Here is a 56,968-nt window from a genome sequence, read left to right as displayed (position 1 = left end):
ATTCAACAATCAAACTTTTGAAAAGTAACCTTAACCACTTTGGATTACAGTTTCGGTATGGTCATCAGAACCAGAATACCTTTATTACATGGTTTCACCTCACTGGGTTATTCATCTGAGACTCAGCATTCCTGTTATTAAAGTATGTATTCAAAGTGACAGTCTGTCTTTGGTTAAGCTCCCAGCAGCCAGATAGTAAAATAGGCTAGAACCATTCTCTCAATATATCCATATATATATATATATATATATATATATATATATATATATATATATATAGCATTATGTATAATTATATTTCTGAGGTAAATATATATCATAAACATCTGCTGCATAATGTTAAAAGACTGCTAGAATGTAGTGCAAGGTCAAAAAGAACTTTCAGCCTAATTTTATTTTTAGCTCAGGGTCTAACATTTACTCGAACTGTCCATTTGGTTGAAGCGACCTCTAGTGCTGTTAAGGTTTCTTTCACCCATTATGACTAGAACTACACTACCCAGAATGCCTTGCAAAACGAATCAGCCGACGTTTTCGCCTGGAATATATAAATCCCTCTATGTAAATACTTTGTTCACATTCAACATCAGCAGGCTATTGTATATTAGTAAAGAAAGCCCGAAGTGCATTGTTAAATTATAAAATAAAATCTAGCTCTTAAAAAAATCACATTTGAAGGGGATAATTCTAGTCAGCTAAGAATCGTGTGTGGGGTCCTCATCCTCCGGTGTCATTGGTGAATGACCGAAGATGTCTCACAGCAGGTTGTTTGCGAGGCTGCTTAGTAAGTATATTACTAAATTATAGAGTTATACTTGAAATGTTTGCCAGTTTTGTATCTGTCACGAAAGTAAAGTGGTTGACTGCGTGCTATCCATTAACTGAGCTTTGCATAGTCTTGCACTGGCTAGCAAAGCTCCCTTGGTTGGCTGTAAGTTAGCTCCCATGCTAGTTAGCCACACTAGCTTTCCAACAGTCTGTGTGGTTTTAACCACAGGTTTTAAGGTTTTAACTCAATGACAGTTAGCCAGCTAGCTAGCTTTTGGCGTCCAGCTGAAATCTAATAATAACCCACTAGACCAGAGCAGCATTGATCTTTGACCTTGCATGTCCTTTCAACTCAATTAAGCGTTTATGCTCAAGTTGTTTTGGTAGACCATGTGTAGCTAATGTTAGTTGTAACCTTGCTGTGATTGAAAGCAGCTACTGGAAAATAGCTGTTTAGTGAGCCTGTTTGCAGCAAGCTTAACGTTACATCCCAGAGACTTTTTCTTTTATAGATCTTACACCTTAGTTTGACTAGGACGATACATTGGCAATACTATAGTCTGCTGGATTATGATGATGATGATAACTGAAGTTTAGGAGGTGTAACATTCCTGGCACATTAGGGTAAACTGAACTTTGTACAGTCATTGATAAGTTGTCTCTGAAAGAAGACCAAAGTTCAGATAGTGAGGGATAATGTTCCAACCTTAAGCTTCTGTTTAGAGTGCTCATATGTAACCAACATATGTTACTTTGTCCATTCTTTGAATACCAGTGGGTTGACAAGCTTCAAACTTTAACACAGGATCATTACAGTAGTCATAATCAGAGTTTTTGTCTCCTTTTTACCCCATGTTACGTTTTATTTGTTATGGTCAGGCAGCCAATGCTTGAGGCCTTTCTTGTACCTTCTGACATTTGACAGAGGGAAGCCTATTAACCTTTGAAATTGCATCAATGAGCTTAAGGTTTTATTAAACCTGTGTTAAACTAGTGCACTAGATGTTTTAAGGCACAATGAGTAGGATTTGTCTGATTTCTTTGGAATCTCAACAACTCTAGTGGAAAATGTTGCAACCATACTTCTAGTACTTCCATACTCTGGGTCAAGAGGTCAAGGGGTGACAGCTAAAGGCAGAGGTCGAGTAAAGAGCCGGGAAGCACCCATAGAAGTCCTGCGCCTCCTTATTTACACTTTGACCCATATTACTGGGATATGAAACTTACTGTCTGCAGCTGCTGGAAACAGAGTTGATAAGAGCTGTGGGACTGAACTGAACCATAATAAAAAATGTTTGGGCTAGAAAGTCAAAAGATTAAGATAAAATGGTCTAAATACTCTATTGCAGAGCTGGGTAGTAATTATTTGTGAGTAACATGTAGTCATTTTAATAAATGTGTTGAAGCACCATTGTTTCCCTTCCACCCTTACCCTACAGTAGACCAAAAGAAATGTGTACTATCCTTGACATTGATAACATTATCATACATTTGAAAGAAAAATAAATAAAAGCAGCTTGCTTTGGAGGACACAATCCCTGATCTCTACGAAGTATCCTGAAGCAAACCATTATGTGACACAAAAAGGCAATTGCTTATTTTGGCTATTAGTAAATATGTTTTTCCGCTTGCTGGAATTTTTTAATAGGATGATCTAACTTTCTAAATGTTTGAATTTCTTACTTCTTCAGTGCAGCAGAGTGGAGTCAGCAAGACCCAATGGGTGTACAAAATGTTCCACTTTTATGTTTGATCCTTAAAGGTGGGGTAGGTAAGTTTGAGAAACCGGCTCGAGATGCACTTTTTGTTATATTCCATGGAATGCTCTTAACATCCTGATAGCAATGAATATTTTAAGTGCTTTGACAAAAAATCCATAAAAAAATGTCATCTGTGGAAGCTCTAGTACTATAAAAAGCACGACCAATCATTTTAGCCGGCCCGGCTAAAATAACTGGAAGGCCTACCTGCCTGTCAGCCTTCCATCTGTGCAAACTTATCTCGTGCCCTCATTGGTCATGTGTGTGTTGGAGGAGGGGCTCTGTAAGGAATTGGCAGTCTTTTTCCGGCTGTATTTTCAAATTCTAGCATGCTCGAGCTGGTTTCTGCAAAATTAGCTACCTCACCTTTAAGCACTTTCAATTATTTCAAAAGTATACTGTTAAAACTTTTAGGAATTTTGTTCAGTCTTGAATGTATTCATTACATAATTAAATAACACAATAAAAGAGGGTTGCTTCATATATTTTTTCTCGTCCCATATTTTAATTGTTATTTAACATAATCCCTTATCTCTACAAAATATCACTCAAAAAGGCCATTACTTATTTTAGCTATTAGGAAATATGTGTTGCCGTTTGCTGATATTTCTTAATATGGAGATCTAATTTTCTAAATGTTTTTATTTCTCACTTCTTCAGTGCAGCAGAGTGGAGTCAGGCACTGTTACACAGCCTCAAGACCCAACCTCTACATCAATAAGGACACAAAGGTCATCTGCCAAGGATTCACAGGGAAGCAGGTTTGTCCTCACGTCTTGTTACCATAAACAGATGGGTTACTGTGATAATTTTGTGAAATCTCAGTTTTTCCTACACACACGCACGCACACACACTTACAAAGGGCTGCTCGATATAATTTGAACAGTATTTTTTTAACTGTTGATTAGCCTGAACGTCTAATTCAACTGAAAAAAAAACAATGCTAAAATAAATGATACATTTATATTTACATTTAAATAAATAATATCAAAATAATAAATACCAATAAACAAGATCAACAAATATTTTGGAGCGCACTTCCACAAGCTACTAATCATATATAAATATGATAAATACAAATAAATTAGAACAAAATAAATTGGATGAAATATGTTGCAGTGCACCGTCACAATTTAGCAAAGCAAAATAATCGTTTTTTTCGATTATGTTGTTTTCGTAATTGTGGCAGGCCGAAATCGTAGTGGCGATTCAAATATGATTGATTGCACAGCCATAACACACACACATGAACACACACATGAACATACATACATACACACAAAATATTCTCCCTCCTCTCAAAAGTCATGAGGGATTATAAAAGTTTATTATTGCCATAATATGCTATTATTTTCACCTTGATTTCCCTGTAGTGTTTACTAAATAGTCTAGATTTTTGAATTTTATTTATATGGCAAAAATCAATGGGTTTAATTATAATATTTTAAATCATAATTAAGACACTCAATTACAATTCGGAAAAATATTTATGTGGCCTCAAACACACAAAACAGAAAAAAGAATTACGGTACAAGATCCTATTAAGTGAAATATGTTAATTATTAAATAAATATCAAGTATATATTACTGTGTCAACAATTAGTCAATTTAATTTTTATTTTATGTGCAGTATTATTTATGATAATATTCATGATATGTGTGAATGCTGACATTCGACCTTGGATCAGTTCATTCTGTAGTGTAATTGTTGTAAGATTGCTTTGCCCCCTATTGTCCCATAGAAAGTCATTTTCAGTGGTTTATTTCAGCTTGGAAAAATCGATTTTATTTTGACTTTTGTTTTTCCCCCCATGACTACCCCGAGTCATCGGTTTAGTCAATAATTATACATACCAGTTAGTTTTCAAGATCATGAAAAAAAGCTGAAGTGAATCACTTGAACTGTATCCAGTCAAGCAGAATAAAAGTGTTGGCAAGTTTGTTCAACAAGCCAGAAACGTTGACTTTACAGATTTATTCTCCCCCTTCGTTCCTCACGCACATTACATTTTTCATCTTCCATTTTCTCGTCAACATCATAAAAAGTTGTTAAATATAGCTCAAGTGAACACTCCGGGTAATTAGAAAGGGATGAGAAATGAAGCAAGTTCTATTGAGTGCACATTATGGTGTCTCTGGCTTAATAAGCAAGCCATTTTTCTAATTTATTGTCTTAACATTTGCGATAATAATGGTGCAAAGTTAGTAGAAGGTAACTTCTTGTATATTACAATGTTTGGGAGAAAATGCTGATTCATGGCTTGTAATTCCTCTTAATAGCCCAGTTATACATTAAATATGAAGGTCCTTCATTTGCTCTTGTGATTTTGACCCTTGCTACTTTGTCTACATTGGTTCAGCATCTTCAGTAATAATTAACAGACTTGCATGATTTGTTCACCAGAAAATCTATTGACACTGACCTCATTTTCTAAGGAAGGTACAACTGAGATTCATTCACAAAATGTTACCTCCTAAAAAGCACTATACCCTCTTGAGGGCTATTACTGCTTTATCTGGGTTTTTTTCATTTACAAGGGTTCCTCATGTTATAATTAGTACCAAACACTACGAAGGGCAAGTCATAGGCTGAGCTTACTAGTGTCTCTCTCTGTAGCTACCCACATTAAGGTTCTCACATACGGTTTCCACTGTTATCCCTTAATGTGTTCTGTATGAGCTTGTTGGGTCTCCTCATAGAAGCTGTACAATGTTTACTTTGAGAGACATTTTCCAACCATAATATGCTTTAGTTGAATGACTAAAGGTCAATAATGAAAACCAAAAGTCAACCTAAAGTCAATCTATTTTGTAGCTTCACTTTTTCATCAAATGAAAATATTCAGAATATCTTGAGTGTCCTTTTTGTAATAAATTCTTCCCCTTTGGTTAATGTCTGGCAAAGTAATTTTTCTGTGAGTTTTCTGTTTAGCCTCCAGTGAATATGTGAGATACAAAAGTTGAAACTAGAAGTTTCTTTGAAAAACTAAAAACGGGACATTCAAAAATATTTGTTTATCTTATTTGTTAATGAAAAAATGACTGTATTTTAAAAATGGTAAGGTTTACTCCAGTACAAGTCAGGCTATAGTGTTCTAAATTAAAGGTACTTCAGTTTGAAACAAAGTGAAAATGCAGTGCTATCCTGCACCTTAACGAGCATGACCACATTCACAGGGTTATTTCTGCCAATAATGACAACTAAATTAAATTGTGGCAATATAATGTAGACTTTTTATCCTACAAGGAACTTGTTAGGTTTACACACTTTAAGGAAAGCTCCCATGTGAAGTTAGTAATTAGATGTGTGTCTGGACATTCATTTGCCTCATGAATGTAGTGATCAAATTTTTCAAATCAATTTACATGCAGGTGACTGTATGTCAAATATTTTTGGAAGATATTTTAAAGTCTGTGTCAAAGAAAATCCAAAGCCGCTTTAAATCTGTTTTTCCAATATTTTGCTAGGAGATTAAACTAAGCCTACATCATTATTTATCTGACAAGAACCTTTCGATTTCTCCTCATTGAATATATATTTACCACTAGCTGAATCCAGCCTTGCTTATGCATCCATCCCTTTACCCAGCAGCTCAGGTGATTAATCCTGGATGGCAGCCTATTTCCTCCTTCCTCTCTGTCTGTAATGATATCTCAAGGTTGGCGCTGCAGAAAGCGGCTGCACCTCACTCCATTACACTCATTCACACGCTGCCTCCTCTCTCCCTGCAGGGAACGTTTCACAGTCAGCAGGCTCTCGACTATGGCTCGCAGGTGGTTGGAGGTGTTTCCCCGGGAAAGGGGGGGAAGACACACCTGGGGATGCCCGTCTTCAATTCAGTCAAGGAGGTATGTGTGACTCATTATCCATCTATGGGTGTCCCTTTTTTATTTCCCTGTATCCTGTGAAGGACTGCAAAGCTTTTACATTTTAAAGAAACATTAGGTGGCACTATTTCATAACTTTTAGAATTCTCATTATTAATGCAACACCGATATCTTTATTGCTCGCCTCAGGCAAAGGAGGGCACAGGGGCAGACGCCACCGTGATTTATGTCCCCCCCCCGTTCGCGGGAGCAGCCATTATCGAGGCCATCGATGCCGAGATCCCCTTGGTGGTGTGCATCACCGAGGGCATCCCCCAGCAGGACATGGTGAGAGTTAAACATAGGCTCCTGCGCCAGGGCATCACCCGCCTCATAGGCCCCAACTGCCCAGGAGTCATCAATGTAAGCACACGCACACACACACACACACACACACACACACACACACACACACACACACACACACACACACACACACACACATACCTTGTACCATGTACACCATGTAAATACCATGTATTTTCTTATGTATTTGTTTGTAGCTTAGAGACCTGAAAGGACAATCTTCCTCTCGAGGATGCAGTAGAACTATTGATTTTAATGCATTTGTTTTGCTTTTATTTTAAACTCTTTTGATTAATGTTCAATGTTGGCAGACAAATACAATGTACAACTTAAAATAAATATATAATGTTAACTTTGTTTTAAGCAGTGAATGCATGGCAATTCAAATTAAAGGAACATACATTTATAATTCTGTTTGTTATTTTTGTTTCTCTGTATTTTTAATTGTTCTGTTTCTTTGAAGTTAGCTTATAGTTTAGAGAAATATATTGTCCTGAAGCACTCATATCAACAATTATTCATCATAGTAATTGTTCTTTGGTTTCATTAAACATTTAAATGTGTATCTTTTCTGCAGCCTGGTGAGTGCAAGATCGGGATCATGCCAGGCCACATTCACAAGAAGGGAAGAATTGGTGAGTTTTGCTAAATTGTCGATGAAATTAATAAAATGACAAACTTTAAATTCTTTGTTTGGATCTTTAAGTATTTCATTTATACATTCAAGCTACGGGAGATTTGTATTTAGGAATATTAGTTGAATAACTGCCCACATGTTTAAGTCTATAGATAGAAACGACTGAGGGAATCTTGAAGTCTAATGTTTCAGAAAAGACTAAATTATATTCATATACATTTGAGTTTTTCCAAATTAAACACCGTCCTTAATTTATTCTTAAATTGAGCTTCTGTTGTTGACAGCTTGATGAGTGTGTGCTGCTGTTGACCAGTGAACCTTTACATTACGTCTGTTTTTATATTAAATCGACTGCCGTTACTCCCAAAGCATAGACACAACAGCTGTTACTGAGCTGCGATCTCTTTGTCTTTGCTGTCATGATGAAACGATTCAGTCAATGTTAGACAGAAAGTGACATCTACATTATATCATTTTATCACCCCTGACTGGAGCAGTGATTTACTTTTATTTTACAAGAAATATCATAAAATGTGTGCTTGTAAACTTTTCCTTTCAGGTATTGTGTCTAGATCGGGTACTCTTACGTACGAAGCTGTGCATCAAACGACACAAGTGGGCCTGGGCCAGTCACTCTGCATTGGTAAGTAACCAATAACCTGGGGCATATTGAATTTAAATTTAGCACACAGTAACACAGCTCTTAGTTTTATATCCAGGCGATATTAAAACAAGCACTTAGCTGGGACTGAAAGAACAAATTGATCCTGATACAGTGGATCGCTTTATGGGTGCTGGAAGACGACACGGAGGAAATTGAACAGAGAATAATGGAGGAAATTTCATTTAAGTATGTGTAGCATTTGGCTTGGAGACAGGACGGTCACTTTATCCCAGGCACTCAACATCACATGCCCACATTTAATTTGAGCCTCTTTGTGAATGTTGGCAAGACCCAAGGCCTGAATTATAAGACATGAAAAGACGGCTGTAGTGATGTTTCCTTACATCCGTCTTCAACAGTTACTCTTAGGGGGATACAAACTTTCATTACAATTCCACTGAGGAAGAAAAAAGAAGGTGAATCCACTTAAGTCACCTTGCACCAAAACTCGACGCATTTCCCTTTGTATTGAAAAGCAATTAATAACTTTACGATCGTTGCTCAAAATATTCCTGTCCAATGGAAACATTGAAGTAGCTGCCATCTTTGAAGGGCACCATTGAGATTAAACAAACTGATCAAGCCCTCAAATTTCTTTGTTCTGAACATCTTAAAGCAATTGCGTCTCATCTACTGTGGTTCCATCTCACATTATAACATGAAGTTCAAAACTGACAGACCTTTGCTATAAAGTATTCAATGAATATTGTCAAGAAGCTAAGAAGAAACTATTCATGGAGCATGGATTTCATAAATGCTTTTGAGCTGCCTCTTTTCTTCCTTTTCATTATCCATTTTGATGAGTGAACCTTAATTTCCTGAAGCAGCTAAATGTTTTAAAACCTAATCATAATAGAACAGGTTCTGTATGACTTGCAGGTAATACATTCATTTCTACAATTCCCCACTAAAGATGTTGAATTCATATTACCCTACCTTTCTGCCCCACAATCTCCCCCAGCCTTGTTCCTGTAACTTACTGATGTGTTCTGTGGATCGGCAACATGCCGTTTTATAGCTCAACCTGAAGCTGGGACATTATTTAGAACAATGTTTCTTCCTGTCTTGCTGTCAGAGGTGAATCTCAATAACTGTATTCCTTCACTCATCTATCCTCCTTATTGTCATGCTCAGTGAAAACGATGGGCTGAGCCTCTACCATGGCTGTTGTTGATGTTGCAGTGCATACTGGGGCTGAAGTCGAATAGTCCATTTAGCTTAGGAACCTTCCTAACCGAGTGAAATGACCCGGAAGTCCCTCAGTGGCAGCCATGATAAGTGCCGTTCGAATTCTCTAGAGGAGAGTTGCCCAGTACGTCGTCGACTGCGGGGGCAATACTGGTAGATCGCGAGTCATTCATAAAAAAAAAAATCCAGCTCCGTTAAAATAGACAAAACAGGTTTTGATCCCTCCTCCCTTGGCCTCCCTGCCACTTAATTCAGGAGTTTACTTGATTGACAGAAAAAGCGACCTATCGCTTTCCAGTCTGTTAACCCAGAATGCAAAGCGAAACAAAATCAGTCAAGTGCCGGGAAAACTCAAATTAAGTTAAAGAGACAAACAACAAAATGAGTGCGGGACCGAGCAAAAAGCTAAAGACATACCACTTCCACTCAGAATGGGAGGAAGAATATTTTGTTGTGATGTCACATTCAAAGGTTATTTGCCTTATTTGTAAAGCAAGCGTCGCTCTGCCAAAGAAAGGTAACGTGGAGAGGCATTATCGGAGTGTTCAGAAGGCTTATGACAGCGACTTCCCTCCGAGTAGCGAGTTGAGAAAGAGAAAGGTCATGTATTATTGCTACACAAACATTATCTCGCAATCTTAGTGTCGCCAACTCGTTTCTAACATGCAAAAAGACAAAATAATGCGTCTATGGTCGGTGTATTTTCGATCTTTCCAATTCAGACGAGATCTCTCCCCCGTCTGTGTGCGAGGGGGCGGGGCAGTTTACACACACTCGGCTGCTATGCAGCAACACACGGCGGAGAGAAGCGCTCCAAGGTGTGGTTACCCATCTTGAGGTGGACAATGCGAGTGAGAGAGTTTAGCATGTAACGGTGGTAACACAAGCAATTTGTCTAAACATTTAGCAAAAGTGCACCACATTCAGACGGAGCGGAGGAATGCACCGCGTTCGACTGTCTTGCTAGTAGCGCTGTAGCCCCTTCCACGAGTAATGTTTCCACGTCAGGTGTTTTGTATGCTAGCAGCAACACACAGAGTTAACTCAATTATACAAACATGGGTTAATGATTAGAGGTAACAGAGTTACTCTTTATTTTGTTAAAGTTTCATCTATTCTGTTTACCGTTCTTTCATCAGATTATTTAATACGATTTGTTAAAACATTGTTGTTTCTTTTGATGTGAAATATTATTTATTTAATTTAAATAAAAAGCAATGTTAATTTTGTTCACAATCTGTTTTGCTAATTTAATAATATATGTATTTTTGAATCAAGTATTCATCTTTATTGTCTTCATTGTTAGTTTCCACATGCCTAAAACAACCTCAAGCTAAATCTAAAAGTTGATGGCTAAATAAGAGCGTTTGAGAAATTGTGCAAGGCAGAATAGCCCATTAATCGTTTCATTAGTCGATAGATTAATCGATTATCAAATTAGTCGTTTTTAGCAGCCCTATTGTAGTTATCCCATGTATAAATAAAACGTGTTATTCAGCAACCCTTTGGGATTTTATTAGTAGTTTCCATAGTTTCACCACAGCAGCAGACGCACACAATGACGTCCGCTGGCGCATCATAAACACGTCGGATAGTGAAAGTGCATTCAGATTCTCTAAAGTACAGCAGTCTCTTCTCCTAAGTCCTTTTGAATTCTCCTATCCACTATCCCTTAACCCCATGACGTTTCACTCAGAGGTCAAGGAATAGGAGATGGGGTTAGAATTTAGGAGCTGATTTTTGGATTATCCGACCGCAACCCGGGAATAATCTGTTTTAACTCCATCATATCATGCAGATTTACTGTAATGAAACCCAGCTCTATTACTTATTGGCAATGCAACAAGTATAAAGTTGAACCATATCACAAATCTCTTCCAACAAATCTCCATGTGAGGGCTCGTTGGACACCAAAATTAACTGAAAAACAACTTTGTTTCATTATTATTTAGACATTTGAATTACTGGGTGTCCTCCAGCCAGACTTCATAAAGCCAGCGCTGCAGCGGTATTAAATATTGTAGAGTTCATTAAGAAGGTTTATTGGTAGTTCTGTTCGTGACTTGTTAAGTCTGAGACTGACCTAGGGGCTGCTGCAAATTACAGCTAATACAATATTTAATATCACTGTCATCTTTGTTGCTGCTAATGTGCTTCTCTGTGATAATTATTCATGTCGTTTCTCTTCTTGGTCCTGCCAGGTTTTTTGTATTGGAGAGAATATAAATCCAGTGGAAATGTTGTCTTATAATATGTATCTGTGGAAGGTTTGCCCATGCTATTATAGATCCTGGTGTAATATTCTGTGGAAATGATATTTGAAAATGACAACAGGGCCCTTGAAATTTGGGAATAAAGTCACAAGTCATGTATTCTTGAACCGAGAGGGGTCATTAAATTCCAATACAGAGAGAAGGGTTGATTGGGTAGCAATGCAATCAAACAAACTTTTATAGCGACTTTGAAGTCAAATAAAAAAAAAATGCAGCACCTATAACCCCAGTCAATGTTTACATTATTTAAAAAGCACTACACACTGTTCTGTTTAAGCCTTAAAACAACTTCAACCGATATTTGTACATTTAAAAAAAGGGTTTTCTTGACGTTTCAAACCTACAGAGAATAATGAATGATGTTCTACTCATATCTATGAAGCAATTTAGTATCTCTCAGCTTATTGATTAGATTTTCTGACTTTACTGTTTTGATTCTCACCGAGCTGTTTCCAGACGCAGCTGTTGCATAATAAAAGAACTCTTAACAACCCACTTTGCACTACACCTAAGCTGCTCTGCACTAAAGGGAGCATTTAGCAGCTAAAGAGACTGGTCTTTTTTCTTTTGAGTTGTTTTAGCAAATACATTACATCTCTCTGTGGCACAATGTGTAAAAAGAAAACACATTTATGAAGTAATTCCATAAGCCTCTTTAGTTGTGTGTTAGATGACGAGTAATGCTGAACCTAATAAGACATTCTGCTCACATTAAACATTTCAGGCAGTGCCAGAGATATGAGTTCCACCTGCCTCTTGTTTTGCTGAACAGCCATGTGATCCTCAAATGTTCACAGGAATTTTAGCAGTCTACAACTAGTGTGTGTTTTGTCTCCTGCTAGGTATTGGCGGGGATCCATTCAACGGTACGGACTTCATTGATTGTTTGGAGGTGTTCCTGAATGACCCCAAGACAGAGGGCATCATCCTTATTGGGGAGATTGGAGGCAATGCTGAGGAGAATGCAGCGGAGTACCTCAAACAGCACAATACTGTAAGGGAAAAACACCCATGATTTAACCTCACTCTCCTTCTTCTGTCCTCTGCTGCAGCACATGTTTCTGTGTTCATAACAAATGTATCCTTAGCTCTTAGTCATGCCTTTTCAAGCCTACCAGCTGTAGCGAACACTGAAAAGCATCGTGTGTCTAGAACAATGTGTCCTTTGTTTTTGATCACTGCCTCAGGCTGTCTCTCACTTCTCTATGTCCGTGTGATAAATAGAAAGAGTGACAGCTGGGGTAAAGGTATGAATCACGGTACATGTTCCAGAAATCTAAAGTGTTGATGAGCAACGCACCTTCAGTGATGCCCACATGTGATGAAGAGCAGCAAGGTTATTATCGGTTATTATGTCGCTGCTCTAGAAATTTACATTTTTAACTCCACCAGCCCTGTTTCGCAATTTCCTCCATGCACATGACTTTTAATCCGTCCATTTTGTCAGTGTGTATGTGTCTGTGTTTGTTTCTCTACATGCGCGTGTTATAATGGTGCTCTTGAGCTGCGAAATGGATTTGAGTTGCCCTCGGCTGCTCTAATGCATGCAAATCTCCCACTGGCGTCTCGGGAGAATAACTTCTTTCGCTCAACAAATAAAGTACAAACACCCCCCCCACGCCCTCAGAGTGTTGACAGCAAGGGGCAGTTCAAATGAAACGCGTGCATGAAAAAGCCCAGCAGAGTGTAGGAGTAAGCTGCAGATCCTCCGCTGAAAGTCAATTGAGTAGAACATCCTCAAAAACATAGTGTACATTTCTTAATGGCTGAGGAGAGCACAAAGAGGTCTGAAGACTTTGGTTCAAACTTGACTTCATTTGAATACATTTGGATTCACATCACAAATACCCTTACCAAGGGGAACTCCCACGTGTGCATTTTTTATGAATGTGGAGCAGAGTGTTGCTAGAAAGAAGCAGCAGGTGAGCTCAGACAGAATAAATAAATAAATACAACCAAATAGTGACTTGATGATCAAGTTTAGCTAATTTAGGAGTTTTTTTATTTACAAGAGCTTTAGCGCATTGATCTGTTGTATGAAGTGACCTGAGAGTTTAATTTGCAGTCTTGAACTGGCAAGAGTAATCTGCCAATATGTTGCAGACTCTTGCATAATGGAACACTTTCCTCTGCTTTAGAGCAGTGCTTCTCAAAGTGTGGTCCGTGGACCACTGGTGGTCCGTGAGCCAATCTGGTTATCGGGCACCGTGATCAGATTTTGGGTCAACTAATCGTGAATGGCCCCCAGCAGAACGTTACATTGTGTCTTTTCTAGCTGCGCTACCCGCAGCCACTTCAAACCAGAAGAATGGTTTCAACACCACAGCAGACTTAACTTTGGCAGAACATTGTGTTCATGTACAGCGGGACGCCATCACTCACACTAAGTGGTTAACAGAGAAAATAGTTCCTTTAACACTCACATTTTTTTATTTTTACTGCATTTTTGTATTGATTTCAGTCGTACAATTGAATTACCGCAGACTTTTTATCTGCCGACACCTTAATTCTGTAGAATTCAAGAAAACAACCTTATATTTCCAACTAAGCTCTGCTGTCATATTTTAATATTGCAGGGCATATTTCAAGGTTCAATCTTCATCAGTGTCTGAGTTGCTTGCCAACAAAATATGGTCTTAAAAGTCAACTGTATCAAAGGTCTGCCAGAGTTTATGGGCTCTCTGAAGTCAGAAGAAGGTTTTCCTCAGAAGAACCATATTAGAATTTGCTTCATGCCTATCAAGTAGGTTGGACTATTTGGCACCTAAGCTACCATAGAGGTTTACTGAATTTCTCTCTATTTCAGCCCCTTGATTTGTAGCCCGGCCTGTCCCCACTGAGCTTAGCTAAAGCCCTCCTAATTCTGTGGAAACAACACAGAACTAACGCAGAATGTATTCTGGAGAAAAGTGTTGGTGAGTGCCGTGTGTGCGAACACACGCCAGTTTTATTCATGCCTACCGTCATGTTTATAGGGCCGTGTAATTGTCTCCGTTTGCCTTTCTAAGCTGGAGTACAATTTCTCACCTTGGAGCAGTGCTGTTTTTGTGTTCATATAATAAAGCCCTCCTACAGGCCTGTTGGTGGGGGAACTACCCTATTGGTCTCATAATTAAGGTAATATATCCAAACTGCTAACAGTGGAAAACAATAGACGGGTAGAGTGAATGATAGCATAACTCCCCTCGCTGTATGCATTGTTAGTACTTAGTATCAAGGGAGGCGGGGATTAATAGAGTAATTAAACCCCTTTCGTTTGAGGTAGATTTAAGACCTGATTCACATGAGGGTGGTTTGTTTATCAAGAACGTGATTTGACTTTTGAATACTGAGTGAGGTTCGGTGCTAATTTGTTTTGTGCTTACATTTTTCACCGCTGCAGAACAGATGCTTGCAACGTATTCAGAGCACTTTAAAGCGATATTCCTTCTTTTAATTTCCCCATAACAGTGCAAGTGTTAATGTCTCATTAGCGGCACAGTTCTATCCAAGGTCCCTGGCTGATACACGTCCTGCTAGTTTTAATTATTAAAAGTCATCTCCAGTTTATATTAGCTGCTGCCATCTTGTTCCTGCCAGTGTCAGGTCTGAATATGGAGCTGAGATTGTGGGCGTCTTTGAAGGACCTTGCTGTGTGTGTGTGTGTGTGTGTGTGTGTGTGTGTGTGTGTGTGTGTGTGTGTGTGTGTGTGTGTGTGTGTGTGTGTGTGTGTGTGTGTGTGTGTGTGTGTGTGTGTGTGTGTGTGTGTGTGTGTGTGTGTGTGTGTGTGTGTGTGTGTGTGTGTGTGTGTGTGTGTGTGTGTGTGTGTGTGTGTGTGTGTGTGTGTGTGTGTGTGTGGTTGTTATTCCTAAGTATGAAATATTAGCTGCCCTACACACACACTCCGTCCCCCTTGCTTATGGTGTTATTGCTGAGGATGAGTTATTAGCTCTCTTCACCTTGGAAATGATCTTAACTGTTGAACGTAACATCCATCAGCGAGCAGGCAGCACAGACAGCCACCGAGCTAATCAGTGCCTGCATGACTAATTACCATCTCAGGAATGAGATGATATGAAGTGGCAGGGGGCTGAGCCCCTCTCTGGTCATACACCAACCCATGCAATTAAATGGCTTGATTGACCCTTTGTTTTAATAATGTAGACCGAGGCAGAGCTGGCTGGTTAGACAAGCCTGTTATCATCTGTAATGGGAGGACATGGGGTGTTTAATTTCTTATGAATGAATAGAATGCAGGTGCAGAAAGCTAATGTTCGCTGTTTTCATCCATTTCTAGTTTTTCTCCCTTCCTTCCTCCTCATACACTTTGTCGCTGTGCTAACTGCACTCACATCCTCACTCTTTCCCTTGATCTTATTCAGTTTTTGTCCATTTTCACAGAACTTTATGCTCATGTTTTTTTTCTATCCCTCTATTTTCTCCAGGGTGCTAATGCAAAGCCTGTGGTGTCCTTCATCGCCGGGCTAACGGCCCCCCCCGGCCGCAGGATGGGCCACGCTGGCGCCATCATCGCTGGTGGGAAGGGGGGAGCCAAAGAGAAGATTGAAGCCCTCCAGTCAGCTGGAGTGGTGGTCAGCATGTCCCCTGCTCAGCTGGGCAGCACCATTTTCAAGGTGAGTCCTTCAGTCCAGCTAGATATTATTATTTATAAAACGAACAAGTCAAATCAAGCAATCTGATTGGTTCTTAGCCGTGATATACTGAGCGTATACCACGGGTAGAATTGTAAGTTACTTTTCACAACAAGTCAGTATCCCTCCACGTCTGAGAAAAACAGTATACCATCGGGTTGAAAAGCAATACTGGAACAAGAAAGCAGCGGAGAAGTAACGGGGCAGAAGCCCTCCTTTTTGACGCAGCGGTCCAGACATAGACATCAAACGGAAAAACATATTCAGTGTGCAGTTCCTTTGGCATTAGGGCAGGGATATCTAGATACTTTTGAATGTTTAACAGAATGAATTGTGCTACTTTTAAAGCAAGCAACGATGTTTTCAAATCTGTAATCAAAGAGGTCCGCAAAAACGCTATCGACCAATCAGATTGCTTGATTTGACTTGTCAGTTTTATAAATATATTTAAATTTCTTCCGTTACGAAACAAACTTACAAAGCTTAAAATGGAAACATTTAAGATTAACTTCGACCTCCGGGGGGGTCTTACTATAGTATGTAGGAGTGGATTGAGCAGTGCCTATCTCCAGAAAAAAAAAAGCACCTAAACTACGACATGCAGAGCTACGTGAAGAGCAGGTAGACCAACTGGAAAAGTAGCACCATTCAAAAGCTTTCTGATGCGGGTCTTGAAACAAAGCAAAGAAATGATGACCGTTAGTGGCCACAGGTGCGAGAGCTCTCTCCAGAGCTACTGGAAGCCCAATCTCGGGGACCGGAGAAAGTGGAGCAATATTCTCGCCACGCCAAGCAACAGCTTTGAACAACCTCAACCTATACAAGTCACCACGTAAGCCATGCTACTGATGCTGGACAGGTTTTCAGTGGCTGCACAATAAACAGCAACATACACATTAATGTAAATAAACAGCCAAATAATGGATCAACGCTCTCTGTCTAATATGTTTGCTTGCTGTTAGTGTTGTTGCATAGCAACGACCTTGCACTATGTTTTGTGCAGAAGGCAACGGAGGGACTATTTTATTTTGAACATCATTATTTACTAATAAAAACTATTTAAATTAGAGTGTGTATTTTTCTTTCATATTGCCACACTTGGTAACCGTTTTATAAAAGCAATAGCTCACTTCAGGCCGTGATATATGCTCATTATATCACAGCTAAGGGGATTGTCGACCCTCCGCTTCGCGTCGGGCCAAACCACGCCCCTTAGCTGTGATATAATGAGCATATACCACGGCCTGTCGTGAGCTATTGCTTAAATATACACCGGCTGAAAGAGAAGGCATCATCAATACTTTATGTACTATGAGTATGAGCGGCATGTTTTTGACTTAAATATTTCTAATTCTTGCTTCTTCACAACATTTTGGAGTAATATTTTAATTCTTTACTCCACACAATTATCTGACCTTCTACCTTTAATTACAGGTTACAATTGAGTATTAATAATAATATGATATAGATTACATCTAAATATACATGAGTACATTTACTTTTGATACTCAAAGTATGTTTTGCTGATAATATTTACATAATGTTTAACTCCCATTGACATAAGATCTTTCCAAAAAACCGTTATGCTTGTACCCTAAAATTGACAATCTGACTACGTCGGACTGAATAATAGTTTCATCATAATTCGTCTCTCCTCCTCTAACATTCCTGTTACATCTGAATGACATCTAAATAAACAATAAGGCAACAGAAGGTCATGTCTGAATAATCATTCAAAAATAATACCAGAGGTATTGGGCTCAGATGGTCTGATTAATTTTTAGTTTTTTGTTGGCCTCCTCCATAAATCTAATCTCTTTCTGACTTGTATCTCTTTTCCTCTCCCTTACTTCAGCTTCCATCTTCAATTTCTGTCTGGAGTGTTGATATTACATTTTCGATGTTACATGATTTTGGCATGACATTTAAACATTTATACTAATAATGGTAACATTTTACACAAATAAACTAAACCAATCATATGATGCTTTCATTACACGGAGAAATATGTTAGCTCATTATAGCTGACGTTATGTAATCATCGTAATTATACCGTAAAAATTAAATATCTTGTGATTCTGGTCACTTGTGGCACCATCTTTCACCACCAAGCAGTTACACATTGAAGATGACCGATTTAGGACGAAAAAATATATTCTGGTCGTAGCAATATTTGAGATTGAACTTTTAATACGCCGTAAAGAATGTCAGAAATTAATAATCGCATGTTGAAAGTGGCTGACTTGGCGCCCCTGCTTCTTTATTCCCATTTATCTTTGGGGAAGCACTGTTAACAAGATGTATAAAAAGTGAAAGCATGTATTACACCCATTCATCATCTTATACTTTCATTAGCACTGCTGGCGCTCCTGCTCGCCGATATAGATTTGCACACGTTTTTGTTCTCAAAGTTTAATTCATAATCATTGTGTGTAATGATGAAAAATGCGCAATGTGGTTGTTCATTTTGCTGCACATTGTGTTCATACATCTCTGTTAATCTCATTGGCTGCCGTTATCGAAGTAATAGAAGCAAGTAGGCATTACGGCAGAAACAACGCGGCCCCCTACTCAGGGGGGAGGGGGGGAGCATCTCTGCTGTCTCACCTGCAGGAGAAGTGAAGACTCATTAGATATATGCGTCATCTTATCCATTAGAGGTATAAGCATCATACTTACAGCTACAGTTGATGGATTTAGGTACAAAAAAAAAAGTAAGATGAAAGAAATAACCTCCTTGTCTAGTTCATACATTCATTCATTGTGTCTTTTTTCAAATGGCGGATGTTTCCTCGTTCATAATAACAACAGAAAGATTCATCATCATGTGAGTTAGGGTTGCCAATTACTGAGGAGACTATGGCTGCGAGGGGGTGCTCTCGTCTTTCAACCAGAAGGTTGTGGGTCGATGTATCCGGGCAAGATACTTAACCCTGAGCTGCTCCCGATGGCATGGCGATGGTGTGAGTGTGTATGAATGTTAATTCCTAGAGTAAGGTACACGGCTCTGTGTGAATGGGTGAATTACATATATAAAGTGCTTTGAGGGGTCCTAAAGACTGGATAAAGTGCTATATAAGTACAGTCCATTTACTAATGCAAGATCATACAATGGCTGCTCCATCTCGGTGGAACTTCATCAAATTGAACAAACTCTGCTGCGGAGGCTTTTTGTCCACAGAAAATGCACAAAAGTTCCTTGAGATAATAATTACAGATAAACACTTGAAAATATGGGTTCTTGTAAACAGGAAATGGTTAGCTAGTATTGCTCTGTCTTACTCAAAATGTTTAATCTTTCCAGCCATTTAACCAAAAGTAATATTGTATGGCATCAGGTCTTGTTTTCTCTTAACATTTCTAAGAGGGATACATGGAATAACTGTTGAATTTACACTGTCACTACTGAGATCATTAAAAATACAATAAATCCCTCCTGCACTTGCAGTGTTTATATTGCACAGGAAATGCAAAAAACGTTTCGTATCCAAACCAAGGAAATCTTAAATATATATATAAATCTATCTTATGTGTCTTAACATATACTAAATTGTTTCTGATTTGAAATGTTTGTATTACTAAATGAAGCTGTCAGTCACTCGGGTGTTTGTGATTTAGCAGATTTGATGTTTGTCTATGCAGCTCCCTAACTAAAGCATTGTATTTTTAATAAGCTCAGGGCAGACATTGTGCAAATGGTAATCTTCTTATTTGGCACAAGTGTATCATTGTCCTGAAATCAACACGTTTTTTTGTTTATATTTCAGCTTTACAAATGTTCTCCAAATAACCCTATATGTCATATATATATATATATATATATATATATATATATATATATATATATATATATATATATATATTCAAAAAGATGCAACGCAACTGGAAAATAGTACATTATAAGTGAATGAATTATGCAGTGCAGTGATATCTAAAGGAGTTTTCAGTGCAGAGAAAAGAGAGCAGAAAACATTGTGGTTTCACTTGTTTATCTGAGAAGAGCCTGATTCATATGCAAGGTAGAATAATGATGACCTTTTTAGTTGTTTACAAAATATCTGGAGCTTCTAATCGCAGCAGCAGATAATAATATTATTCCATCCTGCTCAATATTCACATGTGTTGGGATGGGAGCAGACAAACAGAAGCGGTACGCATTTAATCTCCAGATTCTGTTTGTGTAATATATTCAAAAGTTCAAGGCGGCGCTCGCGGGGCTTATTTATACCTCAAACATCTGGCTCCAGGTTTATTTTCACCTGCCCTTACGAGTGGCAACCTCCATTTTACTCCCACCTCCACTCTTCCTCTTGACTTGTCAGGTATCCCAGTATGTCTCCCACAAAGAGTCTGGGTCTTTCCTCCCCCTCCCTGTCACAAACAACTCTGCCACCTTACCTCCACACGATGATTCCTGTCTTCTACCCTTGAGTTACTGTCTGCCTCTGTGGACTAACAAAGCATCTGTCTGCGTATGTCACTACACCATCCTCCTCCTTCTGTCTCGCCATCCCATTGCTCTTCTTTTGCTCATTTCCTCTACAGCTTTATCCCTAATTACTGATCCCTGCGCCTCTCTCTGTCCTTCACCCCACTGCATCTATAAAGCAAAAAATCTCCCTTGCACCCAAAATGTCTTCTCTCTTTATTCCGTCCTTCCCAGAAAGTGGAGGTTAGTGGGGGCCGATATTGCCTCTCAAGCACTTCTTAATATATTTCCTCCTGAAGGGGGCAGTAGTCCTCCAGGTTTCCACAGGCCGTCGAGGAGCGGGCCAAAATGTGCCTGAGAGCTTGTGTGTTCTGCAGACCTGATAAATGACATTTGCATTAAAGTTACTTTCCCCCTGTGGAATGGGAAATTCTTGGGGAACGACATATTCTATCATCCTACGGTTTGCGTGATATTTCCTAAATTGAATATGTAAATAGCTACATCCTTTTTAATGGCTAACATAATGCTTTCTCATTTGTAGTCACATGGTTGGACTGTGCTGATAAACACAGTGACTGTAACCTCTCATAAATCAGATCTGTGCAGATGTGCAGCCTCTATCAATCACAGGAAGTGAACTGTTTTACTGTTGACAACTGGAACTAACTGACACGTACAGCGCAACATGTTATGCACTCCAGGAAGGAAAGAAAAACTCAACAAGCTCTCCAGAGCTCCAGCCGCCTCGCTTTCCCCGGCTCAACAGCAAATCTGATACATGGGATCAAAACAGAGACTGTGAAGTTTGCATGAATAAATCATTCACTTCTGTCTCACTTCATTTTCACATTGTCTCATTCTTCCTTTCTTTTTCTTGCCCATCTCCTGTAGGAGTTTGAGAAGAGGAAGATGTTGTAAATTGTGCGAGAAGGCACCTGACCTCTTAGCCCCCCCCCCAACCCTGACATCGAGACGAACAGCCTGATTCTGGAGGTGGATATGCCCGACAGCATCTGTTAACCGCCATTCTTTCAACCAAGATGCGCACTTGCAGTGTTTATATTGTAATTTCTGCCATGAACTTGTACCTTGCACATACACAATAAAATAAAAACAGTGTCCTAATGCTATCCTAGAGAAGTCGTTGTATACAAAGCTTTATAGATGTGTTTGTTCCTCCTCCACATTATACCTTAGTGATCTGTTTTGTCCTGTACACACATGCTATGACATGCTCATCACTCATTTAACTGGCTGTCCACCTGAATAAGAAATATGTCTATCATTTCCCTGCTGTGTCGTTTCGATCCTTTCATATGGCACGTTTGAGAAACAGATGTGATCAAACTTTTACATAAAGTTGTCGGCCTCCAGTTTTTTACCATCTAAGAGAACAGATGGGGAGACAAAAGGTGTCAGATGTTGAGTGGGTATAATGATGATGAGCTTTTCCATTACATATAACCAGGTTGAGTGTTAAGATGAAGGTTCTTTCATACCATAAGTCTGCAAACGTTTTACTCTCTAATGTTAAATCAAGGCATTTGGTCATAGTCATGGCTCTATACTATTCTTATAATGCAGCTGTCAGTAGTTTGTATTTCCCTCCCTAGATCTGTATAAACATCCCATTCTGTTAAATGACATATTTCATGAATAGCTGAAGGGAATTCCTTTACATTTGGCACAAAAGCCCACTTGGACTCTAGGATTTGAGTCTGATTTCCATGCTCAAAAGTCACCGTGACCTCTCAAAAAGCGTCTTTAAACATACCTGAAGAATTAGAATGCCAATGTTGAAAACGACCACAGCTGACTAACAGGATAGCATTATAAATTGATGAGATTTTTTGAAAGGCATTGGTGTAAACTGCAACTCCACTGGTTGATGGAGGCATACAACTGGGAGGCGGAAAATCTAGTTTAACCTCCTCTGGTGGAGAATAAACTGCTCCACAATGTTATGAGACAGGAGTTGAAGGCGTGAGAGTTTATTGTCCCTTTAGCATTCTTACTGTCATTTAGCAACATTTTTATTCCCCTTAATCCAGATCAAACAAACAGTGAGAACAAAATGCTAATGACGAGTAAACAGCCCAGTACATCAATAATGGAAAGAAGCTATTGAGACTGACTAGCATCTTGGCTAGCATTCATCACTGAATCTAAATAACACAATATTTTACTTAGAGAGGTTTGCTTTTCCACCGTCTGTGTGGACAGGCTTTTAGTAATTAGTTTTGATTAGTTTTAGTGTTTCAAACGTAAAGAAGATTTACTGGTTTTATTTGGGATAGTGATGGGCCTTAATCAACGTTCTGTAATGTTATGGTCAAATCTGTTAATTTAACAAATACCGCAGACAATACAATTAGTTTTAACACTACTATTGAATTTGAATTTATTAAGCCTCACAGCTTTTAAACTTAAACTGTAGGTAGTATTTTTAACATGTTATGAGTTTTACAGATGGAAAAAGAAAGAAGATGGTCAAAGTGTGCAAATGACCACTGACATCTCAACATGCAGCCTGTGAGTAATGTCTAGATTAGTCTCTCATTAAGACAAACCTCCAAAGTGCTACAAACAAGCCATAGGTTAAATGAACACCTCATTACTGCAGATGAAATTTGACTGAGTGGAGGGAAAATAAAGGGGCAGATAAGGTTACAACGGGTTCTGCTCCTGCTGAATCTTTTTGAGCACAGTAGGAACAAAAGAGTGTACTGAAGCATACAGTATAATGCCCTACACTGGACATCTCTGCCGCCTATTCTTATCTGTTCCACAGCAGTCAGCCAAGGCAGATTATTCTGTGTACACATTGTTAACAATTACTTTTTAATCTGCATTAACGAATTAACATAATGACTGACAGTGGAACGCTTATTTGTTTAGAGGCTCGGAAGTTCCTACTCGTTCTGAAGTTGCAAAGCGGTTTTGCTTCACTTTGACTTGTACAAAAGATGTAGGCTAAAGGGAGCGTTCAGGTTGTGTTTATTGTCTTTTGTTTAACTTACAATTTTAGTGCACTTATCTACAGGTGTATATGTAAATTGAAGGTTCAAAATGAAACTGTCACCAAACCTTTTAAAGAAAGTTGTTTGTATTGGTTGTGATTACTTGGAGCACAGAAATGAAGTGGGTTTGAAGCTGCGGCATGACATGTACCAGCCACAAAGTGAACAATACAGTGTTTTTATCTAACCACAGGCCACACAAAACAGGAAACCTTTTTTTCCACTTTATATCTTGCTCGGGTTTGGCCTTCGGCTGAATAAAGCAAAAAATATACATAATATAATCCCACGATGTCAGATCAGACCTTTAGCACACTAAGGTGGTCGTTCATCTTTTCATTGCATGCCTCAAGTTGTTATAAGAGGATAATACATTTGAGTTCATTTATATTGACGTTATCATGTGTGGGTTGCCAAGTATTAGTCTTGGTTCTGTGGGAATTAACAAAATCATTCCAAAAATCGGCATGTGTAGGCTACACTGTAAAACACTATTGTCCCATAATGCAATGCCACACAATAATGGAGAAGCTGCTCACTACGACAGAACATTAAAACTTGTGGATAGTGCTGAAAAATCTTTAGAAGTACCTCAAAAATAAAGGTGATATTGAAATAAAATTGACAAAAACAATACTTACTGTTACAATAGGCCTAGCCTGCAAATATGACACTGGATGGATGCTTGAAAACTGGTATTTCAATTTTGATATGAAAATGGCAACTGTACAAAAAACAGGATTAGGTTGACAAAAACTACAATATTGCAGGAAATACACAGCAGTGATTGATTTTTTCCAGAATGGAAAAAACCATGAAAGTTGTTTCAACAGAATGTATTCATTTTGTAAGAACCTTGCACTGAATGAGATATCTCCTCAAAAATAATTTAGTTTGTGCTATGAATACCTTTCAAGGTTTTTATTTGAAATGTAATTGGTATTGAGTTGGTTAAAGGTAATCTGTTTGTTCCCATTGATTTATCAATGGAAATAGCTTTTTGCAACAAAATTAGAATTACCATTTTCAACCTTGGACTTTGATAAAAAAGCAGCACTTATTTAGTTTTGATATATTCCTTTTGGCCAGAAGAAGATAGCAGGCTGCTAAGATTAGCATTTAAAATGGCAAAATTCAGCAGAAGTTCAATTGAAAGGAAGACATCTTTTGTGACCTTTGGGATGTGAATTCCTGACATGACCATTAGCAGTCCGTCTAGTCGATGCTGATCTGCGGGGGCTGCAGTTGGAAAAAGCAGGAAGCTATTTTAGATGTGTTGAAACGATCTATCATTCTATTTATTCTGCCTACATGCCTGTCTCGGTTTTAAAATATCTATTTGTTATCAATAAAAAAGTTTTGGGCAGCAAAATTAGCATTCCCACTCACTATAACAAAGCCATACTCAGTTTTCATTTCCTCCTCTGAGCTGTCAATTTACTCTCTCAGACCAAAGAGCTCACTTTATTCTGAAATGCACGGATGGCCGACTGAGACCCACCCACAGACCTACAGCACAGGCCTCATTACTAGAAGAGTGCTGGCCTCAGCTGAGTCAATCCGAGTTGAAGAAACAGGAATATTCCTCGCAGCAGACAACAGTCCTAATGAACTCAGCAGGGTACTCTGCGAGTGCCCCTGCATACACTGCAACACTTTATGACTAATGTATGTGAGGAGAAGTTGAGCAGTGCCAAAGTGCCCAGCATGTAAATCAGTCGTTTAATTAAATGGTTGCTAATGAAACCGACAAGGTAAATCTTACGTTAAGAGGTAAGAGCTTTTTTTCCCGTCACTGTGTTCAGGGATGAGTGGGAGCTAACATGCTGTGTACGGAAAGTCATTAACATTGCCATTGAAACATATCAATAGCACAGCCTGCCACCTGCCAATTAGGATAATTATGTTGCTGTACCAAAAAGTTGTGCGATCTGGACGCTGTATAGGCTACAGCTGCGGGTTAGATTTGTGGCCCCTGTTTGTAATTACCTGGTCGGTTGGCACTGGTGCTAAATGAAGTGTTCATGCATTCAAAGTCCTGTATTGCTCTTTTCAGCCTCAAAGTGCCAGCGATCATTGTCAGATTGCTCTATAGATACTATTGATCCTATTTTATGCTGCAAAACCTGGTTGGCACAATCTCCATTAAAGCACTAGAGAACAGCAGTAAGGACGAGAAGTAAAACCAGGGGGCTTGACAGTAGCAATTTGCATGAGGCAGTATTGTTTTAATAGAACCACTGACTTGAGATTGCTTTGGGAATTGAGGGCAGGAATGAGGACAGAGGAGCGGATGTATAGGGAGCTTGGAACGGAGCCCCATTCTCCTTTCAAGTTTTCAAGCCAGCTGCGGATTGGTTTCTTCTTCAGACAGGAAATGTTGTATTTGTCTGGCTTATGATGATAGAAAAGACACAGTACAATGCTTCATACAGACAGGGAGCTGCTCCTTTTACATAATTGATGTTTTGAAAAATTCATACATATTATTGGAGACGTTTCAAGGACGAAAAAGTTATTTTTCGTACCACTTTCTAACAAAATGTGGGTTTCCCTCACTTATTCTCACTTATTGTAGTATCATAATTGTTAGAAAGTGAACTATTAATTTGATAACACTTTATAACTTGGGTTTTGTTTTCATAGCCTCATGGCAATGATCATGATAATGTTGTATTACAGAACTTCTGAGAACGCTGAAATGTGACTGGAGCTACACTGGTGCGAACATAGGGTAAACAAGCAGACATTGCTGCATTTCATGTAATGTAGAAACTGATCCCTCTTTGTTCCGGAAAAACGTGAATACTTCAGATACGGTATGTGAAAGTCTGTAAGCTGTAGTTAGTACCTGTGCGCTGACTTTCGAGCTTCACTCTATATAAAGTGGTAGCTAATCCGGCAAAGCTGTCAGCTTGTTTAGAGCCTGCATTATCATCTGATTATTTCTGTCAGATGCTGGGTTTGTTCTTGCGCTGCTTGGGAGTACAGTGTGACGATATCAATCATAAAAAACAAAATAAAAAAACTAAGCTGTTGAAAAATGTATCTTCCCCATAAAGCCCCTGAAAACTTGGCTTCAATTTGTAAGTACTTCTCCAAAACATTACATATTCATGACTAAATAAGCAATGCTTCGAACAAGTGAGCTCAAAGCAGGAATACAGAAATTATTTCTATGAAATAACCCAAACTCTTATCACATTGACAGCAAAAATGGTGTTTTCATAAAGGACACTATTGCTCACAGTAAGGTGCTGATGAAATACGTTTCCAGGGCCTTTAACGTCCAGGCAAAGGCTGCCAGGCATAAATACAAATAAAAAGTCAATTTATTACCACTCTATAGCATCCTTAACAGCATACTTCTTTTATAACCATTTAACAACAATTAATGACTTTTTAAAAATACATAATAGCACATCACTTCTGCTGATGTGAAACCTGCAACCTTTTATTGATTAGAAAGTGAGAAACTTAAGGAGGATTTAACCAGATAAAAGCATTCTTTAACACTATTTTATACATCTCTTTATATTACTTTTTATGTCTGGTCCTAATGCCTTTTATTGTTTTATGTAAAGTATTTGATTATCCTTGTTGAAAGTGCAAGTCAAATGAATTCACTAATGGCTTTATATTGGCCTTTAACTCGTCTATAAAGCATTTGTATATTTAAAGGCCTTAGATACAAGTTATTTACCCTTTGTAAATAGTGTTTTTTTATAAAGTAGCATTCTAGTTTTACATCACGGTAGAGTAAAGGTGAGCGGGAGGCATCGGTTCACATGCTTCTCTGCTGGTGTCCATATAATGACTGTAATGGTGGAATCACACGCTGGGTTATCATGTCCGAGCAGTTGCTGCTGCCGCTCCTAATCAGGATTCCTCCCAGTGGGAATGGCAGCCTGTGTGGGTTAATCCCGAGGAGAGATGGGTTTTGATGTGCAGGGGTATATTTTGTGATATGAACATGGGTGGCCTTTAGTTCCCTTGTCAGCCACAAATGGTGTTTGCTAAAATAGGAACAGGGCTGACAAGAATGTGAAATCTAAAAAGCAGAACTATTCCTTGACAGAACCATTACACCATCTGTGCTTGGATATGATTTCATGCACAATCTGCACCCGACATTACATCGTCTCATCATCTTTATTCATGCCAGCGTTCATTCCTTTTTTGTGCAAAATCACAAAGCAGGAGCCTGGACTCACACACACACACACACACACACACACACACACACACACACACACACACACACACACACACACACACACACACACACACACACACACACACACACACACACACACACACACACACACACACACACACACACACACACACACACACACACACACACACACACACACACACACACACACACACACTGTTCATGTTGTAGAGATATCCTGCTAGAGCTTACATTAAGCTCAGTTCATAAAGGAATATGTAATGCATATAAGTTCCTCTAAAACTTGAATGTTTATTTCAATTTCAGTTATGCATTGGTTTATTTGTCTGCAGCCGCAGGATGGATTTATCTCTTTACGTGTCATGATTAGCAGCTCCAGGTGATGCCTTAGGATTTAGGATGCTGTAGAACATGAGGCACATATTATAAAATGCATTCATTTTTCAACTTTAACGAGATAAACGAAATAGCCCGGCCCTTAAAAGGATCTGTGGAACCTCTTAAGGAGTGCTGTTTAACTGTGTCATGGTTTTATTGATCCACTTGTTGCCGTTTTGCAGACATTTATAGCCAAGCTTAGCCCTTTCACCTGCGGCCCTCTTCAGAGCCCCTCTGGGCCTCAATAAACACAGCCCCTTTGATGAAAAAGATATTGTAACTCCCAAAAAGGATGAGTGAAGAGGATGATTACTGGTAAGAGCTGCCTCGAGCCGGGTATCGTGTCTTGATTGATGTATTGATGGGGCCCACGGAGCTCCTCGCAGCGCAGAGGTAGGTTTACCTGTGCTTTTGATAAGAGGCAGATTGAAGTGAGTTGCATTTTGCAGTTTAATGGCTTCATAAGAGCCCAGAGTCTCATCATAAAAGCAGTGATCTCCTCCTTCAGCTCACTCAGTCCCCGCAGTGGAGTACCTCCACACTGCCGCATATCCATCATTCCCAGCAGTGAACACAGCAGATCCAGCAATGTTAGACTTAACACGATTTTAGGTTTTCTCTGTGTTGTGCCTTTATTAAATATAGTGCCAGTGTAGGTAGGTTAGAGAGTCTCTATGGGCAAGTTGATAGCCAGACTAAAATCAAAGAAAGAAAAGGCTCCTGTACTGTATCACAACACTTTGGAAAAAAGGCTGGGTGAGAATCTCCTGAGATTTAAAGGTCACAGGTTTGATGCCAACAAAAGGAAGAAAATGTGAGCACTTTCCCTACAGGGACTCTTATAACCCCAGAATTACCTGGTAAAAATATATCTGAGTTATAACTGAAGCTGCAGTCTGGGTGAATGTGGTTTGAGTGTATGTGTCTCAGGGTGATATGGAAATATTGTATGACTTTTTATTGCCGCAAAAACTCAGATAATTTAATAGTCTTTTCTCATTCTAGTCTTTCACTCTACGTATTCTTTCTATTTTTTAAAGCTGGCCCTAGACCCCCAGTCTCCCGCAAAACACTCACATTCACTGTATGGAGATTGGTTTGCGGTAATTTAATTAACTGTAACTTTGTTTGGGATTTGGAAATACCCTCTTGCACAGTAACAGCTAGCCCTTAAGGCTTGGCCTCTCTTTTACCTGGTTTTAAGGACAGATAGCAGGCCTTTTTTCTTGCAGAGAGTTGGATGTGATGATTGATTACCACTCTCAAATATGTATGCTAAATATAAAATGAATATGGCAACTAGCTTATTAGCATTAAGACTCAAGCCAAGTATATTAATTAATGCAATGTGGGATTTAACAACCAGGGAAAGCTATTTCAAGTAAAGCAGGGGAAACAGCATGGCCCTGCTCTAAAGTCAGCTAACTAACACATGTTTATTTTTGTTTAATCCTTACATGATGTATCTGTTTTGACCATCAGCAAGCCTGTAAAGTTGTGAGCAACAGTCTCTGTAGGCTACTGGTCAAATGTTCTCAACCACAAATTGCTATGACTATGTGAAAATATTAAGCTTTTTGTGTTAGCTAGCTGTTTCACTGCTGACTCCAGTGTTCCTGCTAAGCTAGGCTAATAGCTTACTTGACACCTGATGTAAAAAGAAAGAAACATTCAAACATTATTTTAGATCTTCATTATTTCATATAATACATCTTACTTGGTAAATATCAATAATTTATCTGCATTTAATAAAATTATTGGATAGCAAACCTTTAGTTATGTCATAATCCACAAGTAATATATACAAAATGCACACAGAGTGGGAGAAACAGGGGTCAATGGTGGCCTAAGAACATATTTTTGCTCTGGGTTGACAAGCAGCAAACAAATCCATCGCATAGCATTCACATAATGTAAGATTTTATATTTGCAAAATATCTGAATCCACCAGCTTTATCCTTTGGATGTTTTTCTCTCTTTGTATCTTGCGTGCGTCAGCTTTGACTCTATATTCAGTCTGGTTTTGTAAGCCCTGACCTTTAACTCACAGCTCAGTGTGCTGAAAAATGACATACTGTACCTTAAAAAATACAGCAGCTTTGGATTTTTTCTTCTTTACTTTTGTTTATCTAGGGGAAAGTCAGCTGAGCGTGCTTGCTCTTTTCCGAACATGCCCTACTTAACATTCATGGTACAGTTGCACACATTCACGCCTGGGAGCAGCTCCGTGCAGCCGCAGTCTTCAACTGTTGACCGCTGAGTGGCTCCAGTGGAGCGACCCAGTTAAGTGTCTTACTCAAGGGCGTTTGGACGAAAGCGGTGACGAGCCCTCCAAGGCCTGACATGACCCTTGCCTGTGAGCTTTTATAAGCAAGGAAGTGAACATTCTCCATCCCCAAAAAACGAAAAGCCGAATAAATATTAATATAATTGAAAATTCTTGTAAAGGCTGTTCTTGATGTTCCTGACCCTAGGAAACCCACTCATACTTGCTCCCAAGCAATGTCTGTTTATGTATCTTTTTTCTCCCTTTGCTCTGCATATCTGCTCGCTTGTACTATCTCTGGGGTTTTGAGCCAACTTTCTCACAACAGCAACTGCAATAATCATCTCTATGGTAACTCATTGAAAATGCTTTGCTGCATTCGAAGCAGAGAGGACAACAAGCGAGAGCAGGGGGGGGGGGAGAGCGAGACTGGCTCAGAGATTTTCTTTTCATTCAGCCATCAGTTATTCATCCATGATTTAAGTCCATCAATCACACTCACTTAAGTATCCCCAGATCTCATAAAAAAAAGAAATTGGGTGAATGCTATTTTTCCTGCCAATCCTGCTTTATAACTAAAAAAGGAAAGAGAAAAAAACAAAACAAGTTGTGCTGTCAAAATTAGTTTACTCCAATATCACATCTGACATCTCCTTGCAGTGCTGTCTATGTTTATCAATGGCAGTTTGAGGAAAAATACATGTTCTGGTTTGAAGTAGATCTACCGTCATGTTTTAGGACAGTGCATTTTCCTCATGAATATCTCACGCTCACCATCAATCAGCAAGCAAGTTGTAGCCAGTTTTATATTCCGGTCTGTTTTTTTTAGAAATATGGCTGTAAGTGGATGTGCTGGAGTCACAGATGAATAATCTATGTGTTCACTAAATTCTGCTCTCATCCAGGGAAATGAATACCAAACCAGCAGTGCTCAGCGAGGTGTGGGACTCAAATCCCTGGCTCTTTACTTTTATCTTTTGGTGCAAATATTTGTCTCATGAATTTCTCTGCCTACTGTTCCCACAGATATGATATCCCCTAGATAGAGCACAGGTTCTCCTCGCCATTTATTTAAATCTTTATTATCAGTTCAAGCTCTCCTTAAAGCTCTCAGCTCGGGGACTATTGCATTCGTACGTTTGCTGTAGGAATATGTACATAGGCTTTAGGTGCTTTCTCCCGGTGTGAAATGTATTTATCTGAGAGGAAGGCTGCCAGCTTAAAGTGTACTTTTAACCTCTTAATATATGTCTCTGCTCAGATTAATTAGAGTCGCACATCTGAATTAAAGGTCACAGCCTGGGGAACAGTCAATAGCAGCCTTGGGACATCTCTTGACAAATTAAATGAAAATGTAAGGATGGAACAGAGCAGTGGGAAGCATCCAGGTGCTAGCTACGTGTGTGTGTGTGTGTGTGTGTGTGTGTGTGTGTGTGTGTGTGTGTGTGTGTGTGTGTGTGTGTGTGTGTGTGTGTGTGTGTGTGTGTGTGTGTGTGTGTGTGTGTGTGCATGCATGTGTGTGTTTAATTGGCTGAGATTTTATTGTCAGGCACAACATTTATTCCTTTTTAATCAAAGTCAGGTGGGGTTTGTTTGGGCAGTTGTAAACGCGGTAATAGTACCCTGGTGTGGACCAAAACAACCGGTTGATATTGCTTGCACTTTGTTTCCAAGCCAGCCCTATTGTTGTTCAATTGGAGTGGGAAAAGAATCAAACCTAATTGCATGAAGGTTAATTAAGTGAACCAGAATGCATGGATGTTGAAATCCCTGCAGTGTTATCTGTTGACATGGACACAGGTTAACGACAAGCTAAGATAAGTGGGAGAGGAATAACTTAGACTTATGCTTCCTTGACATATGGGGATACACAAATAACGTCCACAAAATTACTCTCATTATCAATGTCAATGGATGTGCCGTGTAGGAACGCAACACAGACGGAGCAACAGTGAACAGTGATTTTTGCCAAACTATAGCAATAACTGCACTCCTATGTTGAAATAATCACTGTAATTATCTTCCTTTCTGTGTACTGTTATGAAAAATGAGGGACCTAGACAACATGTTTTTTGAACTTCTGCCTTGCCCATCACCCAACACTTGCAGTATAATAATATAATTGTGTTGGAAAATGTTAAAGGTCCCATGTCATGGCTATTTCTACTGATCATAATTCCATTGTTGAGGTCTACTAAAATACGTTTACATTGTGCAATTTTCCAAACTCACATTGGTTTCTCATACAGCACCTCTGTATATTATGTGTATTCACTCTGTCCTAAACGGCTTGTTGGAGCTCCAGTGGCCGTCTGCGAGACAGCGAGACACAGCGAAACCCTGCGCGAAACACACACACACCCACAGCCTGTCTGGGAGTTTGTGTGTGTGCCCAGGCTGAGTTCCGCGGTGTCTCGCTGTCTCGCCGACCCCACGCCAGTGAGCCAGCTCACAGTGTCCCGCTCCTCTTAGCAGCGAGCCTCGCAAGGTCCCGCCGAGTGTGTGTGTGTGTGTGTGTGAGGAAGTCCGCGGATTGGTCCAAACTTAACGGCTCCGTTTGGACCAATCTGCGGAGCTGTTACGTTACGTCACTATACCTGAAATATGTCACTATACCCAAGAAGTAAACAATGGAAAAAGAGAAATCTCCAACGAGGCGTTCTGGGGCAGCATAGACAGGTATTTTCTGTGTTAGAGTTTTACTCGCTACAGGATGTACTTTGAGGGTTTGGACTCTGCAGACCGTTTACATGCATAAAAAGCTACATAACACACAAGGGGACGGGTAATAACCGGAAAAGCATGACATGGGACCTTTAAGCTTCTCCCAAGTCCCAGAGAGGATTATTATCTTTGGACCTCTTAACGCAAACATCAAAAGAAGAGTCCTAATTCCAGCGGTACATCTTGTGAACTCTGAGCCTCATTTGGTGTGTTTTTTCCACCCCTTCCTCAAAGACAATAAGTTCTCTCGTTGAACTTCCTGTAACCTTCCTCGCTAAAAGGTTGCTTTTACACCACCAAAGGAAAATGTGCGCATTGTTTTCTAGCGTCTTATACAAAAACGGGCTAATTAGAATGGTAATCCACAATGCTGCATTTAAATGTGTTTCTCGCAGTGCGAGCAGTGGTTCTGTTTCACTTTACAGTTTGTTGCTTGCCAATCTGTGGGAAGAGACTAAAATGCTGACGTCAGGTAGGCACATTAATAAATATATCACTTCTGCTAACCCGGACGCCCGCATCTAAATAATGGCATTCAAATTGTACATACTGTGTTCCGCACACACTGCTGGAGACTAAAGCAATTTGAAGGAAATCAGACAGTGAATAGAGAGCAGTACTCTGATTAGATAACTACTAACATTACACAAATCGGACCGTGCAGCACTGGACTCTTTGGTGTGCCAACATTTATTCCACTCACCCTCTGAAGGATTATTTGAATTATTTGAAGGATTAAAGTAACGTGTTATGGCAGGAAAATTCAATCTGGTATATTCATTTTAATGTCACCTTATATAGACTATGTGTTAAACTTGTGATTTCTGCATTGAGTGACTTCTGCCTAGCAGATACCAAGAAGAGGCCCCTAGGGTCTCTCTGTTAATTATCAATAGTCCTTGCATTTAACAGGGGAAGTCCCAGATACATTTTCAGATAATGTAGTTAAAGTCTTGTAGAATTAATGTTTATCTCCTACACATCCTGCAGGCCTGGAGACTTGGGTCACCCAGCAGTAACCAAGATAAACGTCCTTTTGAGCTTATCAATAAAATGTATTCATTCCTAGTAAGCTGACTTTGGGGTGAAGGGAAGTTCAGGGAAGCCATTAAGCCACAAGAACAATTAAACTTCTGTTAATCAACCAAAACTCATGACTTTCAGGGGAGAGGACATTCGGACCTATAACAAGGGTCACTTCCTAGAGAATATGTGTGTGTATTTCTTACTGTGATCAGATGTCCTGTATAATCATTTATCAACTATTCCTGTATTGGTGTTTTATTTGATTCCTCTGCTTTTATTCTTTCATATGTGGGTACTGGAGGGCTACAAACATCGTGGAGAAATTAGCTTAAACATGTTTTATTACTCTATGGGAAATGGAAGCAGCATGTCAAATGATCAGGGAAATCTACTTGTTTTAAATATATGTGTGTGGTTGATTGCTTTGTATTAATAATAGCAGTATGGGTAAAGGAAGCTGGAAATATGCAATGTGAAACCTTTTATTTGAAATAAAGATTCTGCAGGGAATATTCTTAAAGAACAATAGCTCAAGTGTCTGAAAGAGCTGCAGGCTAAATGAGTGTGCGGTACTTTTTACTGCTTGAGAGCATAGGTAATGTGTTCCTCGTTATTATTGATATGAAAGTAATTAACATGTATTACGTATATTTAGCCAACTATAACAACTATATCTTAAAACATACTTTTAACTTGTGTGTGGTAACCTGAAGGGGGGAAGATGGACTCAGGGACCAAGGGCCATAAAGGGGATGTGTGTGTGCTGGCTGCAAGATGTGAAATAAGATAAGGAAACTTGTTGTTTAGAGCAGGTTCGTACCAGACACCAAAAGGTGTCTGGTCTTCGTCAAACTGAATGAGACTTTTTGTTTCCGGGTTTCTTCTGCTGTGTCGCACTGATTGGGTGCGACAGGCCATGTGTTGGTCTCTGCCAATAAGATGACCTCTGGGGGAACGCACGTACACACCTCCTCCTGTGTTTTAGTATGAAAGCCTGTGTTTTCTTTTGGTTCGCGCTCTTGTTTTTCACCGGCCGTTCCTGAGACCTGTCTCACACTGGGGGTAGAACCTGAGCCCGGAGTACTCTGCAGAGTGCTTCGTGATTTCTTTGTATTTGTATCGTTACTGTATATCATTAAAGCAGGATTATTGTTTAACTTGTATTCTGGTGTTTCTTAATCCCTCCCTTTTCCCGAATTCACCTAGCTTGTCAAACGACACGCGGAGACGAGGTTGGTTTGCAACATCCTCCAAATCTCCAACACCTCCTATAATATGTATTGGGTCAGCTAGCAGCATGCTGGCTTCCTCTTATACCCGCAGTGGAGAGGATAACACGAGGAGAGAAAGAATGTTGTAAATGCCATATAAATTGTCTTATGCCGAATAAATGACAGCCTGCTCTGGAAGTGAAATGCAGCCGTACACATACCAGGAGGCACAGACCATTAGGAGAGTGCGAAGAAGAAAGAGGGACGCTGTGGCTCTCCCGGTCGCCTGTGAGTCGAGCTCATTCTTGGTAACGACAGCCAATCACGTTCACGTCTCCATTATCCAATGGGAATGGACGCTCACATTGCCTTTAAGGGCAGCCGACACAAACGAATGCCGTGCTTCCATGAGCGTCAAATCCCGCAGCAGATGGGAATACATTGCAATCAGTTGAAAGCTATTTGCGTCCCTTTATGAAGCTGAAGGAGCCTAGGAGCGTCACAACTGCACGCCACGGGACCTTGACCAAACGTCGCTCCTGGACGATTATGGAGTGAGAGTGTGTTGACTGTACGCATATATATATATATATATATATATATATATATATATATATATATATATATATATATATATATATATGCCGATCAGCCATAACACTATGACCACCTGCCTAATATCGTGTATGTCCCCCTTTAGCGGTCAAAACAGCCCTGACCTGTCGAGGCATGGACTCCACCAGACCTCTGAAGGTGTGCTGTGGTATCTGGCACCAAGACGCTAGCAGCAGATCCATTAACTCCTGTAAATAACGAAGATGGGCCTCCATGGATCAAACTTGTTTATCCAGCACATCCCACAGATACTTGGTAGGATTGAGATCTGGGACATTTGGATGCTAATTCAATATTTTGAACTCGTTTTCGTGTTCCTCAAACCATTCCTGAACCATTTCTGCTGTGTAGCAGGGCGCATTATCCTGCTGAAAGAGCCCACTGCCATTAGGGAATACTGTCTCCATGAAGGGGTTAGCATGAGCACTCTGACCTTCTGTGGCCAAGCTACAAACTGTGATGCACTGTGTGTTCTGACATCATTCTAACAGAACCAGCATGAACTGTTTCAGCAATTTGAGCTACAGTAGCTCTTCAGTTGGATCAGACCACACGGGCCAGCCTTCGCTCCCCACGAGCATCAATGAGCCTTGGCTGCCCATGACCCTGGCGCCGGTTCACCGGTTTACTTCTTTGGACCACTTTTGGTAGGTACTGACCCATGCAGACCAGAACACCCGACAAAAGCTGCAGTTTTGGAGATGCTCTGACCCAGTCATCTAGCCATCACAATTTGGGTTTTGTCAAAGTCGCTCACATCCTTAGTCTTGCCCATTTTTCCTACTTCCAACACATCAACTTTCAGGACAAGATGTTCAGTTGAAAAAAACGGACTTCTTTCTGCAGATGTAAGCATCCTTAACAACGGTCAATAAGTCCTTGCTGCACATTATCGCTTACATGTTTCCGTCCTAAGCTTTGTTAGTAGTTTCGTAATGGGCGTAATGTAACAGTTGTAACGGTTGTAGCTTTTCTCGGACGCGGAGGGATACTGACTTGTTGTGAAACTACAATTCTACCCGTGATATACGCTCATTATATCACGGCTAAGAACCAATCAGATTGCTTGATCTAATTGCAATTTCCATTACAGGGCACAGATTTTTGTAGTAAACGAAAAATGAAAGCAGAGATGAAGATAAAAAATGCATTGCTATCTCTTGATTTTTTATTTAGATCCAAGGGAAAAAGTACCTGCAGTAGGCTAATTGTGGTTGTTCGAAGTCAAGTAAAACATGTTGGCCAGTAGTGTGTGTGTGTCTCTCTGCAAGCTACTGTCAGTGTGTTTCCAGAGCAACTGCAGCGGGTGAATTATTTTAGTTTGGATGAAATACAGACTCTGACTGCATGTGTTAAATCTTTAACACATTTGAGCTCTTTAAGTGCTTTCTCTCTGATACAAGTAAACTATTCTCCTCTAAAGCAGTGAGACTTGAGAGACTGCCATCTACTTACTGTAGCTCTGCGGATGTGTATGGGAATGAGTTGCTCCATTATGATTCATGGTTGCTTGGCCAGGAAGGAAACTGGAAATATTTTATGAAGTTGTTTTAATTAAGTGTATAAACTCAATGTTCTCTCAGTGATGCAGTAATTTACAATCTACAATGTTGGGGAACTCCCGAGACGGATTTCCATAAAGAATTGTCAGAATTAGAAGTAGATATTCTGACTTTAAGTCAGAGTGGCCACATATTTCAAGTTTCCCGCAGCTTTGTGTTATGAATTTGTAATCCCCTGAGCCTGAGACAACCTTGCTAACATCAAACTTTGGAAAGACTTTAACCGCTGTTTTTTACAAGCTGAGTGAACATCATTTGTTAAATCTTTGACTCTTTAAATGCAAGTAAAAGCAAGATGATCACCCAAATATATAAAATATCACAGATACATAATCAAATGGATCAATCAATAAATATATATTCCTTGATAAAAACAGCTTAGTGTGTTTTGGTCGGAAATTAATTACCAAGATTGACATCAAATGATAGCGGCAACTTGTAAACATATTAGTTATTAAATAAAACAGTCAGTCGATAAATTAATAAGTCTGTATCTAAGTAAAGCAAATAACCTCTCATACAACCCCCAAGCAACACTGATTCACCCCGCTGCCTCCTTATAAGTCTGCATTTGGTCCAACCCCTGTCCTGCATAACCCAGTGTGACATTAAGTGCCTTCAACAGCAGGAAATAAAAACTCTCTGAAACATTCAGTATGTACGTCATATTGATTTTTCATCCCCTGGTTGTTAGTGTTACACAAATGCCACTTTTTCCATTTCAAGTTAGTTACTCTAAAGTAACCTGAATCAGGATTATTTTTCATAAAATGATAATGCTCATGTTGAGCTAACATACATTTTTCAAGGCTAAGTTTACCACGGAGCTTTACATGGCACTGCATTAAAGTATGATGATCAAATATAATTTTGTATTTCCCTTTCTGCTGTTGCTGCTGTGTTGTCTTTTTTTCTTTCCAATTGTACCTTTACTTAGTTTCTTCCCCTTTAAAAGCTTTGCCCTCTGGCTGGTATAAGCGCTGCCAGGAAAATGTTTACACTTAAATCGTTCCGCATGTTTTGTGGATCAATGATCCCTCAACTTTGGAGACAACGCCCATTGGATTGATGTTTCCCAAAGCAACACTGAGTAAATATACAGTATCTGCATTCATTGAGCTGGCCAGCTTCATCACACTGCTTTGGCTGGAGCGTTACAAGATAGCTCTCACCCAGAGGGAGATGCAGGCAGACTCAGTGAGCGTCTTGCTGACTGCTCAAGTGCCTTTATCGGTACATTTGCTAATGGCACAGTGCTTGCATGGACTTTTATGTTAAGACACAGATAACGTTCAAAGTTATATTTTTTCCCTCATGACTTAATTAGTGATGATTACACTACAGAAGTGAATGTTTTGAGACTTGTCCTTACTCTTTAGTTATTCTTTTAGGTTTGCTGTGAAAACAACAAGAAATTGATTCCAGATCTGTGAAACTGTTTTGTATTTGAATCTGTTGGCATCTTTTCGTCATTAGCAGGTAGTCTTTCAATCATGTACCAGGTTCTTATCTGCCGATTAGTCCAAAAATGAACACGATGCAATCACCTTTAAGTGTTTGGTCTGGTGCCACTTTTAAAGCATACATTTAAGTGTCGTAATCATTTTGTACTTTAAGTTTCCGGGAAGATCAGAGCTTCACCTGGCGAGCCCTTTCAGATAGTATGACCTCTAGACATCGACTGTATATCCTCTGCTGTCATTTGACAAGTAATCAATGGGTCTTTTGAGGACAAAAACAATCCCAGCTGACCGTTATAATGCATACATACTCTCACTTGTTTAATGGCTTGGCTTGTTCCAAAGCGCCTGCCAAAAAGGGGTGATGTCATCTGTTTTAAATTAGCACTGGGCAGGAAGAAAGAGTTTGACAGTGTTGTTTAAATCAATCACAGAGTAGATGGAAGAGATCTCATTATGGTTCCAGGGGAATCAATCATGACTCAAAAGATCTATCCAAAATAATGTAAGTCTTCATCTTGGCCTCTCCATCCTCATAATCTGTCAGGTTTCCAACATCAGCTTAAAACATGAATAATCAGGAATAGCTCTGTTTAAGTGTGGAGGTAGTGCTTGTTCTTTGCTTATTTTATAATCTCTAACTCTCTAAAATTGTAAAAGTAAATGAATGTAGAGCTGCTCTTTTGTCATTGATGACATTTTGAAGAGGCTCCTGTTGTGAATGCTAACACAAGTATAACAATGTGTGTTTTTGTGGTATGAGTAGCCGTGCATATGGATTTGTGTCTGCTCTCCACGACAAAGTCCAAATCACTGACAGTGTTTCTAAAAGTAGGGGAAAAACAACTCTATAATTCCTGTACATTTTCAAACCTGCAGTGGTGTTTGTTCACATTCCAGGCGACAGTAACATAAACACCTCACCAAGTAATGCAATCCAAAGCAACAATAGCAAAAGTAACAGCCTACAGAGCTGAATCAATGCAATGTCCACAAAAACAACATAATAATCTGTATGCTTTAAAGAAGGTGCTTTTTCGGATCATCTAACTAACGTCATCTGAAACACCCTCGGTTCGTCCTTCTAAAGTCAGTGCTTTTTATCTTCAAACAACTTCATCCGTCACATTTTGTGTGTGCAATCAACTGCAAAAGCGGAGACCGTCTTAAAGTCCCCATTTGTATGATTCATCACCTCTCTCTATGATGGCAGGGTTTTTTCTTTAAGTGGCCAGAGGAACAGGTATACATACTTTTGCATTAACACATATCCATATGACATTTTATACCCCAAGTCACACTCTTAAATTAACATGTTTTTAGTTTGAATACATTCAGATGTGAGCCTAAAATTCACTGTAGATTGACGCTGTGTTCAGTTGTTGTTCCTCCACTGCCTCACTTGATTGACAAGCTAAGGCACTGTAATGCAGTTACAAAAATAACAAACAGTGTCACCTATATCCACAATCTATTTGTGTTGAATTCAAAATGCCTCCACACATTTCTTTGCAGATGTCTGTGTGTGTGCCTCACTTTAGTGCAAGCAAAGAAAACAACAAGTCTAGAGGGCAAGCAATGAGTCAGACAGACCTTACACTTTGGTTTTGTACACAGATCAAATATTACGTGTTAAATTGTGACCTTTCAAGTTGCTGGGATACATGATTTATTACCCTTTGGACAAAGCCAGACTAGCCGTGTCCTCCTTTTCCTATTTTACCCAAAGCTAAACTAATTGGCCGTAGCACCACATTTAGGGGCCACAAATAGTCCAACCTGGGTTAATTGCAATTGTATTTTATGCTTTTCTTACATTCTATTCTCAGCTATATTCATACATAAAGATTCAAATGAGCTACTACACTGCCAAAGTAAAATACTGAGTCCAAAATGCATGACACAAGATTAAACCAACCAGCCACACACACACACACACACACACACACACACACACACACACACACACACACACACACACACACACACACACACACACACACACACACACACACACACACACACACACACACACACACACACACACACACACACACACACACACACACACACACACAACACTCACTCACACACACACACACACACACACACACACACACACACACACACACACACACACACGCACACGCACACGCACACGCACACACACTATAGAGTGCACAGTAATGCGTGCGATACACACGCTCACACGTACACAAGGGCTTTGGATAAAAACTAATAAAAAGCCTGGCAGAAGAGAAATGTTTTGAGCAGACTCTTTAAATTGATAAGATTAGGGGCACATCTCAGGTCATCTCGCAGGCTGTTCCCCGGCATCGGGGCAGAGTGGCTGAAAGCCGTTTGGCCAGATTTTTATTTCATTCTTGGAACAACGAAAAATTCCTCCACCAGATGATCAGAGAGGTCTGCGTCTGATGAACAGTGAGCAAGTGAGAAATGTGCACTGGAGCCGGGTCATTCTGTGCTTTGTAAACCAGAAGTGCAATCTTAAAGTAAATTCAGGAGCCACTGTAAAGGTCTAAGCACAGGAGTGATGTGATCAGCAGTTTATGTTGCAGCAGTGCCTCAGTGTATAGTTGTATTTAATACTCTTGGAACTGATGCTTGTGCAGAGTATAAATATATATAAATAGAATGAGCATATTGAGCTGCAAAAAGTTTGGACCTTCCCACACTTAATGATATCATGGAAGTCACTCAGTGTTTTCACTACACTATTGTTCTGACATTATAGACCAGGGGGGCTTTCATATTTAGAACCAGCAACAATTCCTCAGTTAGGCTTTAGGATGTCATCTTGAGATACACTAACCGTGGCAGACTGAAGCATCCTGGGGGAAAGGTAAACTTCACGGGCCAGAATATGTGATCTACACTCCTGATAATTCACTATGACAGGTTTTCTGTGGTCAATTCTTTGCTGCTACTCTCAGAAAAAATACTTCAAAAGTTTCTCTCATGCTCTATTGGCTCAGCAACCGTTGATTGAAGTTGAAGAGTGAAAGACCACTCCTCTCTTTTAGCGCCTTGAGGAATTTTCCAACTCTGTGCTAGCGATGGAGCACTGAGGAAGACTGATTTATAAGGTGCTGCTGCTATAATTAAGTTAAAAGCCAAAGGAAGCAGTGTGAAGCGAATTACCACCTGACTCTGCAGTTCCCCTCATCTCTACGGACCTTTTGCTTCACTCTCCGCAATCTCATCAACCTCGTTTCCAGCCGCAGCCGGCAGTGATTTTCAGTGAAAAAGCTCTGATAAACCTGCTATATGCTACCTGCACAGCACCAAACTGAAGAAAAAGTGTAGCTGGTGAATAAAGTGGTGCCTTTTGCAGCATTTAGCAGATATTCAGTAAGAACTAACAGGATAATACTGGACTGCAATTGAAGGGTTACACATTTTGTCAGTGATTTAAAGGTCACCTATTGTGCAAAATCCACTTGTTCATGTCTCTTCAACATCAACATTTGTCAACATGTTGTCCTGATCCATTTATATAAAAACCTGTCTGTAAATGAGCTGATCAGATTTTGGCCACTTTATGATGTCATAACGATTTTTTGGCTTGTTTAACGTTAGCCAATCACCAACCAAGGTAACACCCCCCCCCCACCCCCCCCCCCCCCACACACACAGCTTATCACCTGAATCTACTCCTAGAGCACCATTGTGTTCTTTTTAACCAAATATCTCTCAGAGGGGCGTGGGGAGTGGCTCCTTATTTTCTTCTAAACTAACAGACAGAGAATCAACACCTTTGAAACAGAGGGGATTATGGGATGCTACAATACACGATCTGTTTGGTATTTCGTGCCAAACACTTCAGAGATATGTTTTGTAACCCATAATATATTGATGAAAAACAGTATAATAGGGGACCTTTAAAATGCAAAAATAGGCAAACGTCACAATAACCTTGTTCCTTTTCATTTAAAGTTTGTTGCAATTCTAACAAACAGCCACACACCAGCTGAAGGTATTCAAAGAACTCATAGGGACACATTTTTGCATTGCTCTCTCCACTTTGATTTCTAATAATGTGTCCTCACAGTGAGAACTCGCTACACTGTATTTTATCAAAGGAGCCTTTCATGAGCAGAGGAAACATGCTGAATCATATGGCATCAAAGGTAAGTATGTCTTTAGGGGACCAAGTAGACATTTCTCTGTGGTCTCTGGTGTACACTCGTCACTGCTGAGACGTTTTACATCCTCCTTCTATCATTGTGTTATCACCGTAGTTCATCCGAGGCCGAGGTGTACACACCAACAAAACATGGCTGATATTGTTTTTATCCATTACATTTTGGGGATTTAAAAAAAAAAAATCGCCTCAATTATATATTTCTCTCATTTGTTTAATATTCAAAGCTTGTTCCATTCATCCAATGTCTCCACTATGTTGTCCCTTTCATTGTGTTGGATTCCATCATAAGTTCTTCTGAGCATTTATTGTTCATTTACCTCCTGCCTATGCCTGCTTTGAAAGATGTGTCCGGTGTCCAACACTTCTTTGCAGTTTCTACCATATTTGTTTTCCAAATAATATTTTTTTCTTGCTCTTTTTCATGATTTAATATTGGTGGTTTGTCCTTATTTACCAATTCCAAGCATTGTGGCACTGTGAAAACCTTTGTGGATGTGATTAGGGGCATACGGGATATTCTTAAACCTGATTACATTTGACTTGACTTTTTGCAAACTGAACTGCTGATTTATTTATGATTTGGAACCTGTTCAACATTGGTGACTATAATGTTTTCCATTGAATGTTTCCCTTGCCTCAGCAGGTGACAGGGGACACAGCTGTGAAGCTGAACGCGGTCGGCCGAAAGCAGGTAAACAATCTGTTGGGGGTCCTCTCCAAGGGGTTTTGGAAAGCTAGCACTCAATGTGCATGTGAGTTCACCTCTAATTTAATTGAATTAATGGTGGTTGTGCAGCTTAGAGGGGCTTTGTTTGGCACCAACTGGAGTTGGTCAGTATTTCAATTAAAAACAGACCAACTCCAGTCTTAATAATAATAATAATAATAATAATAATAATAATAATAATAGATTTAATTTGTTTGCGCTTTTACAGGTGCTCAAAGACGCTTTACAGATAATAGTGAAGAGAAAAGAAAAGAGAAGAAAGGAACAACAAATACATATATAGTTAAAGTTAAAGTCAAATAATACAAAAACAATCACACATAAAAAGCCAGATTGAAGAGGTGAGTTTTTGTGAGTGTTTTGAAGGTGGTGAGGTTGGTGCAGTCTCTGATGGGTTGTGGGAGTGAGTTCCAGAGGGAGGGTGGGCAGCGACGGAGAAGGCTCTGTCCCCCCAGGTCCGTTGATTGGTGCGGGTGGGGATGGATAGGAGGTTGGCTTCTGATGAGCGGAGATAGCGGGAAGGGGTGTGGTGATGCAGCAGGTCTGTGAGGTAGGGGTGGGGGCTGGTTGTTGAGGGCTTTGTGAGTAATGAGGAGGACTTTGAAGTGGATTCTTTGACGGACGGGGAGCCAGTGGAGGTTCTGGAGGATGGGAGTGATGTGTTCTCGGGAGCGGGTGTGGGTGAGGAGACGGGCAGCAGAGTTCTGGATATGTTGGAGTTTATTGAGGAGGTTGGATGGTATGCCGTAGAGGATGCTATTGCAGTAGTCGAGTCGTGAAGTGACGAATGCATGAATCAGGGTTTCAGCAGCAGAGGAGGAGAGTGATGGGCGGAGACGGGCAATGTTTTTGAGGTGGAAAAAGGTGGTCCTGGTGATGTGATTTATGTGGTGGTTGAATTTGAGCTGACTGTCGAAAATGACTCCGAGGTTGCGGATGTGAGGGGGGGAGATAGAGTGTGGCTGTCAATGGTGAAGTTGAAATTCTGGATGTCTTTGATACGGGATGGGGGGCCGATGATGATGATGTCTGATTTGGCACTGTTCAGTTGGAGATAGTTTGTTTGCATCCATGCTTTTATTTCTGAGAGACAGTTGGTGAAAGTGGAGTGTGTTGTGGGGGTGATGGTTTTTGTTGAGATATAAAGTTGTATGTCATCGGCGTAGCAGTGAAATTGAAGGTTGTGGCGACGAATTATTTTGCCAAGGGGAAGCATGTAAAGGATGAAGAGGAGGGGGCCAAGCACCGAACCCTGGGGGACGCCTTGGGACAGAGGAGCAGTGGAGGATGTGCAGTTGTTTATGTTGATAAACTGATGTCTGTCGGTGAGGTAGGATTTCAGCCAGGAGAGTGCAGTGTCAGTGATGTTGAGTGAAGATTCGAGGAGGGACAGCAGGATGGTGTGGTTGATGGTGTCGAATGCTGCGGTGAGGTCGAGGAGGATGAGGATGTTCAGGTTGCCGGAGTCAGAGGAGAGGAGGAGGTCGTTTGTGATTTTGAAAAGAGCTGTTTCGGTGCTGTGTTTTGATCGGAAACCGGATTGAAATGGCTCAAAGAGGTCATTGGAGCTGAGGTGGGATTTTAGTTGTGAGGCAATGACACGTTCAAGTATTTTTGACAGAAAGGGGAGATTTGAGATGGGCCAGAAGTTGGACATGATGTCAGGTGTGAGTCCAGGTCTTTTGAGAATGGGTGTGACAGCAGCCAGTTTGAGAGAGGGGGGAACTGATCCAGATCTGGGGGAGGAGTTAATGATGGTGGCGATGAGCTGGGAGATGGCAGGGAGGCTCTCTTTAACAAATTTGGAGGGCATTGGGTCAAGTGTGCAGGTGGAGTTAATTCCAGTCATGAAGTGGGACAGTTGCATGGGGGTCACAGGGGAGAAGTGGGACAGGGGCTGTGAGGTGAAGGGGGGGGGAGCCAGGAGGGGAGGTGGGGGATGCTGATGAGGGTGTCAGATTGCTGTAAATGTTGCTGATTTTGGTTTGGAAAAATTAAAGGAAGGAGTTGCACTGTTCGGTGGTGAAGGACGAGGTGGCGTTGTCACAGAGTTTGAGAAGTTTGCTGATGGTGGAGAAGAGATGCTTGGGGTTGCTGGAGCCAGACTGAATGAGTTGTGAGTAGTAATTAGACCGGGCTGCTTTGAGTGCATTACTGTACTGCTGGAGATAGTCTTTGTAGATTTGAAGATGGACTGTTAGTGTGGTTTTCTTGTGTTGGCGTTCAAGTTGACGTTTCCTTGATTTCATTTGGCGGAGTTCGGGGGTATACCAGGGGGCGGAGTGTATGAAAGAGACATTTTTAGTTTTTGTGGGGGCCAGTTCATTGAGACAGAAGGAGAGGGTGCTGTTATAATAGTCCACAAGTTCAGATGGGTTTTCAGAAAGTGGGGGGGGGGGGGGGAGACAGACATCTTGCAGGTAATGGAGGCAGTGGTTGCTGAAGGTAATAATAATAATAATAATAAATGGGATTTATATAGCGCTTTTCTAGACCCAAAGACGCTTTACATTATGAGTCAGGTCGACAAACAAAACAAGAACAAAAACACAAACAAAAACAAAAAACAAAACAAAAACAGAAAAGCAGTCAGGAGGATGTTGGTTCGGAGGGGGGAGGGGCGGGTTTAAGGATAAGCAGAGTTGAAGAGGTGGGTTTTGAGATGGGACTGGAACAGGGTGAGGGAATCAGACTCACGGAAGTCTTGGGGGAGGGAGTTCCAGAGCTTCGGGGCTGCCACAGAGAAGGCTCTGTCCCCGAAGCTCCGGAGTTTGGCCTTAGGGATTGAGAGCAAACCGGCTGAGGTGGATCTGAGGGACTGGGGTGGTTGGTAGAGGATGAGGAGGTCAGTGAGGTAGGGGGGGGCCAGATGGTGGAGGGCTTTATAGATGAGGACCAGGAGTTTGTAGTGAATGCGGTGTGAGACGGGAAGCCAGTGGAGTTCTTTGAGGACCGGGGTGATGTGATGCCATGATTTGGTGTGGGTGAGGAGTCTGGCGGCTGCGTTCTGGACACGCTGGAGTCTGTTGAGGGATGTTGTGCTGATGCCGAAGAGGAGTGAGTTGCAATATTCAAGGCGGGAGGAGATGAAGGCGTGAATGAGTCGCTCAGCTGCGGGGCGGGTGAGAGAGGGACGGAGTTTGGCGATATTGCGGAGGTGGAAAAATGAGGTTTTTACAACTTGGCGGATGTGGGGGTCGAGGGAGAGGGTGGGGTCGAATATCACGCCAAGGTTGCGTGCCTGGGTGGAGGGGGAAACAGGGGTGCCATCGATGGTGAGTGTCAGGTTGGGGGTTTTGCTGAGGGTGGATTTGGAGCCGATGAGGAGGAGTTCAGTTTTATTGCTGTTGAGTTTGAGGAAGTTGTGTTGCATCCAGGATTTTATTGCAGTCAGACAGGATTCGATGTGTGTGAGAGGGGGGTTGTGGGGGGATTTGGTGCTGAGGTAGATCTGTGTGTCGTCAGCATAGCAGTGAAAGTCCAGGTTGTGATGGCGGAGAATCTGACCAAGGGGGAGGATGTAGATGATGAAGAGGAGGGGGCCGAGTACTGAACCTTGGGGAACACCTTGGGTGACTGAAGCTGTGGTAGAGGAGTGATTGTTGAGGGAGATGAAGTGGGATCTGTCGGAGAGGTAGGACTGGAGCCACCTGAGTGCAGTACCTTCGATACCGATATCCCGGAGTCGGGTAAGCAGGATGGTGTGGCTCACGGTATCGAAGGCTGCACTCAGGTCAAGGAGGATGAGGATGTTGAGGGAACCGGTGTCAGCAGAGGTGAGGAGGGAATTGAGGACTTTGATGAGTGCTGTTTCTGTGCTGTGGTGAGGACAAAAACCAGACTGAAGGGGTTCAAAAAGGTCATTTTTTTGGAGATGGCGGTGGAGTTGTTTGGAGATGATGCGTTCTATTGTTTTAGAGAGAAAGGGGAGGTTGGAGATGGGGCGGTAATTACTGAGGGAGGAGGGATCCAGACCGGGTTTCTTGAGGATGGGAGTGACAGCAGCAGTTTTGAAGGCAGAGGGAACGGTTCCTTGGGACAGGGAGGAGTTGAAAAGGTTGACAATGTAGGGGCAAAGGACGGGGAGGCAGGACTTCAGAAGAGGGGTGGGTAGAGGGTCAAGCGAGCAGGTTGTGGATTTGGAGGAGCTGATCAGTTGGAGTATTTCAGGGGGGGTAACCAGAGTGAACTGGGAGAGAATGCCGTGGGGAGGAGGGCTCGGGAGGTCAAGGGAGATGGAGGGAGGAATTGTGGCGGTGGATGTTGGGGGAGATGTTTGTGTGTCAGATGCAGCGGATAGGGAGTGATTAATGGCAGTGATTTTGTCAGAGAAAAACTGGAGGAATTAACTGCATGTGGAAGTGGAGGAAGAGAGGGTGTCAGCACGGGGTTTGAGGAGCTTGTTGACGGTGGAGAAGAGGGTCCTGGGGTTACGGGAGGGGTCGATGAAGATGGTGGAGAGGTAAGCAGATTTTGCGGCATTGAGGGCGTCTCTGTAGGTAGTGAGATGGAGTTTGTAGGAGTCATGGTGAACTGTGAGGGATGATTTCATGGTTAGGCGTTCAAGCTGGCGGCCGGTTTGCTAAAGTTTACGGAGTGCAGGGGTGAACCAGGGTGAGGAGGTTTTAAAAGTCACATTTTTAAAGTTGAGATGGATTTGAGGTTTCTGTAGGTTATTGTGCGTTTTTGCTTTTGGGCGGGGATGGGGATGTTGATGTCCATGATGATGGCCAGGGCCCAGGAGTTCAAAACTTTTAATCTCAATCAGATCCGATCAGATTTTGAAATCCCATTTTTTGTGATCCAGGATCAGACAAATCGGACAGATTTTGTCCCTGGAGTTCAAAGCAATTCAGGATAGGATCAGCCTGATCCAGATTACGACTTTTCAAGATGACTAGATCCTGAATATCAGTGCTTTAATCCTACCGATCGCCATCTAGTGGACATGAAAAATAATACAAGGAAGACAAGAGACCACATTGCAGACATCTATTGTCCGCAATTACTTTTGAAAGGTGATGACAGATGGACTTTTTTTGTTGTTGAAGGTATTTTTTCTTCAATCTAAATTACATTTGTGGTTGTTAATCTTTGTTGTGATAGTTTCATGAGCATAAACATTTATGTCATCAACATTTGGTTGAAAACAAAATAGGCCACCACAAACGTGACCAAAAAATGAAAAATAAAATTGATTTGCCATGAAGGCTAAAAATTGTGTATTATTTCAGTTAACAAACTTTGCCATCTTATTTATATTGAAACATATTTTTAAATAAATGGTACAGTACATTTTGCTCTGGTAATCCACTGGAAATCCACCCCTTTGGTGGGATCAGGATAATCCAGTTTTTTGGGATCAAACTGATCCCAATCCTGTGTTGTCGGTTTGAACTACCCGTTTTGAAGATTTGATCCAGATTAAAGCTTGGATTGGATTTCCTGATCTGGTCGGATATCAAAGTGATCCTAATCCTGTTTTTTGGTTTTGAACTCCCCAAAATCCAAATCTGATTTGATCAGATAGGGATTAAAAGTTTTGAACTCCTGGGCCCAGGTGATCAGAGATGTGGAGATTGAGGCTGGGCAGATGATGGATGGTGAGACCAGTGGAGCAGACCAAGTCCAGGATGTGACCACGGCTGTGTGTTGGGAAGTTGATGTGTTGAGAGGAGTTGCAGCAGTGAAGGGTTTCCTTAAATTCAGAGGCATATTTGCAGGTCGGGTCGTCAACATGAATGTTAAAATCACCTAAGAGGAGAACAGATGGGGATATGGCAGAAAGCTGAGTAAGAATGTCAGCGAGGTCGGAGAGAAAGGAGGGGTTTGGCTTCGGGGACGGTAGATGATGGCTGTGACCAGGGGAGTTGGACCAGAGAGTTTAAAGATCAGGTGTTCAAATGAAGACGCATCATGGATGGGGATTATGGTAGCTTTTATTTCCTTTCTGATAATAGCAGCTATTCCACCACCCCGCCCTTGTGGGCGAGGTTTGTCAATGTATGTGAATCCTGCTGGGGTGATTTGATTTAAAGAAAAATAGTCCAGGGGTTTTTGCCATGTTTCGATCAGATACAGAAAGTCCAGGTTATTTTCTTTAATGAGTTCATTCAGAATGCGGCTTTTATTGTGGATGGAGCGTGTGTTGAGCAGGGCTGCTCTGAGGTGACGTTGCATTGGGGGGGTTTGTTTGGACCGGGGGAGTGGAAGGAAATCAGTCAGATTCACGTGTTTTTTGTTGTGATGGCGTAGTGTGGGCGTGTGACAGGACCGAATGGACGGGATGGAGTGTGGAGACGTGGAATGAAATAAAAACTTACGGCCAGAGCCTCTGTGTGGAGGACGGCATTTGCGGAGTATTTCATTATCTGCGAGGATGTGCATGCAGTCCGGAGGCAGGCGGTTATTAAAGGAGTGGAGATCTGACAGGGAGTAGAGCAGCGGCATGATCCTGTGAAGTGGCGCTAGCACGGAGCTAGCTAATGCTGGGGACCCGGGCAGCAGAGACCAGGAGCCGGATGACCGTGGAAGAAGGAGCGGTGTGAGTCCAGATAAAATGAGAGTGATAATCCACAGCATATCAGGAGAATGATTCCAGTGGTTTCCGGAGGAGAATCTTAGGAGGGGCTGACAGCCTGGTGTAGACTGGGAGCCGGGTGACCAGCCTACTAGCTTGTTAGCTAGCTTGATAGCCACCGGCTGTAGGCCGCAGGGAGAGACGATGTCAGCGGAGAAGCCGGCTGATCGCAGCGGGATGGGAAGACCCACACGAGCCGCGGAGTTAGGGTGGAGTTAGGGTGGAGTTGGGGTGGAGACAGAATTGTTAGCTCAGCAGACTTCAGGGAGCCGAGGAGCATCTAGGTAGCAGCCTGCTAGGTCCGATAATGCTAGCTAGCTTTTGAAAAAAGTTTTTGAAAAGTTTTTGAAAAAAGTTTAGTCTTCTACCAATAGCATCTAGTAGGACTAATTGAAAACACTCTAAATGCACTGGTCATACATGTGTCATTTTTTTATATTATAATTGAGCAGGGCACTAACATCTTTTAGCAAAAATCACTCAGGTGTAAGTTGTGAATTAGTTTGGGCCATTTTTTATCTTTAAAGTATTATACATGTGTTGCACTGGATAGTGAATGACCTCAAAACCCCAAAGTGTACATGTTAGTTTACACCTAGTTTATCAAGTGATATACTCCAGAGTTCCTTTAACGACTGTAATAAATAATTTGTGTTGACACATCTAACAATGGTACTGTACTGCTAACAAATTGTTTAAATAAATCGTTAGGCGTCAGCAAGCCACTTTGCTGGTAAGCTAATATGGTGCTAATAATAAATATTTCCGTCTGAAAACTTAAAAATGCAGGCATGTGTGGAGCAAAGATCCAAACTGACTAGCACATTTGTCTTAGTTCTTCCCTATTAGTGGAAACCACAGAATTAGAGATAAACAACATTTTATAAATGAAAGAAAGGATTTATCTGTGGCGGTAGTGGGTGGACAGCTGATATAAGGATTATAAGCGTGACATGTTGGGACAGTAAAATGAGTAAAGAGTGGTGGAAATGTGTTAACAGTTTGCAAAGGGGTAAAGAATAATTAATCAAGTCATAGCTCTGCCATGGCCAATGTGATAGTGCCAAAATAACAACGGCTTCAGATAATGAATAATGTGTGGAACTGATTATGAGCGTGGTACTTTTCATAATTGAAAAATACTTTTTAACTTTGCCCTTGCCTCTGAATTTGACCAAACATATATAATAATAGAAGATAGTAAAAAAATATAGTATTTTTGGACAGGACGAGAATAATAGAGGCAGAGGTCATTGAAACACCTTTTCTGTGTTCAAATAGCAGGTGAGACATGATTTGTCCAGACATTACATAACACCGCCGGGAAATAGCTCACAAGTCGTAGAGCATCAGGGTTGGAGCATAGGAAAGTGCACAGGTGGCAATATCTCCCACCGCACTGCGATGTTATTTCTGCTTCCTCTTTAGCGATTTATTTATTCTGTCATGCTCAACGATAATTTTGTTGTGGTTGCCAAACAGAGCAGCACTGAGCAATGTGAGAGACTTTACCTTCTCATTAAATTCCAAGAAGCGAGGCACATATATAAAGAGTGTGTGTGTGTGTGTGTGTGTGTGTGTGTGTGTGTGTGTGTGTGTGTGTGTGTGTGTGTGTGTGTGTGTGTGTGTGTGTGTGTGTGTGTGTGTGTGTGTGTGTGTGTGTGTGTGTGTGTGTGTGTGTGTGTGTGTGTGTGTGTGTGTGTGTGAAAGTGTGTGTGTGTGTGTGTGTGTGTGAAAGTGTGTGAAATTAGGTGTGTGTGTGAAAGTGTGTGTGAAAGTGTGTGAAATTAGGTGTGTGTGTGTGTGTGTGGGGCAGTCAAGGTTTTCATATCAAGTAGAAACTCTAAATTAAAGCAAATCTGCAGAGTGTGATGCCTGAACAAGTGATGTGCTCTGCTGTACCTTTCAAAGATTAGAAATGCTTTTATTCAAAAGTAGTAATGTTCATTTGTGTTATTTTATGTAAATACATTTCCCATCTGATGATCTGTATGCAACTAATGCCCCTCCTAATAGCAAGATAACAGAATATTTTTATGAGAAATCGTCCAAGCAAGCAGAGAACACATTAAACATGACTAACAAATCAGAGATGGACTGTATGATTTATATGTCCAGGGTAGAGCGTTTGATATGATTTCTTAAGTGAATCAAAACTTAAATGCTAACAGAACCCTAAATGCACATTGCTGGCACTTATTGTGTTTTGTCATTCATTAAAGCAACCGCACCTCGTATAAAAAGTTAGATTTTGCCAAATTGAAGAGAAGTCCATGCAACTATGACTCATTAAGACCTTGGACTTGCAATAATTGCATCTAGGAATAAGAATCATAGACGAAACAGAAATATAACACTTGAGACCCTCATATGTGAATGTTTGAAATGTTCTCAAGCAATGGCTCTTGTTTCGATCAATCAATCAATCAATTAAAGTTTATCTATACAGTACAATAACACACATTTTACATTTGTCTCAGGGGACATTTCACAATCAAGACTCACATGTGAAATACTGAAAAGCTGGTGTTTAGAGAAGACTTAAAGTCTGTGTATTCAGTTACAATGGCATGGAGAAAGAAGAAAATGTGGCTATTGTAGAGTAAAGCTGTTCACCTCTCTCTAGTGAACTCTCTTGTGTAAATAAACTGTTCCATATTAATGAGTCTTTTCTTGCTGGAGACACTTCCTGCCAGCTGCCTGAGTCCTTAGTAATTAATCTGATTCCATTTGTGTTTGGGCAGGAGACTGGAGATACAACAGTAAGGAGAGACAATGTCTTCCTCTGAAGTTGTTGGTGTCTTTTGAAATAATCATGAAAAGAAACAAATGAAAAAACATGAAGAACATGTGGCTACATCTCAAAGACGATGCAGGGTGAAAATGAAGCCCCCGTTTACTGGAGGTTGATTTCAATCAAACAAAACTTCTGCAGATGCATTTATAGCTTACAATAAACACTGTTTGCACCCTTTGAGACATATCACAGTTATATCTTTGATGTTCAGTACTCTTATTTAAAAAAGTAGTACCCTTGTATCATGACAATCATTTCAAGTTAAACAAAAGTAACATGACTGGAACACAACTGCTGTAATGACATTATGATATTATAGTCATTGATGCAGTTTAGTCAGTACCCCTCTTCCCATACAATAGATCCTGGTTACCATGAGCAGTGAGCTTGAAGAGTAATTTAACATCAGGATGATGTAGTAATATACTGGCATGCTCTAGAGTACATATTTACATTGCAGAAGCAAGCAAAAGTGTGAAGAAACACAAGACTGTTTCACACCTTCACTGCAACCCTGACATTTTTACTTTACCCTGCCAGCCCCCTTGTACAAAGATGAGTAAAAACAAACCTCTGAGTGAACAAATAGGGTAATTTTCAAAAATGGCAGCACAGATGTCCATGTTACGACAAGATACATATACACTGAACAAAAATATAAACGCAACACTTTTGTTTTTGCTCCCATTTTTCATGAGATGAACTCAAAGATCTAAAACATTTTCTATATACACAAAATAACCATTTCTCTCAAATATTGTTCACAAATCTGAAAAAATCTGTGATAGTGAGCATTTCTCCTTTGCCGAGATAATCCATCCCACTTCACAGGTGTGGCATATCAAGATGCTGATTAGACAGCATGATTATTGCACAGGTGTGCCTTAGGCTGGCCACAATAAAAGGCCACTCTGAAACGTGCATTTTTGCTTTATTGGGGGGGTCTGGGGGGGTCTGAAAACCAGTCAGTATCTGGTGTGAGGGTTAGGATTAGGGTTAGGGTTAGGGTAATGTTGTGAATCGAGTGGCCTGTGTTCATCGTCCATAACATACGCCTGCCGATACCATAACCCCACCACCACCATGGGCCGCTCTTGTGTTTTAAACAAGATGTGGGACAGGGAAACTCCACACAATGTGCACACTTAATTCTCTAGTTTGGTTCAGACTTCTTGTGAGAAAACAGCTTTAGAAATGCACTAAAAAGGTGTTAAGGGAAAAGATGTGTTACGGTTTGGGAAAGGTAGGACCCAAAAGCAGACTACAAAAAAAGGTAAGTTGGTCTAGAAAACAAAAGCAAGCTTTATTTTAAAAGCTGATTGCAAAAACATGGCAAAAAACACAAAGGAAGCACAAGGAAGATACAATACAAAAAGCTAACGATGACTGACATGGAGGGAGACGGGAAAAACAAACAATGAACCGACACCGAACACAGGAAGAGACAAGACTAAATACAGGGAGGGGTAATCACTAGATGAGAAAACACAAGGGCAACAGGTGAACACAATCAGACAATTAGACACACCAGGGAAACTAACAATAGGGAGGAAAACACAGGGAGAAGGACCAGACAAGAAAAACAAGGAGCAAAACATGACAGGGAGAACAGAACAGCAAAATAACCCCAAAACTTGACACACAAAACTCAAACCCTGACAAGATGTCCAGCAAGTGCACATGTATGTAAGGCATTTACATATGTTTCCAATATGATTTGAGGGAGGAATGCATTCAACACATTTGTTTAGCAATTTGGGAAGAAACACTGAGAGATTGTTTGAAAGAAAACGAGGGGTTACGTATTGTAACCCTAGCTATATAAGCACAGGCGAAGCCCTCTACTGGACTCTGGGTACAGTGGTTGGAGCCCTGGTGGAGAAACGCCCTGTCGTTCAACAACATCGACCCATCACACTGCCCCTGACCGGCTTTCATGGTTAACAGCCACCGCACCCCAACTTCCTCTCAGCCGCTTGTGACCGTGGAGTAGTCGGGGCCGCAGCTTGGATAGAGCCCACTCACAGACGCTTACCTCGTGTAGAGTGTGCATGGAAAATAGTCAGGAAGCCTCTCCCCGCCCGCCCACAGGCAGCCCTCCAGCCCTGTATGGGGCTTACTGCACACCATGTTTCCCGGGTCCCTAAGGAGCATGGGAAAACATAAGTGCAATATGTCCAGGGGGGGGTCAGATACCTACTGAGGTATACCCACAGCCCCCCCCCCCTCACCAGTCCTGTGTTGCCCCAGCAAGCACAGACGATGAAAAGGATCCAGACATGTCCAAAAGATAAAACCTTATGAAGGGGCCAGGCGTAGACCAAGATGCCACCGTGCATATGCCCTCCACACTCACGCCATTGAACAAAGCTGTTGATACAGCAATACCACCTGCAGTGTTGGGCAAGTTGCTTCCAAAATGTAATATATTACATATGACTTATTACTGTCTTTTGAAAGTAATAAGTTGCATTGCAATATTACTGTCTCTGAAATGTAAGTGTGAGTTACACTATTTTAGTTACTTTGTAGTTACTTTCACCTAAATAACCGCAAAAGAATGGCTAGGTATTTTAAATGCTGAAATGTAGTTTAGGGCAGCTCATTATACATCCAGTGAAGGGCAATGTGGTATAGCATAACAACTGGGTACTACTACTAACAACTTGTATTACACGGCTTAGTTGAATACTCGATTCTGATTGTAAATTCTTAACATGTGACACGTTGTTAATACAGTAGTACAGACTGCTGTCAAGGACTATAATGAAGGTTGCTAAGGAGGATCAAGAAAGAGAAAGGAAAAGAGGTTAAAAGACGGAGCGCTGGACGTCAGATAAATCCCCAGAAGAAGGCAGACAGGAAGTAAACAACAACAGGACACGGAATGGGCTCTGTAGTTTGTTTAGCATATGGCCATGTACAGGCCCGGTTCCAGAACAAAATGACTCAGGGTGCCTCTGAGATTACAGGGGGCGCAGCATTAATAGGTTTACATGAGCAATAGTGGCCGGCAACAGCAATGAAAAATAGCATTGATGTTATGGTCCCCAATGAACAGATTATGGCCTTTGTTATGTTTTGAAACCAAGCAAGTGAGAACATTTCAAGTGAGTTAAAAGTGCAATCCTGAAATATTTCATATAGTCCAAAGTGGGCTATGGCAAAGAAAAACACAAAAGCTTCAAAGCTGTACTGATAAAACAAATGAGAACATATTGTGAATCAAGGCAAATATTATTTGAACCAGCTCATGGTTTTTGTTCACCCTATATATGCTTCCGTTAGGCAATATTATAAGGAATCATTCTGTAAACTTTCATTGTTATGCGGATGATACTCAACTATATTTATCAATCAAGCCTGATGAAATTAATCATCTAAATAAAATTCAAGACTGCCTCAAGGACTTAAAAACGTGGATGACCTTACATTTTTTGATGTTAAACACGACCAAAACTGAAGTTATTGTACTTGGCCCGAAGAATCTACGAAACAAATTATCTAAAGATATATTAACTATGGATGGCATTAATTTGGCCTCCAGTGAGACTGTAAGGAATCTTGGTGTTATATTTGATCAGGATTTATCCTTTAACGCCCACATAAAATCAATTTCAAGGACCGCCTACTTCCATCTACGTAACATTGCAAAAATCAGGCATATCTTGCCTCAAAACGATGAGGAGAAACTAGTCCATGCATTTGT

The 56,968-nt window shown here is 40.7% G+C and overlaps 1 protein-coding gene across 1 annotated transcript; it reads left to right on the top strand.

Annotated features, from left to right (window-relative positions):
• The first annotated feature begins 642 nt into the window (after positions 1-642).
• suclg1 (succinate-CoA ligase GDP/ADP-forming subunit alph) lies at positions 643-21,816 on the top strand. Its single transcript, XM_079684960.1, has 9 exons — positions 643-784; positions 3,189-3,289; positions 6,262-6,378; positions 6,547-6,759; positions 7,280-7,337; positions 7,899-7,982; positions 12,307-12,458; positions 15,889-16,077; positions 21,419-21,816. Exons 1-9 carry the CDS (start codon positions 751-753, stop codon positions 21,443-21,445), a joined length of 975 nt encoding a protein of 324 aa, XP_079541086.1. The 5' UTR covers positions 643-750; the 3' UTR covers positions 21,446-21,816.
• Positions 21,817-56,968: the final 35,152 nt, after the last annotated feature.

Source organism: Notothenia rossii, assembly GCF_949606895.1.
Source record: "Notothenia rossii genome assembly, chromosome: 1".
Lineage (NCBI taxonomy): Eukaryota > Metazoa > Chordata > Actinopteri > Perciformes > Nototheniidae > Notothenia > Notothenia rossii.
This window is presented reverse-complemented; position numbering and strand designations above follow the sequence as displayed.

Bases quoted from the DNA above. Each gene is read 5' to 3' on its own strand.
- suclg1 (XM_079684960.1), top strand. From the start codon at position 751: ATGTCTCACAGCAGGTTGTTTGCGAGGCTGCTTA. The intron at 785-3,188 runs GTAAGTATATTA...TCACTTCTTCAG, and splicing joins GTTGTTTGCGAGGCTGCTTA to TGCAGCAGAGTGGAGTCAGG. The intron at 16,078-21,418 runs GTGAGTCCTTCA...CATCTCCTGTAG, and splicing joins TGGGCAGCACCATTTTCAAG to GAGTTTGAGAAGAGGAAGAT.